The sequence below is a fragment of the Magnolia sinica genome, chromosome 18 (assembly GCF_029962835.1).
Source record: "Magnolia sinica isolate HGM2019 chromosome 18, MsV1, whole genome shotgun sequence".
In the NCBI taxonomy this organism is placed as follows: Eukaryota; Viridiplantae; Streptophyta; class Magnoliopsida; order Magnoliales; family Magnoliaceae; genus Magnolia; species Magnolia sinica.
The window spans coordinates 19,970,289-20,042,377 of NC_080590.1; the positions used below are offsets into that span (position 1 = coordinate 19,970,289).

Consider the following 72,089-nt stretch of genomic DNA (forward strand, 5'->3'; position numbering starts at 1 on the left):
TCCAGTGGAAATTCATCCTCCTTTCACGTAGCGCCGATGTACTGTTACCAAGGGTCTTCTGGGCACATTGTCGATGGAGCAATAGATTGAAGATCGCACTAGTACAGTGAGCCGAACCATGCAATGTCTGCTGGCAAATGAATGGTTGAGAGTAGAATAGACTGGTCCAAATACAACGAGCAGAGCCAGATGGTTGATATAATTTAGTGAAACTTTTTAGGTTATAATCAATCCATAATTGACTTAGAGATTTGGATGGCCTGGATCGTCTTAAAAGTATGCCTCAGGCATGATGATGAGTCAATATCATTCATAATGGTGGTCAACTCTCAAGCGCGTCTGCGATACTTGATCAGGGCGGACTCGCATGCTATACTCGGCTCTTGAGTTTGTACGAACGGGCACATTGATCAGAAATCTAGAGTTGAAGAACATTGTTCTGTTGGGCCCCACCAGGACTGACCGTTCCTTGAAAATATCCTCAATTGCAACTTGCAATTAATGGCCATATTCAACGGAAAAGGAGGCCCATGTTCAGTGGCGAGGATCTTCCAATCTTCAAGTTTCCATGTCTAACGTGTACAAACAGATCAACGAGGTGGGTCGCTGAACTGTGCAATCCAGCTTGTTAAAATTGAAAATGCAACCTCAAGTAGGACCATGGTTCGGTCATTTCTAGATATGAAAGGGGGACCATATCTCGGTGATCCAAATTATTGTCCTTCAATTAGACACGGACAACACCACATGTGCTAATGAATTGCCATAGTCAAACATGCACACTTCGCGTGGTATCGGCATAATAATGTTATACTTGACTCCAGTTTAATTGAACATTTGCAACCTCACATGCTATATCAACTGTCTGATCATAGCTATGAAAGTTAACCTGATTGTCCAGCTATTAATGTTGCAGCGACTGGGCAATTTGGATAGAGAGGATTACTCCTCCAATAGATTTATTTTTTATTTTATTTTATTTTTTATTTTTTAGCTTTGAGTTGAAGTATTTTCTTACGATGTTTATCGTGGATGATTAAGATTAAAAATAAAGATTCGTCGCTTATTTTATTACTTTAAATGTAAGATTAGTACAATCACCAAGGAAAATCAAACTAAAAAGAAATAATAAAAGATAAATTACCTACTACGTGTGGACAAACAATCAAGGTGTACTACCGGTAAGATGTGACCTATATAATCTTCTAAGTATAAACTTGGTTGATTGGAGGTGGTGTCGCTAGGGATTGCTCTGGTTCATTCATTTTCGCCTTTGCATTGGGGTTTGGTTTTGGGACAAATTCCTGGGCGGAGATCAGGGCAATTTGGGAGGGGTTGTCATTTTGCATGGAGCGGCTTTTCTCTGAGGTGAAAGTGAGCGACTCCAAGGCGGTCGTGGATATGCTCAAAGGGACATCCTCCCCTTCATGTAACATGTTCTACTGGTGGGCTAGGATTAAGAGCCTCATGGTCTGGTTAAAGATATCCATCACTCACTGTCTTAGGGAAGTGAATATTGAAACTCAAATAATGCATAATTTTTCCCATTTACATCTTGGTTTTAAGAACATGAATAAGCTTAATGTTCTATTTTACTCATGTATGTGTTGCAAGGTGAATTTACGAGCTTGGAATGAAAAAGGGTGCTAAAAAGCATGAGTTTGATGATCAAGAATCACCAAGGCAAGGGATGGATCTTAGAAAACTAAGATTGAAGAAGTCGCATGCTAAAGATCCAAGAAAACTAAGTGAGAAATAAAAAAAATCGAAGATTTGAAGTGAAGAATCCTAAAATCGTCTTGAAAAAGTGTATTCTAAAGCTCTAAAGTTTATTTTAAGAAACTGCGCAGCGTGAAGACTATTTTAACAAAACTGTGCAGCGAGAAGTTTATTGTAAAAAACTGCATAAATTTGAGGCAGTTTATAGAGTTTTCCAACTTTGTACGAAAATTGGAGTTCCTCACTTATAAATAAGGCTTCCTACGGCATTCCTAAGCATCATTAAAAGCATTCAAGAGCAAGATTTAGTGTTTTTAAAGGGTTTTCAGTTTTATAAGTTATTTCTTTTTTTTAAAATTTTAAAACTTTTCTATTTGTATTTATTTCTTTCTTGTTGCTTTCTTTCTTTATTCTAATTATATTTTTCTAAGTTCCTTCTAGCCCAAGCTAGAAGGGAAGCATATGGGTTTAATAATTCTTTAAGTTATGATGATTGATTATTTTAATGATGATATGAATGGTGTATGCATGTTATCTATTATTTAGGTTTTATTTTTTATCCTCTTATGAGATCCATATATTTCCATCATATGAGATCCATATTGATGGATAGGCTTACCCTGAATCAATCAGATTTCCTAAATAGGAGAAGTTCTCAACCTGTTATATTTCTTTGATTTTCATTATCTCATTGATATTGAATTCTTAAAATCACTGACACTTGAGAATATATGTCAATGGTGCAAATCCATAATTTTCTAATCTTTTATATCATTTATTAAAATATTTAAATTGTTTTATTTTCTGATTAGGCTGACCATAGTGCTCAGATCCTAATTATGTTATCCAAGTCATCATGATTTTGGAACATTAACCTATGTGTGGAACTTTGAAGCTTGGGTGTTATCTTAATTCAATTGAATTACATTCATTCAAAAATCCTAAAATCAAATCATCAGTTTAGTTTTTATTACTTAGTTTTGCATTTGATTTTCTTATTATCGTAATTCATCTCCTTGTGAGATCGATCCTGTATTCACAGAATATTACTTACGAACCTCTGCACTTGGAGGCAAGTAATCAATGAACGGCGTGGCCGAGGACATGGCGCATAGGGATAGTAATGGCCAAGCCCATTGGCTTATTTAATCCTTAGTGAACCTCCCTCACATAACAAGAGGCCTACTGTTTCTTAATTGTGTGGGCCGGGTAATTTGAGGGAAGTTTGATGATTGTTTAGGGAGCGGTGCTTCTAGTTTTTATTTTGTGTATCTCTCACGATAGGCGGGCCTTTTCCCTTTTTGTTGTGGGGCCCGCCCAAAGTACCTTTTGTATAGCTCTCTTATTGAATGGAAAAGTTTGGTTTTTGAAAAAATAAAAAATACTACTCCTGAGTCTTATTGCAACGATGACACTAGATAGTAATGGATCTATGCTACACTAAACTCTGAACTTATTGCAGTGAGATGAACATAAGTGAATAAACTAAGATTAAAACTAAAATAGACAGTGTTACTTTGTGTAGAGCTTTTATGTGTAATGGCAATGGTGTAAAAGTCTTTGTCAAGTGTCACTTATATAAACTTGAGTGGGTGGTGGCTGCATCAATGTTTCTTTACTGTTTTATGCTTTTATCCTCAAAGGTAACGGGACTGTATCCTAGTCGAACTTGAATTTTTCATCGTGTGCTTTGATATCCTTATAATTTCTGTAGAATTTGTTTCTTAACACTCCATAGATTTTGTGAAAGCATCAATCATCTTTGAATTTTTTTTTTCGACATAATTGTGTGAGACGTCCTTGCCATACGGGTTTAGTGGATCTTTATACTACTTGTTGAGCACACTGCTCAGTCACATGTGCTACTATACAATAACCACGCGTCTGTCTCACAATGTCTCTCTTTTCTCAATTGCAAATGTGTAAAAATGCTGAGTAGTTTTAATTTTGATAAACTTGTGTCATCGAAGGAAGTAGGATTAGAATATTTTTTTGGATCATGAGTGAGATTTCGTTTGTCATTCATATATTACACCGACATGTGGTGGCATCTCATTGACTACGTGGACTGCACGAGAATGGTATAAACACAAACAATTGGTTAGAAGATCCTTGCTGTGAATATGGACACTTAGTAGTTGAGATTTAGAAGATCTTTAATTCTACCTTCCAAAAATAGCAAAACATTCCTCAATTGCCACTATACCTGTACATGAGTCGAGTTAGCTTGGTCAGCTCACTCGACTTGACACCGAAAAGCTTAACTTTCCTCGGCTCGAAATTGGATTCAGACTAAGTTGAGCTAGTTTTTAGAGCTTGAAAAAATTTCGAGCCGAGTTCGAACTTGCCCAAGTTCGACTCGACTCGGATCGAACCTCAACTCGAATCAACTCGGATCGAATCAGCTCGGTGACTCGGTTATTTTGATAGTGATAATACTCACCAAGTGTTTGATGAAATGACTCGAAGAAATGTTGTTTCAAGTGAATACATGTAACGCCCTGAAAATCGGGGGTCGAGCAAAGCTCAACCCCCAAGGTCCGGTGCATCACTTATGCAACATAGATAATGATATTCAGATTTTGTCCATATGAATGAGTTAAACATGAGTGGGATTATACTAAAACAGCATATCATACTTCAGAGATAATGTAATTAAGCAGCGGAAGTCTGAAGCACAAGTATCATAATACGAAAGTAGCTCACAAACTCTGGAGTATGAGTATGTAACCAGGCTGAATATATATACATGTATCGTTTCAGAATAGACAAAATATCAAAATGTAAAGCGTTCAACTAATCCATAAGTCCCTGTAATCTCGTCGAATCAGCACGAGGTCTACTTAGACCCGCCTGAGGGCTGAACGTAGGAGAATTCTTCCTCCAGGTCTATAAAGTCTAACCCCGTCACATAGACTTCATCGTCACTTGCATCTAAAATAGAGTCTGGGAGGTGTTTTAAAACATCGTCCCAGGTGGGAATGAGTAGCTAATTCAGTGAAATTATAAAGCAAAGGTTAACATGTTATCAATTCATTCAAGCAGTAATGATTAAGCAATACGGCAATCATTTCTTAAGTACTCTTATTAATGCAGGAATGGTATGCTGTAATGATGCATGCCCTCGCCTGCACTCCCTCAGTGACTTCATCTCATGATCGTGTATGACAAACTCCCTAAACGTGTACTTGCTCGCCAAAGCATATGTAATGCGGTGCATGGTCGTGTTAGCCAAGTAATTTATCAGGCTTATTCATACAACAGATTCGGGAAGCTAAGGTATCTCCCTTTATATCATTTACCCAAACAAATGATCCATCTAGGGTCATCAATCCTAGTTAATTGCATACGATAGGCAAGTTGTGGGGTCATCACTCCCAGTTAAAAGCAGTGGATAGGCAAATTCATGAGTTTATACTCGAGGTCGCTCCGCCAACGCCCTACCAACTGGAGCACTATTTTCGAAGGGGGTCCAGATTAGACGGCTCACCCCAACCCACACTGGAATCGCAGCTAGGCTACGCTGGTGTAGGCTGACAGCTCGAATACAGTATCCCATACCACCGTATTCAGCTCACGAGTTTGAGTTGCTCACTGGTCACTATGGGGAGGCTCGTCACCCTAGCGTAGGCCGACAGCCCGACCACGGTGTCCTATATAACTATGCCCGGTTCATGAGTCTTGGTGGATCGATGTACTATGGTTGAAATGGGTCTTTACATTAGTAAGTGGTACCTTAGATTCAAGCAGTGGCGTCCATACATGGTGAACATACAATAGGCCAATCGGTTTGTTAGGGAATTTCGATTGGTACGGGCACACGCTAATGTAATCGACATGGAGTGCATAAGCACCCCGTGTGGCCTAACCACTGTCGACAATCGTCGTACGACCCGGATTCGTCGAATTATCCAATGTAGCGAGACAAATTCAGCCACTTGTACATGGATTGTTACCGATTGCCTGAACTACGGCATAGTCCCAATCATACTCAAATACAATAAGTAGTCACATATGTTAATCATAACAACATTTAACAAACAATTCAAACATAATTCTCGTTTAAGCATTTTATTAAACACATTGAACATGTTGTCATACATATGCATTTCATCCATAAATCGCGTAGTGGCGATATGATTCCATGAAAGATCTATTCATATGATTAAGGAAATTAAGAATCTTATCGTAATATACTTAATAAATACAATCCATGGACAGATTCTCATTCAGACATTTTATCAAACACTTAGACTACACCTCAGTAAATACATAGACTAAATTAGTTACAACATGTGACATAGCAATTCATAACACAATATCGGTCATAAAGCATGTAACATACATAGATCTTACATTAGAAATCATATCAAGCACAAATTAGGATTTCACGTTCATTCAAGCATTTCAACAAACACATGGAATGCATCCATATTCAACATAGTTCACACACACACACACACATACACACACACACACATATAATTTATCGAAAATGTCATAACTAACATCACATGATAGTAATCAAGTCAGACATAAATCATTGCTGACATTGAAAGCCTTGAAAACCATAACCTAAATGTTTATAGTCTGCACCTTTCGTCGGATAACTCGTTTCGAACTCGGTTCGAATCCTACGTTCACATATATATAACAACGGTACTTAAACCATGAAATGGGTTAACTATTTCATCGATTCCTCTATTTGGATTCATAAAACAAGATTAGGGTTAGGATTTCTTACCCAAATCGAAGTTGGAATGACTCGTGTAGCGATGGTGGGGAGGCGATTCGATACGTGGAGTAGTGGGAGTGAATCCCAGCAATGATCTCCCAATCTCACTCTCTTCTCCTCACTCTTTTCTCTCCTTTTCTCTCTTCTCTCTCCTAGGGTTTGGAGAAATTCATATGGGAGAGAGAGAGAGAGGCGGGTTTAAGGGCCTTATATAGGCTCAAAAGTGATGCAAATGGCCCCAGGTCCATGGTATACCTAGTTTGTATCCAAAGGGCGACTGTTTTTGACAAATGGGGCCTATACGGAGGTCCACAACTTACATACGTCGTAGGATAAGTTCCCTGACAATGGATCTATGTCAGGACTGTGTTTTTGGTGCGATCTGACAAACGGATCGGCCGTGAAAGACCTGTATCAGATCGACGGTCGTCGTTCTTCGATCAGGGCCACAAGTATACCAATTGGTACAGGAAAATTTTCTTGACCCATGGGTGAAGTTTGGTCAGAATCTGATAGTCCGAAGTTTTCAATTTCACCCGCAAGCGAATGACCCAATTCACTTAAGTTTCAATACATATTCTAAAGGTATTCGTGTTTCTCACACACTCTACTCAGAGCTCAAGTTGTGCGGTTCTGGATACTATTTATACTCGATTCCCGCATTATTTGTCAAGTCCAATAAGACTGAAATAATCTTATAGTTTCGCGGTAATCGGACTTTCGACGCACGGTCTAGGTCCGATACGGAGTTTTAATATACTCTCGAGAGCAACTAGATTTTGGGATTTGTCCTAGGTTTGCAAGAGACGTTGAGTTAATAATATTAATGACTTTTAGGTCTTACCATTTGTATAGAAAGTGGTTTAAGCCAAATCCATCGATTGTTTAGTTTAGTACTTAACTAAATTCCGCCCTAATAATGACAGAATAAGGTCTTAGGGTATTTCTATGCCCCTTTTTGGTACTTTTAGCTAGTGTATTATTTTAATTATTTTTTAAATGTTCATCAAGTTTACTTTATCTCTACCAAATTTCACTAGATTTCGTATTGTAGAAAAATTCTATAAATTCTAGAAATAGCAGCTGTCCGAACCAATAATTTTTGGTTGTCACATAAACCTAGATTAAACAATATTAAAATTTTTATTATATATATATTTTTTTTACTTATTTTTATATGAAACTAGACTTATCAAGCTTCAATTTAGCTTTTGAATCACCTAAATCAGAGTTATATTGATGGAGATATGACTTTTTGAAGTCGGTCGAAAACTACAGCGAGGGTCCTCCAAAAATTGGTGCACTGGCGATGCGTCGTGGTCAGGGCAGTGGCACCGCAGTCCGCTGGAGAGCCGGGCGGTGCCACCGCGCTCGCCTGGTAGTGGTTCTGCCACTCGTTTTCTTGAAACGGGCGTATCTTCTAATCCGAAATGAGTTACGCGACATGCCATATATGAATTTGGGGTAAGTGAAGTTGATCTATCCAAATAACTTATTTATTTTGTGAGATTCCATAAGGTTAATGGTCAAAAATTTATTTTATTTATAAATTTACTATTTATAGTAAATTTTAGTTTAAGTATTGTTCTTCATCATTTAAACTTTAAGATTAGTGTTTAATATGAAATTACTTGAAAAATTTTGAAGAATAGGGTGGTGAAAGGTGAGATTTTGAAGGAAATAGGTTGAAAGGGGATTCGAGGCTTCAAGATTAAGTTCTAAGAAGCCAATAAGGGGTTATGATTGACCCATTACCCAAGGACGTCTAATTTCAAGTTGGAAAAAATCTGGGACGTTATAATACATTCTCCGCGGGATCAAGTGGTGGCGAGGAAGGAATGGTTACAAAATAAATCACTACAGGAAAAAAAAAACTTTACATTATAAAACTTCTCTCATATCTTGATTTTAATACTGCTTGTCAAATGTTTGATGAATTGCCTGGAAAGTGTTGTTACCATTTTGCATTTTGTGAAAAATTGGAGATGCATCTTATGTGTTTGGGAAAATACCGCACATGCTCGAACTCGGCTTGAACTAGCACGAGCTGCTAACCAAACTGAGCCAAGCTGGCAAGACAGGCTCAAGGACCGAGCCGAGCTGAGTTTGAGCTGGGGTTAGCTACTAGCTGGGCCGAGCCGAGTCATGTCAAGCTCGACTCGCTTCGACCCTTATACAACTCTATTTGCCGCTTTCAACTCATGGCCAAAAATAGAAATATAGCAATTATTCATATTCAACGGTATAAGAGGCCTAAGACTAGTGGGTAGGATCTTCCAGTCTTCAATTTTTTTTTGTCATGGCTCATTTTACGTCTGCAAACATACCAACAATGCGGGTCGCCGCACCCAGCTTATAGAAATTGAAAATGCAACTTCAAGTGGGGCCATGGCTTCTTGATTTCCGGATTTTGTAAGTGGCGACCATGGTTAAGTGATTCAATCCACATAATCCATATATTAGAAGATCTTGGTGAAACTTTGGGGACTAGAGTTTTGAGAGATCGGGAGAGGGAAGAGCTGCTAAGATGGTGAAGAAGACGACCAAAGGGAGAATGAAGAGGTAGTGACAAGAGAATATACTATCAATCTCCATAGGCGTCTCCATGGATACACCTTCAAGAAGATGGCTCCTAAAGCCATAAAAGAGATAAGGAAATTAGCACAGAAGGTGATGGGGACAACAGATGTTAGGGTTAACGTAAAGCTAAACAAGCACATATGGAGCAGGGGTATCCGGGGTGTGCCTGGACATGTTCGTGTGTGCATTGCTCGTAAGAAGAATGAAGAGGAAGATGTCAAGGAGGAACTTTATTCATTGGTCACTGTAGCAGAGGTCCCGCCTGAAGGGCTCAAGGGATTGGGAACCAAGGTCATCGAATAAGGAGATTGGACTCAATAAACTTCAGTTTTTAAGAGGTTGAACACACTAAACTTTAGTTTTAAGAGGTACATTTTTGAGATTTATGTTTAGATATTTTTATTTTTTTATTATCAGTGCATTTTGGATGTATTTCGGATTTTGGATTTTGAGATTGCCCTTTGAAAGTTATGTTCAGTTAGAATTTTTAACTTTACACATTGCATCTAAATGTTTAAATGACACTTAAGCTTTTAATCTTTAATGAAGAGTACTAGAGAGAAAAAAAAAATCCTGGCCGAAAATGTTGACATTTTAGCATTTGAGAGTACAGATTAAGACATTCAAGGAGACATTTTGTGGGCATGGTCCTACATGGTTGTCCCAGCTGGTCAATGCTTTGTCTCTTGACCGAACCTGAATGTCATTGCAATTAGACACAATCCACATCATAAAGTACCAAAATTTAAAGGCACGTTACGCGGTTAATCCTTTACAACGTGGACATGTCGGATTCGCTAGTGACCCGCCAATGCATAAGTAGGTACTGATAGTGATCGGTCCTCTGTGGGCCTCATCATGATGTATATATTTTATCCATGTCGTCCATCCATTTCCAGATCATTTGAGGTTTGAACACAAAAATATGAGACTCATTCAAAACTTAGATGGACTATACCACAGGAAACATGGTTGATTGAACACTGACGTAGGGATGAACGTGATGAGGATAACTACTCTGAATCCACGGAGCTTCTCTGGACTCCTCACAGAGACTTCTCGAATCCATGAGGAAAGAAAGCAGAAAAATAGAAATAAATTCTAAGAAATTCGAAATTGATTAATTAATCACTAAAAACGAGTTCACAACCCTTTAAATAGGGGTACCAAGCAATGAGAAAGAAATCAGAATCAAACTACAACTAAAACTCCTAAAATCCGCGACTTACTATAAATAGTAAACTTACTATTTATAGACGGTCATGATGTCTACTAGTGTGCAAGGTTTTCGGCAAAAAATAGTGTCCTATTTGGCTTCACCAAACCGTTCTCCTAATTATTCTAAGCTCTTTTCACGTTGGGCGCAACTCCTAAAGCCCGACGGATGAAGAGTTATAACCAAACTAAAACTTACTATTTATAGTAAAAACGAAATTAAAGCAGGGAAACGATCGTCGATCCAGGGGTTTTTCGCAATTCCGGGCTACACAACTCGACGTAGCGGGTTGGTTGGCTAAAGTAGCTCGTTCTACCCCAAAATCATATATTTTAGGTCAGGTAACTCATTCCAGATTGCGAGATACGCCTGATCTAAGGTCTGACAGTCCGGATCACTTCTGTCGCCGACCGGGCCTTTTCTGATCCATCTTGGCCATGAAACTGTCCGCGACCAGCTCTACATCAAACACCCACCGTTGAAATATCTTGGGGCCCACAAAAGTGTTGGATCTAGTTTATATTTGTGCTTTCCTTTCATCCAAATCTAAGTGAGCTTATGAACAAGTTGGATGGAAAATAAAACATTACATGGAACTGTACAAAATTTTTAACCGTGGGCATTCAGTCACCGCTGTTACCTGTATGTGGTCCACGGAGATTTGGAACCTCATTTTTGGGCTCACGTCCGAAGAGCCCTAAAATGAACCGGAAAAATGAGGACGGCGTGGATAAAACACATAAATCACGGTGTGCAAACGGCACCGACCAGTACTGACATCAGTTGCGGAGGGACGCTACGGAATCCGAGTGTGGACGGTATGGAATCAAAGTGTAACCACAAAGTGGGTGTTACTCTTACCGTGTGGGGCCAACCTTGATGAGTTTTCATCATATCCACACCGTCCATCCGTTTTATCATCTCATTTAAGAACAATATTCCAAAGCTTAAGAAAAGAGATCTATGGTGAACCACACCACGGAAAAAGGTGGTAAATAACCATTAAAAGCTTTTTATAGGCCACAAAAGTTTGGGATCAAGCTAATGTTTTTATTTTCCTTTCATCCAGTTTTTTAAACCTTGTAAACGGGTTGGATAACAAATGAACATTATGAACATGCTTAAAGTGGGCCCTGGGAAGTTTTTAATTGTGAATGTTCAATAGTCACTGTTTCTTGTGGTGCGGTCCGCCTGGGATTTTGATATGCTTAGATTTTTGGAAACCATCCTAAAATATGCTGTAAAAACGAATGTACGGAGTAGATATACAAAATATCATCAAGGTTGGCCCTGCGGTAAGGGTAACACCCACTAAGCTGTTACCCGGGTAACTAACCCCTAATCCGCGCCCCCGCTGCAATCCGTGGAGACAGGTGAGAAAAGCAAGCACCGAGAAAAAAGAAAAAACTAAATAACGGGTCCACTACCTAGAATATGAAGTGGGTGTGTCTAAATCCATAATGTTGGGCGTAAATGTCAGTCCCCATGCAAAAACCGTGTTCAACGTGCACATATTCCCTGGCCTTGCATGAATGTTTTATGAAATTCAAGCACCAAATAAGCACTTATATATGGCTTCCAAGTGATTCATACACAGAACAAGCTCACCTGCATTACATCACTTTGAGTTTCTAAGGCCTATTTGCTCTTTTTCTAAGTATTTTTTTGCCTAATAATCGTGTTCGAATAGACCTGTCTTTCTTTGTTTGCATTTCTTTATCTTTTCTGCTATTATTTGTCCATGGTTTGAGACAAGCTCCTCAATCTCGGTTTTAAAAATTCCGTGACTCTTGATCTTGGTTCGAAAAGTTCAGTCCCCTAATGACAGTATCTCTTCAAGTATTCCCTATTTACCAAGTACATCCACTGAGCACAGGATCTGGACTGAGTTATCTATAGTTTAAAACAAGCTCCTCAAATCTTAGTTTGATGAGTTCGGTAGAGCATTGATAGTAATGCTTCCAAGTATTCTCTAATTACCAAGTACTTCCACCTATCTCTAGGATCCTTAATTGCCACTTTTCACGAATCTTTTCTGTTAGTTATAATGGCCAACACAAATGGAACTTCAAAAGGGTTGGAATGGAGGGTGACAATCTCTGATAGGTCACCCGAAAGACCGGCAGTGGAATCTTCATGGATCTGCAGAGCATGGATAGGACTCTTGGGGATAATTTTAGCATTGAAATCGAAAGTGTGGAGGTTTTGGGAGAAGATAAGGAAGTTGGCCGTTGATGATCCTAGAAGGATTTTCCATTGTTTAAAAGTGGGGCTGGCACTTACATTGGTGTCCCTGTTTTACTACATCAAGCCCTTGCACGATGGTATTGGAGGAACGGCCATGTGGGCCATCTTCACCGTCGTTGTAGTCTTCGAATACACAGTCGGTATGTACAGGTTTTGAGATTGGAGCTGATATTAACACCCTAGATGTTGTTGGATTTTTTATATTTTTATATTTTTTTAATAATAAAACTTCTTTTTCTATATATATATATATATATATATATATATATTAAAACATACTTTTCTACTCTTGATATTAGAAGGTATCTATTTTTATTTTTAGTATGAAGAATTATTGTAGTTAATCATACAACATAACCATCTCTACAATCAGTACGGAAGCACGTAGGTTTGGATGGTTAATCTGCCATCTTCTACTTGTGTCATAACACAAAAACTCGATGTTTCTCACTGTCCAAATCAATGGACTTTTATTTTGACAATTGCCCACAACACTTGCTCACCATCCATGTCTATATAAGAGGTGTGGTCGTCCATCTGATGGTGCAGATCATTCCAAGGACGATTGGATCACATAAATTTTTCATACCGAGTTTTGATGCATAAGTGCATGGTTCTGGGTTTCTTCGGCAAACTTCAAATCTTCAAATAAATTGACGAAACTATCCTTCCATGCTGTTGTAGGTGCAACGCTCTCCAAAGGCTTAAACAGAGGAGTGGCGACTCTAGTTGCTGGAGCCCTCGGCTTTGCTATTCATTGGCTTGCAAACCAAACTGGTGAGAAGGCTGAGCCTGTGGTTCTTGGTGTCCTTGTCTTCCTTATAGGTATGCAACATTGCCTGTGTTTTGTATTTCCTTTTAAATACAAATACTAATCCCACATAACTCACTTTCCATCTTCTTCATTTCAGTTTCTGCAGCGACTTTTTTCAGATTCATTCCCACAGTCAAAACCCGATTTGATTATGGTGTTTTGATCTTTATCCTCACCTTCAGCTTGGTTTCCATCTCGGGCTATCGCGAGGAAAAATTGTTTAAGTTGGCCCACGAGCGTCTATGCACCATTGCCATAGGAGGGTTCATGTGCTTACTCGTCAGCATTTCTATCTGTCCCATCTGGGTGGGCGAAGAATTCCACCACCTGATCACTTGTAACATTGAAAAGCTTGCCGATTCTTTAGATGGTATGGACTTTTGCATATTGCATACATATATAAATTCTCTCTTGCGGTTTCAACATACATACATATGTACGTAAGAAATGCCTATTTAATTTCATGCTTGTGTGCATACCTACATGCACATATATTAATTTCATGCTTGTCATACCATAATTTGTTTCACAGATTTTTTCTTTCTTGGATTTAGGATGTGTTGCTGAATATTTCAATGAAAGTGGGAGTACAGCAGACAACGAAGAGCCCTGTCCAAAATCAAAAGCCTACAAAAGCGTTCTCAATTCAAAGGCGACCGAAGAATCACTGGTGAGTCGTAGAATTATTTGATATTGATTACAGTGCATTTGGTTTTACCAAATATTATGAATTTTTATGATATTTCATGATTAATCAACCTAATTTAGTGCAAAATATCATGAAATTTCATGACATTTGGTGCAACCAAACACACCCTTAGCAATCCAACCAAGAAAATTAATTACTCTTGGGTTTTTCTTTTTACTGAATTTTCTTTGATTTGATTTGGATCCGGCTTATCTATACAGGCCAATTTGGCACGATGGGAGCGGCATCCATGGAAGCAGTATCTAAATATCGCAGCAGAAATTCGTTGCTGCGCTTATCAAGTAGAGGCACTCAACGGTTCCTTCAATTCAGAGATTCAGGTACGCTAAATGATCTAAAGATTTACTGATCAGGTTTTCAAGTTCAAAACCTCAGCTGTGTACCCTGAGAACTCACTGAGTCAACTAGGTTATGAGTTGGGTCCTTTTCAAAGGATAACTCGGATGTGTTAAACCCATAGAAACTCAATTGAGTCATGTATAAACCCCTTGTAAACTTCCAACAAAAAAAGAAAAAGAAAACTTGCTGCTTGCACGTACCTGACTGTGAATTTACTCAGACGAGTTTCAAGCTGAGTCACTGAATTTTTGAAATATGGTCTTGACCCTTTCAACACATGCATTACCTAAAATCGGAATTGCCACTATGTTGCAGGCACCCGAGTTCATGAAGAAGCATCTCAGTGAGGCATGCATTAAACTAAGTTTACAATCTTCCATGGTCTTGAAAGAGCTCGTGACCACAACCAAAAGCATGAGTAGATCTTCCAACATAGAGTTTTTAGTTGGAGAGATGAATGGCGCTGTAGAAGATCTCCGTAGTTCATTGAAATCACTTCCTGACCAAGTTCCACCGACGCTGCTGCCTCCATCAATAGAAGCAATGGAGGAGGAAACCCCATGCATCTCAACCACCAAGGTGCCACTTACAGAGGTCATGCCTCTTGTCGTGCTCACTTCGCTCCTGATCGAAATCGCAGGGAGGATCCAAGGAGTCGTCGATGGCGTCAATGAGCTAGCAGCCCTTGCGAATTTCAAACCCGCGGTTGATGCTGAGCCCAGGTAGACCTAAGCTGCGGGACATTTGGTTTTGAACGGTCTGTCTTATTGCCACTAATAGATGGTCATGGCCATTTGTCTGTTACTATGTATGCATGTGGTGGCCCAGCTTGACATAATTGTAGAGCAGCTGTATGCGCGTTTGATACGCTTCTAGAGTTGTATATATATTCTCGGATTGATTATCATGAAGACATACAAATTTTCCTAATCACCGATAATATGGACCACAACCTATCCATTCAGGGATCATTAATGCAAGGACTCAAGATCATAAAATGAACGATTCGGATAATCTATAATGCAAGTACTCAAGATCCTACAAATCTTCCATTCCAGATGAAACGGAGATATGCCTGACCAAATTATTTGATTCACTGGTACTGAACGCTTGATATGCAGGCACTCAGAAATTGTTCACATGGCAAACGTTTACTCGACACTAAACCGACTATATTGTGGAAGAGCCACCGTCCATGGTAACTACATTGCCCACGAGATGAGCGATTCTGCCCAATTTCAGTAGTGCGTCCGTACCTTCACCGTGTTGATCAGCTGGTACGGGTGTCAAACAACCATTTAGCAGGGGACATATTTATAATAATATATTAGTGAGATATATTTGCTGCTTTTGATATTCAAACATAAAATTTTCTGCTATGATACCATGCCAAACAACCATTTACTCTAAAAGCTTAAGCCATCAGAGTTGTGGTGTATCAATGCATATCAAAGGACTTTATCACTTCAATAGTTGGCACGGATTGTGCTAAGATGCGTGTTGACTTTCTTCGAGCTTTGAGTTGTACGAACGGTTCAAAGGAAAACAAAGTTGCATGGACCCCACAATGATGTATTTATCATATCTACATTGTTCATCCATTTTGTGAGGTCATTTTAGATCTTGATCCCAAAAGTGAGTAACTTCCCAAGCTCAAGTGGACCACACCACATATAGGGAACAATGTTCTCACTGTTAAAACATTCTTAGGGCACACCGGAGCATTTACTTTCCATCCAATCTGTTCATAAGGTAAAACAGACTTGGATGAAGAGAAAAAACAAATATCATATTGATCTAAAATTTATGTGACCCCAAAAGTATTTCAATGGCAGGCGTTCAATCCACCACTGCTTTTTACATTGTGGTATACTTGATTTTTGGATCTGTCTGATTTTTCAGCTCAATCCTTACTCCGAGTTCACCAAGTGGACGGACAGTTTAGATATAACTTATAACTTATGAAGAGACCAACAGAACTTGGTGACGTCAACACACCAGCCACATCTCGTGGTGTGTGGTACACCAGCCAATCCGTTTCCCATTTTTTCATAGCATTATTATTTAAACATTGATGTCCAGCCGTTATCAAGGGTTAAAAATCAATTTCCGTGCACCGATTTGGTCACCTCCGAAGCCAACGGGCAACGGCTGTCTTGAGCCGACACACGCATTGGGGTTTCAATTCCATCAAAGTTGGGCCATGGTTGGTGGACCAGAACATTGATCAGATGTATTCCTCGATGGACCAATTATTCCCCAAAAATTTCATCCCTACCACATCTGTTTGTTAGGAGTCTGAACTTATCGTACGGTAAAGCTTTCCTTGGGTCCATCATCATGCATTGGTAGCATCTAAACCATCCGTCAATTATGCCTCATTATGTTGAAAAGAAACGGCAAAACTCAAGCTGATCAATCTAAATCTCAGGTGGGCCGCACCATAGAAAACAATGTAGAAATTAGAAACATGTACAAAACCTTAAAATTTGATGAGCCCACCAGCGTCTTAGAGCAGCTTCATTTTCTAGGTGTCCCTTCATCAAGATGGGGTTCACCTAATCACTGGGTTGGATGGCATATACACACTACAGTGCGCCCGAAACATGATTTATTGAAGCCTTCTACCTCATTGTTCCCATTGTCATGGTCCATGGAGTTATGGCTTGGCCTGACTTCTGTACTCATGGCCAAACATTTGAGTCACACTCCCGGATGGATTTTAGACACGCATCATGGTGGCACTACACATGCACATCCATTGTCGGATTCACCCCCTTTGTGTAAATTAAACAAGTTGAATGCCTTGTGTCATTTTGAGTGGTGAACTTTGATAATTTCGCTGAAGCATTGATGTAGAGCAGGTCAGGGACACTTTCATGTTCAAGATGGACTAGAGATGGCCCGATCGGAGGCGGAAATGAATAGGACCGTGGGAACCTTAAAACAAGTATATCTGACAAACTGGAATAAGTTATTCAACGTACTATATATGATTTTGAGAGTACGAGAAGCTACTTTAGCCAACCAATGCCAGGTTGTCCACACCGGATTTGCAATATTCCATCAGATGAGTCCGGATCCTCTGCCTCCGGGAGGCAGAGAGTCTCTGCCTCCCGCAATCTCATTGGTCCACCTCACCGCTCCTGCCACATAGGACTAGCCCATCTGTTTCCGTTTTATATATAAATTTTTTTTTTTTAAAAAAAAAAAACGAAAATCTCTCTGCCGTCTTCCCTAACGGCACTGTCCATTTCCGGTTCCGGAGATTTTTCAGAATTTCTTCTTCTCTCGTTTCTAATTTCAAATTCTTTCCTTTTACAGATGGATCTCATCAAAGCGGAAGAAAAAGAGGGGTTTTTCCTTTTGACGATCGGAGGCCCTCTTTCCTCAATCTCTCACAATTCCTCTCGCCCATTTTCCACCGAGCAGCCGATAGTCGATTTCTACTATTTCGTCTATTCATCCATCGAAGATCCACCCCACCTCACAGGTATTTTAATTTTTTTTTAATTTTTTACAGATTATTTATTTTATATATTTTATCCTCCATTCAAAATCCCTTTTTTTTTTTCCCAAGGCTATAGACAATGACATATTTTACTTACTGGTATAAGCGATCATCGTATGATCTGCCTCCAATGCCTGCAGTATATCTTTTTTTTTTTTTTTACTAATGCAGATTATTAAATGAGGAACATTGGATGTTGTTTTTGAATTGCCTGTATGCATGTAGACTAATAGGAGATTTTCAGGATTCTTCCTATGGCGAATCCGAATTTTTAATGTTTTAAGTTGTTTCCACTTATGCATTGTTTCCACTTAATGTAATATAAAGATAGGTAACGTGGTTGGTGATAGATTTCTTCTGTTTTTATTTTATATGGTTATATATTGATGATGATAGATTGATTTCTATGGCACATGTACGTTCTAAGTATGTCTTGTTTGTTTACCCTTATCTGAAATGAGTTGAGCACTCCTCTCATTTGGTAGACAGCCTGAAAATGAGTTGAGCACTCCTCTCCCTCCAATATTAGTGGACATGAATCTAAAAGATCCATATCGAAATGGGTATTTGAAATTTGTATATTGAAATCCTAAAGCCCATTTTGAGGAGCATTAGACAAATAATCTGGATCACTAAACAAGGGGACCCACAAGTATCTAAATAAAAGCATTAGGACCACTAGTCCCATTTATTTTTTTTATACATGCAGCCCAGCAGATTCCTGAAACAGTGTTTTTGACCCATCTACACAGGAAGCTTACTTGATGACAATACATGTTTATGGTCAAGCACAATGCCAAATCCCCATGTAATAAACATCCCTAACTACATATCTCCCTCAGCTAAAAGTACGAATCTAAAAGTTCCTGGGCGGAGCCTATGGATTTTGAATTCTTCCAGCGGCCCTATTCAAAAATTTGATTTTGTCTACATTAAACCCAGCCCATTGACATCCCTATGAGTAACAAACTTGCATGGTTATGTATCTATTTAGAAATTTGAAAATATTTTAGATCTTGAATTAAATCAAAGAGAAACATTAATACTTTATATGAGTGATATAAAAGTAATTAACATTAAACTGAGTTATGAGTCCTTGATGGACAAATATTTACGATTGTTTGATTATATGAATATGGGGACATTATTTAGACTGTTAGTTTTGACATTTCCACCACTGTTAGTTTTAGCTTTGGCCTTAGCTTTAGCTACAAGATATTGACATTTCCACCACTGTTAGTTTTGATGTTATTTTGCCACTATACAATAATTTGCAATCAGAACTAAAAATTAATATGCCATGTGTATGCATAAATTGATTAGATTATTGTTGTAAAGTAGGTCATTTATTTTCAAACACTATTTTTGCCTTTCAGGTCAATGGAAAGTATAAATTTCTTCAAATCATGCACACCACGTGAGGTGGAGGACACGTCTCAATCACAACCTCATATAGACATTGAATTAGAAAATGATATAAATGAATTAAGAAGCTCTAATATATATACGAGTGATTCAGACATAGATGAAAATGCATCTAATTTGAAAATTGGTAATGAATTTGAAACAGAAAAAGATGCATATAAGTTTTACAATAGTTATGGACGGAAAGTCGGTTTTAATGTTCGGATTGATACTAGAACTATAGACCGTAAGACGAGTGTAGTGAAAATGGGAAAGTTCATCTGCTCTAGAGAAGGTAAACGACCATCTGATAAACCTGACGTAAATGTGAAGCAACACCGCGATGAAACAAGAACAGGTTGTAAGGCATACATGACAATTAGGTTGGGAGTTAACGGTAAATATCAAATTACCAATTTTAATAGTGACCATAATCATATACTTGCATCTCCAGAAGAATCAGATTTACTAAGATCACAACGAAAACTTTCTGTAGCTCAAGTAATGGTAGCTGATGACTGCGACAGATCTGGTATAAAGCCAAAAGCAACATTCGATTTAATGAGCAGACAAGCTGGTAGTCGACAATATGTTGGACATAATATGGTAGACCTCAAGAATTACTTACGGACAAAAAGGATGAATGCAATGAAACAATTCGATGCTGAGGGTCTACTGCAATTTTTCAAAACAAAGCAAGTTGAAGATCCAAAGTTCTTTTACTCTATTCAAATTGATTCTGAAGATCGTATTACTAATATTTTTTGGGCAGATGGAAGAATGATTTTAGATTACGATCGTTTTGGAAATGTGATTTGTTTTGACACAACATATAAAACAAATGAGAATGGACGACCATTTGCACCATTTCTTGGTGTTAATCATCATAGACAAACAATTTTTTTTGGGGCTGCACTTCTATATGATGAAACCATTGATTCTTTCAGATGGTTGTTTAAAACTTTTTGTGATACAATGTCTGGAAAAATGCCTCAAACCATTCTAACAGATCAGGATAAGGCGATGTCAAGTGCGATTAAAACGGAATTAAGAAGAACAGTTCACCGTATTTGTGTTTGGCATATGTTTCAAAATGCGTGCAAACACCTAAGTCATTTATTTAATTCTTCTGAATCTTTTGGTAAAGATTTTAGTAGATGTGTCTATGATTTTGATGATGAAGGTGAATTCCACCATGCATGGGAAACAATGATTCAGAAATATGATCTTACAAATAATACATGGTTGCAGCAATTATTCAATGAAAAAGAAAAGTGGGCATTAGTGTATGGAAAAAAAGTATTTTGTGCTGATATGAAAAGCACACAACGTTGTGAAAGTTTGAACAAGGATTTGAAGAGATACTTACATCCAGGGCAAAATATTCTCAGATTTTTTGAACACTTCGAACGATTGGTGGATGATAGAAGGAACGCCGAATTAGAAGCAAATTTCAAAATGATTCAAAGTTCACCAACTGTGATGTTTCCTATTAATATCTTGGAGCATGCAGTTAGTGTCTACACAACAACCATTTTTAAATTATTCCAGTCTGAGTATACCAACAGTCTTGGTCAAACTGTTGAAAAATTAGAACAGTCTGGGATGGTGATTAAATACCAAGTACGTGAAAGTAAAAAGCATAGATTCCACATTGTTACCGTGAACTCAACGGATGAGTTTTTTGAATGCAGTTGCAGAAAGTTTGAATTTATGGGTATTTTATGTTCTCATATATTAAAAGCAACAAATCATACCCTCACAAGACTGCCACCGAAATACATCCTAAAGAGGTGGACCATAGAAGCTGCTTCATATTCCTTTCCGTCGGTTAATACAGATTGTGGCTTGGATGGAGACTCTAAGAAACTACGTTCTTATCGTTATAATAGCTTGATTTCCAACTTTGTTAAGTTGTCATCAATGGGTTGTGAAAGTGAAGAGTCATTTCAATGTGCTACTAAATATTCTGAGTTGATGCATCAAGAAATGCAAAAAATATTTAAAGAAAAAGCAAAATTAAAAGGAATATCTTCCATTGAAGATTGTTGCAATAATAACGAGAGTTATAGAGAGGATGATTGTGTAATTGTAAATGTTGACAATGCACAGTTGAAAGACAAAATCATTCAGATAAAAAAAAAAAGCTCACGAAACAAGAATGAGGAATCTCAATGACTTTAACAAAGAAGATCGTGTAATTAAAAGAAAATGAGCTGAAATTGATGAAGGTAAAGAAGAAGCTTATAAAATCAAGAGAAAAGAGCAATGTCGTGGTAGACGTAGATTTAAGAATTGTTTGGAAAAGGCAAAAACAAAGAAATGCCAAAAGAAATTGCAGAAAAGTGAACCAATGCTATACCCTACTAATGAAGATCTCAGAGATGCGTCAGATCCAATCCATTATCAGACATGTCTCACAAAGGTACGTTGTAACTATCTTGATTTAATGTATAAATTTAAATATTTTAAAATCAATTAAACAATTAAATGATAAATTTATATTTATTTGTGAACTTGATTTTCATGTTGTTACTTGTATCAGGGATACAATGGTGTTTGTTTGGATCCCGTGACTACGTACTTTCAATCAGCGTTATCTCATTCCATCATTCAACCACATCAATCCGTGCAGGACCATCTCTAACCCTCGATTTACTTTCCTAATAATTTAAGTTTCACTCAATTACTTAAGGTAAGGAATTGCATTTACGATAAATTTAAATAATGTATATTAATTCTCTTATATTTTTATGATACTAACTTCGATTCATGGAATGATTAATATGCAGAATGCTACAAATTACGCAGCATTCCAACATCCTGTGGCAGGTTGCAGTAGTAGTTCAATAATTGGAAGAGAAGGACAACAACCATAAAGGTTTTGTACTATTATGTAATGATGATGGTTGTTAGAGAGGAATAAAAACCATAAAGCTTTTGTGGGTTTTGCCTCTTGTTGGGCTGGTGATGATGAGATGGGCTTCTGGTTTTTAAAGAGTTGAATGTGATTGAGATTTCATATGTGGAAACTTATGGTGTTGCAATCAGGCTTTTGATGATGGGCCCCACTCTTCTTCAAGGAGCTGTTGCAAGAGGAGATGTTATAGTGCATTTCGATGTTTAGATTTTATTAGCCTTGGCCTATTTTGGTGAACTCTTTTTTTTTTTTTCTTTATCCATCCCATGGATTGTTGATACTGGGTTTTTTGTGTGTGTGTGTGATATTTGCTAATGGCAATGATTTTAGATAGTCATGAAGTGATTGTTTTAATCCCTTTTTTTAGGACCATTTGATTTAAAAATTTATCCCTTATCCATCTTTGTGGCTGGAGCATCTAATGAATCGACAGCCTAATTTTTCCCAACCAGGTCATCTTTGTGGCTGGAGCATCAGGTGCACTTCCCTGATGTCTCCCATGGTGCAAAACAGCAGAATGTCTTAGTGGCCCATCTAATGAATTGACAGCCTGATTTTTCCCAACTAGGTCATCTTTGTGGCTGGAGCATCAGGTGCACTTCCCAGATGTCTCCCATGGTGCAAAACAACAGAATGTCTTAGTAGATTCTGAAAACTGACTGTTCCCGGTCATGGCCTACTTCCAGCTTCGAAGGCATGAGCTTAACAATCTTCGCAGACACTTCCATGGAGAATCGTATGGAACATAACTGCCACATGTCTTGAGCTTTGTTTTCCTCTAAACAAAGGAGACATCTCTTTATTTATGTTATGCTTCGGTGCAATGGGATTTTCTTATTAGAAGTACTTCTGGAACACTATCAAATTAAGCGTTTTTTTTTTTTTTTTTCTCCTGTTTTCTTTTGAATGCCTAAGCTTGTACTCCTTGCTTTCATATAGGTCTTAGCAAATGAAGTAAACATCGGCTATGAGGATATGGGCAATCAGCAGGCAAGTGATCTCTCCTGCTCCCTACTGAATTTTGATGTCTCCATCCAGGGCAGTATATGATATATCATTACTTACAATCTACAGGTTCTGAAGTTTAATGGGACTCGGATCAGAAATACATGGCACCTAGCACATCTTGTTGACTGTAAGCACTCTGCTGACCATTATTTGTCCTGGAACTATATGGTCCTGGGCCTCAGCGATTGTACTGTTTGCTCTGGCTCACAATTGTGAATGTGGGGCCCATGGTTTGGTGATCAGATTCCAGACCATTGATCTGATGGGCCAAAGCATGGATGAGGGATCCAAAAGGTTTTTCAGATTTGAAGATCCTGCTCTTAGATCTTTGGCCCCATTGAATGTGGACCATTGCCATAATTCTTTTCCCAACCATCTCTGTGGGCCCACTGCTTGAAAGTTTAGGACCAAATGGAGCCTAAGTCCCTTTTTAAACATATTAGATTCATTTGGTCGTCACAAGCCAAATGGAGCCTAAACCCCTTTTTAACTCTGCCAATGCAATTCCTTGCATTGCCGGTCCCAAGCCCGAGTAAAGGAGGAGGGAGAATGGGCATCAAGATGAGTTGTGTACTATGCATTCATTCGTATGATTGCAGCAGGTATTTTGAAGATATTGTTTTGATTGATTCAGTTCTGTTTTTCATTGCAGTTTGTGGTGTGTTTGCCATACATTCCATTCATAAGTTCACCCATATCCAGAAAATCAGACCATTCCAAAACATAGGCGGTTCACATGACACCCAATGATTGGGATGGGAAGCTCGCCATGCTAGAAATGCAATTGGACGAGATGCAGCTTCAATTCAAAGAAACTGAAAAGATGATAGTGAAGGAACAAGAGGCTATGAAGGAAGCAACAAACCTAATTCCTGTCATACATGAGGTCCCAGTCATTGAAAATGTGCTGTTGGATAAACTCATGACCTTTGAAAATGACATACTGAAGGCGGGATTGCCATCTCAAGGAGTTTTGTGATGATTAACATAACATTTCAAATTAGTTTGCCTAAATTCCATGGGTGAACATGCATTTGCATTTCTAGCTACTTGCGATATTTATGTCACTCACCATTAATTTATCGTAGGCCATGCTGAGCTCACTGGAAAAGGAGTTAGATGAAAGTGAAAGAAAGTGTGAAGAAACACAAAGGCTTAGTGAAGAAAGGCTTTGTATGGGGTACTATTAATTATTTGTATGGGGCCCCAATGAAAAGGATCCTGTTGTTATTTGATAGATGTTTTACTTTCCTTCAGGGACAAGGCTTCATGGTTGGGGTTCAAATAAATCCAATCTCAGGCATACCTTCTGGATATCCGGTAGATATTTTCAACTTCTCTTAGGGCCCGTTTGGCCGGGTGGATTGGAATGGATTGAAAGGTATTAGGGTGGATGGCATGGATTTCAAGGTAATGATGGTGTTGACAGTGGAATGTCTCAAAATCCATGGGATTGCTATATTCCGAATTGCTATATCGATTCTGTTTAGCACGCCCAGCCAATCCTGGGATTAAACCTTCCATCCCTTCCAATCCCTCAAAGCAAACACGTCCCAGGAAAATTCGAACGGATTAGGGTGGATTGGATAGCATTTAAAGGTAATGGCAGTTGATTGTCTTAAGATCCATGGGATTGCTATTTCCCGGGATCAGATCACCCGGTCTGTTTGGCATGCCCGGCTAATCCCGGGATTTAACTTCTAATCCCTTCCAACACCATCCAATCCCTTCCAATCCGCCCGGCCAAATGGGCCCTTCATGTCCATCATAGTAATCACCAATCTGCTCCAATTTAGGAATCCAGCTACATGCATGCTCTGATGAATTATTTGGACAGGAATTGCTGCAATATGTTCTAGATCATGTTAAAGATAAGAGGGTGGAATACTTGCTTGAGGTTAGAGGAATAGTGATGCAGGCTTTTTCTTTTAGTGCTCATGCTATATTCTCTTCAAATTTCTTTTTAGTAGTTGTATTTAATTTCTGAAAATGTGATACTGCCAAGATTGCTGAAAATGTGATACTGCAGAGATTGCTGGAGGCTCGTGCGGAACTTCAACCTTTGCTTCTTAAATCTCATGATCACTTAAAGGATCTATTATTTACTCATTTGGTGTCCACAGTTGCCCTTGATTTTACGGCCGTTGGGAGGGGATATGAGGAACTGAATAATGTTGAACCAGAGGTGGATTATTGTTGGCATGTCCACAGTTGGTTTCCATTGCACTATTTACTCATTTGGTGTCAATGTGTAGTATCTGAATATTTTACGAAATGTTGTCCAACTACAGATCATGTGCAAGATTCCCTTACAATGGGATTGTGGGTGTGTGAAATGTCTATAGAAATTGGATATCCTTGGACTCAAATCAATCTGTAATCATGACCTTAAGCCCTCTAATGTCATAAGGATTAATCAGGTTTAGTGCAACCTCAAGGAGCAATCAGCTACGGATCTAATCTGTAGCTACATCAAAATTGCTACGGATTTTATCCATAGCTTTTTATCCTCTTTCTGGTACTGTATATTTCGAATTTCTTCACATTTATTTTATCAAATTTCAACTAAAGAGGCCTCATCTCCAAGATCGCTCCGGTTAACACCTGAATGATTGGATTTTCTTTTCAATTTAATTGGCAACCCCTTCACTTTATCTAATGAACCCCGTCACTTTATCCAGTAATCCAGTCACTGTCTAGCATTGTTGTGTTTATTTCACCCATATCCAAATAATAAATAGCTAGCATGCAAATACATGTCCGGCAACCTATCACTTTTTTCAACAATCTAATGACAAGGACTTAGATAGCATGTTTGGCTTTATTGAGGCATATGTGGTCTGTCCGAAGACTATCAATAAGCCCTTTCTACCCTATCGAGACATGAATCACACTCTCATCTTTCCAACCGAGGAATTTGTTGGAGTGTACTTTGTCTATTGAACCCCGTCACTTTGTCCGACAACCCATCACTTTTTTCAACAATCTAATGCTTGGGTTGGATTGCAACATCGTCACTGTTTCTAGTGAACCCCGTCACTTTGTATAACTGAACCCCGTCAATTTGCACTACAACCCCGTCACTTTGTCTATTGAAACCCGTCACTTTGCACTGCTACTTTGTCACTTTGCTTATTGAACCCCGTCACTTTGCACTGCAACTTCGTCACTTTGTCTATTGAACCCCGTTACTTTGCACTGCAACTTCGTCACTTTGTCTATTGAACCCCATCACTTTGTTCGGCAACCCGTCACTTTTTTCAACAATCTAATGATTGGGTTGGATTGCAACATCGTCACTGTTTCTAGTGAACCCCGTCATTTTGTATAAGTGAACCCCGTCACTTTGCACTACAACCCCGTCACTTTGTCTATTGAACCCCGTCACTTTGCACTGCAACTTCGTCACTTTGTCTATTGAACCCCGTCACTTTGCACTGCAACTTCGTCACTTTGTATAAGTGAACCCCGTCACTTTGCATTGCAACTTCGTCACTTTGTCTATTGAACCCCGTCACTTTGTACTGCAACTTCGTCACTTTGTCTATTGAACCCCGTCACTTTGCACTGCAACTTCGTCACTTTGTCTATTGAACCTCATCACTTTGTTCGGCAACCCGTCACTTTTTTCAACAATCTAATGGTTGGGTTAGATTGCAACATCGTCACTGTTTCTAGTGAACCCCGTCACTTTGTATAAGTGAACCCCGTCACTTTGCACTACAACTTCGTCACTTTGTCTATTGAACCCCTTCACTTTGTACTGCAACTTCGTCACTTTGTCAATTGAACCCCGTCACTTTGCACTGCAACTTCGTCACTTTGTCTATTGAACCCCATCACTTTGCACTGCAATTTCGTCACTTTGTCTATTGAACCCCATCACTTTGTTCGACAACCCGTCACTTTTTTCAACAATCTAATGGTTGGGTTGGATTACAACATCGTCACTGTTTCTAGTGAACCCCGTCACTTTGTATAACTGAACACCGTCATTTTGCACTACAACCCCGACACTTTGCACTGCAACTTCGTCACTTTGTCTATTGAACCCCGTCACTTTACACTGCAACTTCGTCACTTTGTCTATTGAACCCCGTCACTTTGCATTGCAACTTCGTCACTTTGTCTATTGAACCCCGTCACTTTGCACTGCAACTTCTTCACTTTGTCTATTGAACCCCATCACTTTGTATAAGTGAACCCCGTCAATTTGCACTACAACCCCGTCACTTTGTCTATTGAACCCCGTCACTTTGCACTGCAACTTCGTCACTTTGTCTATTGAACCCCGTCACTTTGCACTGCAACTTCGTCACTTTGTCTATTGAACTCCGTCACTTTGCACTGCAACTTTGTCACTTTGTCTATTGAACCCCATCACTTTGTTCGGCAACCCGTCACTTTTTTCAACAATCTAATGGTTGGGTTGGATTGCAACATCGTCACTGTTTCTAGTGAACCCTGTCACTTTGTATAAGTGAACCCCGTCACTTTGCACTACAACCCCGTCACTTTGTCTATTGAACCCCGTCACTTTGCACTGCAACTTCGTCACTTTGTCTATTGAACCGCGTCACTTTGCACTGCAACTTCGTTACTTTATCTATTGAACCCCGTCACTTTGCACTGCAACTTCGTCACTTTGTCTATTGAACCCCGTCACTTTGCACTGCAACTTCTTCACTTTGTATAAGTGAACCCCGTCACTTTGCACTACAACCCCGTCACTTTGTCTATTGAACCCCGTCACTTTGCACTACAACTTCGTCACTTTGTCTATTGAACTCCATCAGTTTGCACTGCAACTTCGTCACTTTGTCTATTGAACCCCGTCACTTTGCACTGAAACTTTGTCACTTTGTCTATTGAACCCCATCACTTTGTTCGGCAACCCGTCACTTTTTTCAACAATTTATTGGTGGGGTTGGATTGCAACATCGTCACTGTTTCTAGTGAACCCCGTCATTTTGTATAAGTGAACCCCGTCACTTTGTCTATTGAACCCCGTCACTTTGCACTGCAACTTCGTCACTTTGTCTATTGAACCTCGTCACTTTGCACTGCAACTTCGTCACTTTGTATAAGTGAACCCCGTCACTTTACACTGCAACTTCGTCACTTTGTCTATTGAACCCCGTCACTTTGTACTGCAACTTCGTCACTTTGTCTATTGAACCCCGTCACTTTGCACTGCAACTTCGTCACTTTGTCTATTGAACCTCATCACTTTGTTCGGCAACCCGTCACTTTTTTCAACAATCTAATGGTTGGGTTAGATTGCAACATCGTCACTGTTTCTAGTGAACCCCGTCACTTTGTATAAGTGAACCCCGTCACTATGCACTGCAACTTCTTCACTTTGTCTATTGAACCCCGTCACTTTGTACTGTAACTTCGTCACTTTGTCTATTGAACCCAGTCACTTTGCACTGCAACTTCGTCACTTTGTCTATTGAACCCCGTCACTTTACACTGCAATTTCGTCACTTTGTCTATTGAACCCCATCACTTTGTTCGACAACCCGTCACTTTTTTCAACAATCTAATGGTTGGGTTGAATTGCAACATCGTCACTGTTTCTAGTGAACCCCGTCACTTTGTATAAGTGAACCCCGTCACTTTGCACTACAACCCCGTCACTTTGCACTGCAACTTCGTCACTTTGTCTATTGAACCCCGTCACTTTACACTGCAACTTCGTCACTTTGTCTATTGAACCCCGTCACTTTGCACTACAACTTCTTCACTTTATCTATTGAACCCCATCACTTTGTATAAGTGAACCCCGTCACTTTGCACTACAACCCCGTGCCTTTGTCTATTGAACCCCGTCACTTTACACTGCAACTTCGTCACTTTGTCGATTGAACCCCGTCACTTTGCACTGCAAATTCGTCACTTTGTCTATTGAACCCCATCACTTTGTTTGGCAACCCGTCACTTTTTTCAACAATCTAATGGTTGGGTTGGATTGCAACATCGTCATTGTTTCTAGTGAACCCTGTCACTTTGTATAAGTGAACCCCGTCACTTTGCACTACAACCCCGTCACTTTGTCTATTGAACCCCGTCACTTTGCACTGCAACTTCGTCACTTTGTCTATTGAACCCCGTCACTTTGCACTGCAACTTCGTCACTTTGTCTATTGAACCCCGTCACTTTGCACTGCAACTTCTTCACTTTGTCTATTGAACCCCATCACTTTGTATAAGTGAACCCCGTCACTTTACACTACAACCCCGTCACTTTGTCTATTGAACCCCGTCACTTTGCACTACAACTTCGTCACTTTGTCTATTGAACTCCATCAGTTTGCACTGCAACTTCGTCACTTTGTCTATTGAACCCCGTCACTTTGCACTACAACTTCGTCACTTTGTCTATTGAACCCCGTCACTTTGCACTGCAACTTCGTCACTTTGTCTATTGAACCCCATCACTTTGTTCGGCAACCCGTCACTTTTTTCAACAATCTAATGGTTGGGTTGGATTGCTACATCGTCACTGTTTCTAGTGAACCCCGTCACTTTGCACTACAACCCCGTCACTTTGTCTATTGAACCCTGTCACTTTGCACTGCAACTTCGTCACTTTGTCTACTGAACCCCGTCACTTTGCACTGCAACTTCGTCACTTTGTCTATTGAACCCCATCACTTTGTTCGGTAACCCGTCACTTTTTTTAACAATCTAATGGTTGGGTTGGATTGCAACATCGTCACTGTTTCTAGTGAACCCCATCACTTTGTCTATTGAACCCCGTCACTTTGCACTGCAACTTCGTCACTTTGTCTATTGAATCCCGTCACTTTGCACTGCAACTTCGTAACTTTGTCTATTGAACCCCGTCACTTTGCACTGCAACTTCGTCACTTTGTCTATTGAACCCCATCACTTTGTTCGGCAACCCGTCACTTTTTTCAACAATCTAGTGGTTGGGTTAGATTGCAACATTGTCACTGTTTCTAGTGAACCTCGTCACTTTGTATAAGTGAACCCCGTCACTTTGCACTACAACCCCGTCACTTTGTCTATTGAACCCCGTCACTTTGCACTGCAACTTCGTCACTTTGTCTATTGAACACCGTCACTTTGCACTGCAACTTCGTCACTTTGTCTATTGAACCCCATCACTTTGTTCGGCAACCCGTCACTTTTTGCAACAATCTAATGGTTGGGTTGGATTGCAACATCGTCACTGTTTCTAGTGAACCCCGTCACTTTGCACTGCAAATTCGTCATTTGGTCTATTGAACCCCGTCACTTTGCACTGCAACTTCGTCACTTTGTCTATTGAACCCCGTCACTTTGTTCGGCAACCCGTCACTTTTTTCAACAATCTAATGGTTGGGTTGCACTGCAACATCGTCACTATTTCTAGTGAACCCCGTCACTTTGCACTACAACCCCGTCACTTTGTCTATTGAACCCCGTCACTTTGCACTGCAACCTCGTCACTTTGCACTGCAACCTCGTCACTTTGTCTAGTGAACCCCGTCACTTTGTCTAGTGAATCTCATCACTTTGTAATATAACCTCGTCAATTCATTAAGTGGAACCAGGTCACTTTGTCCGGCAACCTGTCACTTTTTTCAACAATCTAATGGGTAAAAATGAAGCAGGTCCGAAGATCCAGTGGACCACACCGAAGGAAGCTGTAGTGATAATGACACCCACCGTTGAAACCTTTCTAAGGGCTATCGTGATTTATTTTTTTTACCATCCAACCTATTCATAAGGTCATGTAGACGTGGATGAAGTGGAAAAAAAATGTGATATTTGATCTGAAACTTATCCAGCTCCCAAGAAGTTTGTAATGGTGGACGTTAAATCCCCACTTTGTGGTCCACTTAAGCCCTTTACCCGTCTCATTTTTTTGGTTCATACTTTAAAATGATCTAAGATAAGCGATGGACGGCGTGGATAAAACACTTACATCACCCCGCCGTCGAGTCCCCGTACCCTTCTTATGCCCTGAAGATTTCTATAAAAAACGAAATGGCCTTGACATTCATATTTTATACTCTGGAAGAGTTGGAAGCTTGATACACGGGCACTCAGGAAATTTACTCAGGTCATATGTTCAAAGTCAAAACATTTTAATGGTGAAAGTCATGTTTCTCAGTCACGATCTCAAAGATCAGATTTGTTGAGAAATCCTAACCGCGGATTGATGGAAGCTTAATTTTTGTTTCCTGATGCATCTAAACCGGGTCCCGACAGTTTAATTTGAATTAATTTTAAGCCATGTGTGCATTTTTTAATAATTTCTAAGCACATGCATATCACCCATCACACACGGTCAGAGTATCTATTCTCTTCTATTTACAACTTTATATGTTTGCTACAATACATGCGGATGCACTGAAATTTTTGCCCAGCATCAGTTGCGTAACTAGGATAATCACTGCTATCGCTGATGTATGAATCCTGTGCATAGTTCTGCAGTTATAATATGGGCCTGAAGTATCCAAAGTTGACATTTCAAGCCTGCCTGGTAGATAACTAATTAATATAAGTGGGTCTGACCCTACAAACCAAATTTGTTGATTTTAATCCCACAGGGCTTCCTACTTTAAAGCAAGAATGAAACTTGATAGTTCAATTCATGCAATTCAAATCAAAACTTGTAGACTCCAATTGAACAATTTGAATTGTCCATTAAATCCAAAACACATTTAACGGGCCACCACAAAAAAAAAAAAAAAAAAAAAAAAAACAGAAGCCTTTATCAATCCTTGATTTGGCCCTATTACACCTGTTGCCTGATTTGGTTTTATTGTATTGATAGGATGATCCAATCCATAACTTGGATACTCTAATTGAAAAATCTAAACTGTTAACAGGCTACCATGCAACAATTGCATTCATTGGCCCTTTAAACAAAAAAAAAAAAAAAAACTCCTGAGAAGATCATCCCCAACCACATTTGAGCAGAAAGAGCTCCATATAGCTGTTATACTCCTTGCGAATTGTTATCAACCGACAAGCCTGTCAAAAGAAAAAAAAAATGAAAGAAATGAAAGAACTTAGAAACTTGCTTATGAAATGATTTATTTTGCACATGATTTTCTTCCTGCTTATGAAATGATTTATATTGCACATGATTTTCTTCCTGCTTAAAAATGATCATCAACCATAATTCAAGATACAAAATTGATGATTAAGATGATCTAATCCTAATGCACCCAATCAATGAAAGCAATAGTTTTCAAACATCCACCTAGCAGGACCTACCATGGTAAAAACTAATTAATCTTAAAAATGTTCTATGCACTACAATCTAGCCTTCGTGAATGATTCACTAACAACCTTGAATATCAGCTTGGAGCCATGAACATAGATTCTCCCTCTTACAGTACCTGTAAGATAGCAATCATATGACAGGCAGCCCCAATGCTTTCACTGATAAAGGAGAATTTTGGCCTGAATTCCATCCACAACAAGACCCATCATGAATACAAGCAAAGCATATTTGCATCCCGCAACAACTATGATAATAATAAAAAATAAAATCAAAGCACATACCTTCCATTAAAAAGAGCAACATGATTGTAAGTATGTTTCATACTACATGTCACATTACTGTGGTGTAATCATTTTGCCCAGCATCAGTTGTGCAACCAACTTTTTTCGTTCAAAATTCATTGGCCCCTGATGATGAAAGTGGATCGTAAGTATGTTTCATAAATTTTTTATAAGAAAAAGGAAAAAAAAAAAATATTTACCGAGTTGAAATCAAATATATCTCCACGGGAAAGACATTCCATAAATTTCATTAAGTAGACACCACAATCAACCCTGCTAATACCATACAAAGATAGATAAATATCGTTAAATAAGAGTAAATTCATATTTTAAATGGAAAATGACTTACGAATTTGGTTGCTGGGGGCATTCTTGGTCTATAGAGACAGTAAATCCATCACATTCTATTTCACAATTTGTACATAAGGCCATACATAACTTTTGTATCTCATTTTAAAATTTGATTTAAAAAAATTAAGAAACATAAGGAGAGGTTACTCACCATGTTAAGCACAATATACTTTTGAAGAACTTATCAACTTAAAGGGATAGACACCTGCTTAAGGACAAAAGATTACTGGTCAAAAAAATATTTTTTGTTCGTATAATAATCATGCAAGGGCATGTACTTCCATCCCTCAAAAAGCACATCCACGTAATTCTTAATTGTCTCAAAACTATTTGGTAAAATCCAAATCATCGAGGAATTTTGGCCATGATAAAATCCAAACAGTTACAACCAATGAAATGTTAAGATAATGTAAAATTGTTGCCTCAACAATATTCACATATTAGACATGTGGCCCAATGGTACTAGTCACTTGATCCTAATATATAGGTCTAGAGTTCAGACCATGGTGTATCTACATTAGTGTTTAAATATCAAATAGCATGTAGCTTAGTGTTCACCTATTTGAAGCATGAGGTACAAGCCACATAGGATTGTTCCATTTAGTAGATCTTTGAGGGGCTAATAAATCCATTGGGGCCCATTACATCAATGATGTGGATAACTGCTACAAATTGTACATACTACATGCATATCTTATTGATATCCTTGCTCAAGGATCATATAATTCCTCTTCCTGAATTACCATCTTTCTTTATCATATTGAAACATCAAGACTGCAGCAATAAGGTTGAAATGGCTATATTCCTGAATCAAGTTTCTTCAGCAAGACAAGCATACATTACAACAGAGAAACTGGAAAAGAAGTAAAGAGGTTTTGACTAGAGAGTGAGAGGAAGTCGTCATGAGTAGTTTCTTCAATGTCAAGTTCCGACACTGACCATAGGTGGTTCTGTAGCCAGTACCATGAGCATTGTCGAGGTTGGTTCGGTCTATCTCAGAGTCACATTTCTCATTTTGCTATCTGAAGAATATGGTTCTAACCATTGTTATGAACATCCAATTCAACAGTCCGTTCTTAAGGAAGCAGGCTAGCATGCTTTTATCCAGTAGGAATAAGATTTTCTAGTCTGTTTATGCTTGCTTTTTCATTTCCTTGATAAATTGGCATAACTCAATTCTTTCCAGATCATGTTACCGTATTTGCACATTTCCATGCAATTTTGTTGTCTGCATTTAATATGGATAATGAGCTAACTAGTTCAGAGAATTAAGGGCAAGCATGTTACTCACACCTGCCAATTTCTTCTCCTTGAAGACTATTTATGAGCTAACAGTTACTACTATTAGATCATGTTCATACGAAGAAAAAAAACAACATTATCTCATAAAATCTATTTATGGAAGATCAAAAAATTGTATGTAGACATGCAGGGATTTGTAGATTTTATCCATTTCTCTTAGTCTGAATGAGTAATTAGTTTCTGAAATGGTTAACAGCAAGTTTTCTGTTATGAAGCAGGAGGAAATTTACACTAGAATCTTTCTGTTAGTATGCAATCTTCACATATACTACAAAGAAATATGTACGAAATTCACTCTTTTTTTTTCTTACTTTGGATTGTTATCCTCTCATTGCAGCTTATGACCATTCTAAAGGAAATGCAGAAGCAAATGACAGATCGAGCATCTGGAGGTTCAAGATTTAGCAGAGTTGAGGCAGCCCTCAGCCTGAGCATGGAGAAATCTCTCAAGTCTAACTGTGATGCTCTGAGGAACCGCAATCAAGAGGAGAACAAGAAACAGAAGTTAGAACGGGATCGCATGAAGCAGATAACAAGTTCAATCTCGGGCTCTATGAACACGAAGTGTTCATCCATGTTCAAGAATACATTGAAGCAAGAAATTGCTGCAATAGGACCAGCAGGATCTCGCGCAATTACCCCAATTTTGGAGAAGACCGTTTCTTCAGCTATTGCTGATTCATTTCAGGTCAATTTACACATTTTTTTTTGTTTTTTTTAAATTATTTTTTTTAATGTTTATATATATATAAAAACTGGGATGTATATCATTTATATGGACAAAATTACAGTCAGGAGACCGCCCCGACAAAAAAAGGAAGGGGGTTGGGAAACCAAACAACAAAGAAAACCCCAGGACTAAAAGCAAACAAAACAAAAACCAAAAAGGAAAACAGGGCCTAGGAACGAAAGACCCCTAAGCCGACCTTATCCAGGAAAACGAGGCCCCTGACTACAAATTAAAGTGCAAGAAATCTTGCCTGTCTTAGTATTATTATTATTCCATATTATCAGTGTATGATTGACACATCCTTTTGTAGAGAGGGGTTGGAAACAACGCAGTGAATCAGTTGGAGAAATCCGTCAACTCGAACCTTGAAGCGACAGTGACCAGACAAATTCAGGCACAATTCCAAACATCTGGGAAGCAAGTTTTTCAGGCATGCATGAATAAATTACTGTAGATGAACAAATATGGAAGTAATATTCGTTAGATTTTGAAAAATATAGGACATATACTGTTCCCGGTTCATCTTTATTAAGCCTGACAAAGTATCAATGTGGGGTCATCATCCAAAGTGTTCATAGGGTGGGAGGCACTGCAGAATTTGTTTCCTCAGTGATGTAGAGCAGGTCGTGGACACTTTCATGTCTGAGATGGACCAGAGAAGGCCCGATCGAAGGCGGAAGTCATCAAGACCGTCAGAACCTTAAAACGGGCATATCTCGCAAACTGAAATGAGTTACTTGATGTACCATATTATGATTTTGGGGTAGGATGAACTACTTTACCCAACCAACCCCGCATAGCCGGGTTGCCCACGCCGAATTTGCAAGATTCCATCAGATCGACGGTCGAATTTTCTGTTTATTTCCCTTTTTACTATTTTTAGTAAGTTTTGGTTTGATTGTAACTTTTCATCAGTTGGGCTATAGGTGATGTGTCCAACATGAAAAGTGTTTAGAAAAATTAGGAGAATAATGTGGTTAAGCCACATAGGACACTTACTATAAATAGTAAATTTACTATTTGTAGTGAGTTATGAATTTTAGGGAGTTTTAGTTATAGTTTAATTTGAAGGAAGGATTTAGCATCTGGAGGTTTAAGATCGAGCAAAACTAAGACATTGTGATGATATCTTATGATGGAAAATGGATTCACTTGAAAGGGGTTGGAAGCGTACCAGTTAAAAGAGCTCAATCCACCTTTGATTGCTTTAAATTGCTAAGAACTTTATTTAAATGGATAATCTTTTGTATTTTCCAAAGTTCCATGTAAGTAACTATATATATATATATATATATATATATATATATATATATATATATATATATAGCCTTGTTTACGATCCTCCTTAAATTACATTGGAACCAAGGCATAATTCCTATTGGCCAATATATGGTCCTTACTAATTCAACTCAAATAACTGTATTAAGGTTTTCATATCAGAAAAAAGAGAATGGAAACCAAATAAGATTCAATCACACTCAATTACTAAAATTCAGGATCTTCTACACATCTGAATGCCAAAAATGCGAAACTGTGTATTGTGTACCATCCTATAATTTGCTGGCTGGACTTGTATGTGTTGTAGATTCAGAAAATGAAGAGCCATCCATGTTTCTTGTCTGTGCTGTAGATTCAACTTCAAAGACTCTTATGCCAACTCACATTACCACTAGCACCATTGATCTTGTCCTCTTTTGGTGGGTAAGATTCTGTACCTGTCATTTCATTTACCCCTTCTTCCGGAAAACTTAATCCTCTGGTTATCAATCTTGTGAGATCCAGGGCTCAGTGTCCCCTCAGTATTGGGAATTACCTTCCTCTCCTTTAGCTTAATGAATTATCATCATCCTTCCAAAAAAATAAAAAAAAGAAGAATAAAAAAAGATTCTGTACCTGTCATTAATCTCTAACGAAAGAACTTTTTATTTTTCTTTCTGAGAATTAGTGAAGGGTTTTTCATAGTAAGACAACTAGTACAAAATAGGGAAAGAGTTGCCATTACAGAGCAGATCATCAACATGTGCTGTGGCTGAGGTATTGGCCATGACATTACCTTTTCCTTTTCATTTGGGTAAACTAAATGTTCAGCCTATAAATGGTAAATCTTCTCAAACATAACAGATGGCGGCCAAGGCTCCAATTGGTTGTGGGAAGACGTTTCATTTCTAGAATCACTCCTTTTCAATGGGCATTTACCCCCACCTCCAAGAAATCCCCCATTCTCATTGGCCCGGATAACATCAAAAAATTGAGCATTTATCATCATTCACCTCCAAGGACTCCATGTGCAAACAATCAAAATTCACTCCAACCATGATGAGCTTCCATATTTAAGATTCTCCTTCATTTTCTTCGGAATAAATCATGATCCTTGTTAGCAATACTCAAGTTTAAAATCCTTATTTTAATTTAATTTTATTTTTTTAAGCGTAAATTGACTAAATGTTTAAAACTCTGTATTTTTAGCAAGATAGGCATTAATAAATAAATATTTGGACATACCAAAATAAAACTCCATATTTTAAAGAAGATGGGCAGATAGTGAAGATTTCAGAAGAAACAGATTAATTTGTATGGGGAATACTTCCAAAGGAAGGATTTAACAGAGGCAAAAGATAATATTAACCCACTATTCGATTACCTTTATAATAGTTGCTTATACATTTAGAAATTTTAACCGTTTTAGTTGAAATATTCACCCTTAACCTTATTTTAAATATAACAAACCCATATGCATATATAGCTGGCTTTTTGTTTTTTTTTTAAAAATTTTTTTTTTTAAATTTTTGTTTTTTTTCCATTTTATTGAATTGGAACCATGTTAAACCCAAACTTTTCATTCTCCGTATTTCTGGGTTTTTGCTTTCTTTCTTCTACCAAACTTTGACTAAAATTTTAATGATAGAGACCTATTTAAACAAGAACATTTCCCCCTACTATTCTTTTGACGTCTTGTGTTTGTTAAATATGGTCTTGAGTAACTAAGCATAGCCCATGTTAGATGGAGCCACCTCATAGAATTCGTGTATAATGAGGTCTTGTTTTATCATATAAATATTGTTAGCGCCTCTCAAAACTCCTGTCGGGGAGAAAAATCAATGTTCTAATGTTATCTGCCTATCCTACTCATTCTTCAGATTGATTTGCAAGCGATTCTATGAGTTCTTCCTCTTCCTCTGAGTCAAGGAGTCCTGCTATCCCTTCTCCAATAGCTAGCATGCGATATTGGAAACAATACCTCCCAGAAGCTAGATTGGATGGTAGACGTTGTTGTTGTTGGGTCTAAAACCCAGCTTCCTGCTGACGTGTGGCTGCAGCCACCATGAAACAAAAATCAGCAACTTTTGGAAGAAGAAGAAGAGAGAACAGCAACTGTCTTTTTTGGAATAAGAAAATCGTATTACACTGCTGCCTATTTATAGGCTTTCTTATTGTGTGAAATTACTAAACTATCCCTGTCTAGATTCATCCTAGGGGTAGCTAAATAAAGAAGAAATAATCCAGAGAAATCTAGAAAGAAATCTACATAGCTAGCAATCTGATCTTAGAAGAAAAAAAAATCTAATCTAACAGCTTGCTGCACACGGTTTTTGGATTTGCAGGTATCACCGTATCTAACATATATGCTAAATGTGTCAGTTGGCAATGCTTTGGTGAAGATATCTGCCACTTGCTCAGTGGTGTGACAGTATTCCAGCTTTACCAATTTCTGCTTTACTTGATCTCTAAGAAAGTGATATCTTGTGTCGATGTGCTTGCTCCTTCCATGCTGAACTGGATTTTTGGTAAGTTTAATTGCCGACTTGTTGTCCACATATATAACAGTGGATTCCTCTTGTAGATGCTTCAGCTCCTTTAGCAGATTCCTTAGCCAGATCGCCTCACATACAGTGGATGAAGCTGCTACGTACTCAGCTTCACATGTGGACAGGTCGACCACACTCTGCTTCTTTGAATTCCATGTAAATGCTGTCGACCCAAGATAGAAAGTATAGCCTGTGGTACTTTTTCTTTCATCTTGGTCACCACCCCAATCACTATCAGAGTATCCATACAACATCACTTCATCATCGTATGGATAAAAGAGACCGAATTCAATAGTCCCTTTGATATACCTCAGTACTCGTTTTGCAGCTAGCCAGTGTGACTCTTTTGGGGCTTCCATATACCGGCTTAGAAGCCCAACACTGTAGACAATATCTAGCCTAGTGATTGTGAGGTACCTTAAGCTTCCGATTAGGCTCTTAAATAGGGTTGAGTCGACGTTTCTTCCTTCTCCATCTCTTGTGAGCTTCAGGCCTGTTGTTACAGGTGTATTTACGGCTTTACAATCGACCATCTGAAACTTCTCAAGAAGTTCCTTTGTGTACTTCTTCTGGGATATGTAAATGCCGTCGACTTGTTGCTTCACTTCAATGCCCAAGAAGAAAGACATCAATCCACCATCAGTCATCTCAAACTCTTTGAACATAGCCTGCTTGAATTCTTCAAACATCGTCTGGCTGTTCCCAGTGAACAGCAGATCATCAACATCTAAACAAGCGATAAGGATATCACCACGGGCATTCTTCTTTGTGTAGACTGCATGCTCATACGGACATTTGACGAAGCCATTCTCTTGAAGATAACCGTCAATCCGTGCATTCCAAGCACGGGGAGCTTGCTTCAACCCATACAGGGCTTTCTTCAGCCGATACACCTTGTGTTCCTCCCCTTGCATGACAAAGCCTTCAGGCTGGTCAACGTATACTTCTTCTTCGAGTACCCCATTTAGGAATGTAGATTTCACATCCAGTTGGTAGATCATCCAACTGTGATGAGCTGCAAGGGAGATAATCATTCTTACAGTGTCAAGGCGAGCAACTGGGGCGAAAACTTCTTCATAGTCTACCCCATATTTCTGTTTGTAGCTTTTTGCTACGAGCCTTGTGTTGAGGGTCAAATATTGCATATCAGACCCAGTTGCTGCATAGTTTTACAAGCATGATACCGTTTAATGGCCTGATTTAATTGTGTTTGTGATGCAGAGTGTATTTACGAGCATGGACTGAAAAAGGGTGGTAAATGCATGGATTTGACGCTCTAGGAGCACCAAGGCAAGGAACAGACTCTAGAAGACCAAGAGCGACGGAATTATACACCAGGGGTCCGCGAAAATCGAGGAATTGAAGCTCAAGTGGCCTGAAAAGTGTCCAGAATGCAAGATCATAGGGTTCCCACCATCTGATCAGTTCGAAACTTTGTACGTGGCTTGAGGACCATAAATAAACCGTACACGTAAAATTTCAGCCCCTGGATCACTGTGGAAGTGGCCCAACGGACAGATCAACCCCTTTAATCATTATGTGGGGCCTGCCTGATATCCAGATATGCTTCAAAATTGTTCAAGACTGTTTAAACTACGTGTCAAAGCGGATGGACGGAGCGGATTTCTCACGATCATCACAGTGGACTCTGTATGCACAGCGCGTGTACATAGTGCACCGCTGCCCGCGCCGCACCGGACGGTTAGCCCGGTCAAAGACAGGCTGACCCGTCTTCTTCTTCCGCATCAACAGCGGACGGACGCTGTCCGTCTGTTTTTCATTAGTGGGCCCCATCCATCACAGGTATCGGAAATCAGAACCGTCCATACGCTCTGCAAGGTGACTAACACCGTCGCCTAGCTTTCCTTTTTGGCCCATGCACACACACAAAGGCAGATTACCTGATAAACGTCAGATGGACGGTGGAGTAAGCTAGCTTATGGACCACATCGATTTTCTCCAAAAAATACTCATTTTCGGAGGGTTTTTCGTCCTGAACCTAGTGGACGGAATGGATTTCTCAAAATACATCACTGTGGGGTCCACCGACCATCACAGTGCTCAAACGTGCAGGCTCTGTTTCACAACAGAGCCTGCGGCGGATCGTTGTGGGCCACTCTCTGAGGCGATCGGTTCAATCTGGACCATCTAGTGGATTCCAAAGAGGCCTGGAACCATCACCTAGGTGGAAGTTTTCTAAGAATCAACGTGTAGCGGATTTCTACCGCCGAAACTCATGATGGACGGCGGAATACAATATCCAGTGGGCCATACAAGAACCTGCAAAAATCACTCTTTCCTGACTGGATTTCCACGAGGATTCCAATGGACGGCGTGGATTTCGTTGACAAAACCGATTATGGGCCCCATCAGTAGCTCAGCGCAAGTTTTGCGCAGACAAAGTCTCCAAGGAGAACATGGACGCTGCCGTGCGTAAATGGGTCTTTGGCACTCTCCGTCTGCAGGAAGGATAAAAGGAGAGAGGAAGTTTGGAGGGCTGGCATCGAGAGAGAGCAGGGTGTGCTCGGTCTTGGGTTTGGGCAGCGTGAGGAGGAAAGGAAGAAAAAAATAAAAGAAGAAAAGAAGGAGGAGTGCTCGGTTGGAGGATTGGCTGCTGGGGAGTTTTGGAGGGCTGGCACGTGAGTGAGGAGCTGTTTTGGGACGTGGCTGGAGGCAGCGTTTTGAGGAAAAATAAAAAGGGATTTTCAAAGAGGAAGACAGGAAGCGCTGGAGCAGAGGCCGGTTTTGCTGGGTTTTTTTCTCTCTCTCCTTCTTGTTCTTTTCTTTTCCTTTTTATTTTTATTTTGTTGTTTAATCAGCCCATCCATGTGTGGCTAATCCTTTTAGCTAGGGCTAAGAGGTGAAGCCTGTAGCGAGATGGGAGACACTATTTCCTGCTTTTCATTTAAATTTATGAACTGAACTTGGTTTTGAGTTGATTATTAAAAGAATATCTTCTCAGTCTTTAATGGTCTGTTGTGACTGAAATTACAAAGGGTTTGCAATGGCTTTGAATATCTTTTTTTTCTCTTTTGATGTTTATGACGTCAGGAGGCCCTGTTGTTCACCATCGTCTCCTGGGCATGGTTGGATGATAGTATTCTTCCTAACTTTCATGTACTTTTGATTGGTTGGTAATTAGTTTAATCCTGTTGTTTGCTTTGTCTCTTGGGCATGGTGAGATGATGGAATCCATTCTAATTCATATACCTTTCATCTCTTGAAAACCAGATCAAGTAAGTTTGAATTCCATAATCCTTGATGCAGGCATAAGATCTCCCTGATCGCTACAAGTGGGTCCTCTGAATCCCTAGTTTCCTTACTCTGAATTCCTTAAGTTTTAGATAATTATTCCTTAAATTCTATTGGTTTAGATCACATCTTAGTCTAGTTCTAGTTCTACTTGGTTTCGGATAACGTACAGGTATCAGTCCCTGTGGATTCGACCTCGGTCTTACCGAGTTTATTACTACATCACAACCCTATACTTGGGGAGTGAACAAGTTTTTGGCGCCGTTGCCGGGGACTGACGGTTACGTTTTTCTGAAATTAATTAGTTTTAGAGTTAGGTTAAGATTAGGATTTTACTTACTTTAGGATAGAAGTTTTTATTTTATTTTATTCTATTTTTAGAACTTAACCTGTTTTCCTGTTTTGTAGGATCCTGACATAAGTTCTTAAATTGGTAATTCCTTCCTAATTTCTCTACTTTTTCTGTTTTTAGAATTAAGGTTTAAATTTTAGAAATTTTCTAACTCTAGTATCCTCCCTTCTGTAGGAAATAGTTTATTTTTAAAAATTAGGTTATTTCTTTCCTTTTTAGAAATTAACTTTCTATTCTTATTTTAGTAACTTTCTAATTTAACTCTTTTAAAATCTAATTTGTCTCCTAATTTATTTTTAGAATTTTTGTTTAGAAACTAACCTTCCTATTTTGTAGGCCTTTAAGATAGAAATTTCTAATTCGGTAAGCTCCTTCCCTACTTTCTATTTTTCAGTTCTCTTTTAATAATTTACTTTCTAGTTTAGATCTTCCGTAATTTACTTTAGAAATTTTCACTTTCTTTTAAGAATACCTTCTTTTAGAAATTAATTTATTGTTATTTTTCTTTTAAAGGATCATTCTTCTCTTTTTAGAATCTAACTTATTTTTGTTTTATTTTGCAGGTTTTTAACTTAGGACTCCAATTTGGTAATTTCTTTCCAACTCTCTCTTTCTTTCTAGATTTTCTTTCCCTTTCTTAGGATTAGGTTTTTAATTGAGGGCTGCGAGTGTTTTCATGCCCAAGTGGGCCCGTGACGACACTCGACGTCTCTTGACTGAAGGAGGATTGGTTGAGGGGTTGACTATCCATCGCAGGACTAGACACCGCTCGAAATCCCCTGAGTTAACTGAAGTTATGGTTGAAGACCAACCTCCTCTACTTCCACCCAGGGTGGAGGATACCCAAGATGAGAATGAGGTGCAACAAGTACCCCCGCCTCGTACTTTACGAGATTATCTACAACCGGCGGGAGTGAGTATGCCCTCATGCATGATTTTTCCTGAAAACACAGGACAAATGGACATCAAGCCAGGAGTTATCCAACTCCTTCCCAAATTCCATGGACTTGAATCAGAAAGTCCATATTTACATTTGAAAGAGTTCGATGAGATTATAGCTACATTATGTTTTCCTAATGTATCTGAGGATACAATTAGGCTGAAACTCTTTCCTTTTTCCTTAAAAGAGAAAGCTAAGAGAGGTTGTTGAGGGTCAAATATTGCATATCAGACCCATTTAGTACATGGATTTACAAACATAATACCGTTTAATGGTTGATTTAATTGTGTTTGTGATGCAGAATGTATTTACAAGCATGGACTGAAAAAGGGTGGTAAATGCATGGATTCGACGCTCCAGGAGCACCAAGGCAAGGAACGGACCCTAGGAGACCAAGATCGACAGATTTGCACGTCAAGGATCCAAGAAAATCGAGAAATTGAAGCTCAAGTGGCCTGAAAAGTGTCCAGAATGAAAGATCATAAGGTTCCCACCATCTGATCAGTTCGAAACTCCATATGTGGCTTGAGGACCATAAATGAACCGTACACGTGAAATTTCAGCTCCTGGATCACTGTGGAAGTAGCCCAACGGACAGATCAGCTCATTTAATCATTATATGGGGCCCGCCTGCTACCAGGATACACTTCAAATTTGGTCCCCACGGTTAAGATAAGATGGAGCAACGATTGGATGGATCGGATCTCTGGTATAGATCACCATAGGACCCACACAAGCAGTGCATGTGCACAGCTTGGAAGGTACCGTCGCGCACCACATGAATTCGTATCGGTCAGCATTGCGCAGACCGATGAATTCCGCGAGAATATCAGAGACGCAACAGCGTCTTCGACGTTGTTTCCGGGCGTTGATTGTGGGCCCCACCCATCTGGTATTATGATAATCTGGACCGTCCAATCGACCAATAGGTGGGGCGTAACCCTCACCTAGATGTCCTATTCATCCCATCATGCACACACATGTAAAAAAAAAGATCGAACGGAAGATGGACGGTGGACTGAACCAGCAAGTGGGCCACACTGAAATCTAACCAAAACCGTCCCTTCTTGAACAGTTTTTTGTCCTGAATCCAACGGACGGATTGGATTTCCCAGAAAAACAGTGAAGTGGGCTCCGCCATTGTCACAGCGTCAGATGACGCTACTCTGTTTTTGCGTCCGGAAAACCCGGATTTTTCGTGCGGTTCTGGCCCACCACAGTTGATCAGAGGCTTGATCCAAACCATCCATCGTGTATCTTGTCCAGAGATCTCCCAAGGGACGTCATCTACTTGGAAAGAATGGGATGGAAGTGGAAGTTTTCCCTTCCGTTTTCTTGGCTGCAAAACGCCCCTACGCTCCAACCTTGCGTAAATTCACCCTCCGCAGCCTATTCCTTCTCAGACTCAGCCTCTCCACGGCCATACGCACCTGCCTATAAGGGAGGAAGGGACGGAAGAAAGAAAGAAGGAAAAAAGGAAGAGAGTACAGGAGAAGACAGGGAACGTGGAAAGCAAAAGAGGCTTTGCAGCAGCAGGTGGGTTTTTCTATAGGCAAAGGTGCCGTAGGGACATGTAAATGTGGTCTTTTCCTGGTCTTCAAGGGCTATCTCTATCTGGTTGTAGCCCGAATACCCGTCAAGAAAACTATAATAGGAATGACCATCTAACCTTTCCAGGTTGATCAATGAAGGGCAAGGGAAAGTGGTCTTTCCTCGTGACGGTATTCAACTTCCGTAGTCAATGCACATTCTCCAACCAAGAGTGACTCTAGTTGGCACGAGTTCATTATTAGCATTGGCTACGATGGTGATTAGGACTTCTTAGGGACCACTTGAGTTGGACTCACCCATTGACTATCGGATATAGGGTATATAATACCCACGTCCAAGAGTTTAAGAACCTCGGCTTTAACCACTTCCTTCATGTTTGTATTTAGTCTACGTTGTGGTTGCCGAGCGGTTTTTGCATTATCCTCAAGATATATGCGGTGAGTACAAATCGAGGGATCAATTCCCTTGAGGTCCGCTATCGTCCATCCTAGGGCTCCTTTATGCTCAATGAGAGTAGATATAAGCATACTCTCCTGTTCTTTCTCTAGGTGAGCAGAGATCACCTAATCTCAAACTAATTCTAAAACTAATTAATTTTAAAGAATCGTAACCGTCAGTCCCCGGCAACGGCGCCAAAAACTTGTTCACTCCCCAAGTATAGGGTTGTGATGTAGTAATAAACTCGGTAAGACCGAGGTCGAATCCACAGGGACTGATACCTGTACGTTTTCTGAAACCAAGTAGAACTAGAACTAGGCTAAGATGTGATCTAAACGAAATAGAATTTAAGAAGTAACTGTGGAATAATTATCTAAAACTTTAAGGAGTTTAGAGGATGGAAACTAGGGATTCAGAGGATCCACTTGTAGAGATCAGGGAGATCGTATGCCAGGATCACAAATTATGAAAATTTACTGAACTGCCATTGATATAGGTTTCAAGAGATGAAAGGTGTATGAATTAGAATGGATTCCATCACCAAACCATGCCTGTGAGACAAAGCAAACAACGAATTAATCTAATTATCAATCAATCAACATGCCATGAAGGTCGGAAAGGGTCTTGTCATCCTACCATGCCCATGGGATGATGAATAACAGGGCTTCCTGACTTCATATATAAAAAGGAAAAAGAAATACTCAAGGCCATTGCAGATCCATTGTAATTTCACTCAACAGATCATTAAAGACACGAAACATTCCTTTAATTAACTACAAGCAACATCAATTCAGTTTAAACCAAAAGAAGGCATAAGTAAAGACTCCCATCACTTTACAAGCTTCACCTCTTAGCCCTAGCTAAGAGGTTTAGCCTAGCGTGATCATGCTAGAATCAGAGGAGAAAAACATCAAAAGAAAGGAAAAAGGAAAAGGAAAAGGAAACAAAGACCGGATGTCTCTTGCTCTTGCAATCGTCAGTCACATCCCTGCCACGAATTTCTTCTTCCTCACGTTCTTCTCGGCTGCACCCCCTACAAAAACTCTCCGCCCCTCATGCTCACATCCAAAACTGTCAGCCGACGTGCCAGCAGCCAGACTACCTGCACTTTAAACCTCAAGACAACAAAAACCAAAAAAACTCTTCCCAGCCGTGCAGCAGAAAATGCACTGCCCTCCTCCTCTTTTCACGTTTCAACCAGATCCAGTCTTCTGCTCCACTCTCTCCGTTTTTCTCCTCCTCTTCGAATCCTCTTCTTCCCTCATATAGAGCAGGAGGTTGTGCGGAAGGCCGGAGTCCGCGGACGACTTGGCTGCGGAGACGCCGTTTACGCACAGCAGCTAGATCGGAGTCTTCCCCTATTTTTCTTCTTGCTTTCTTTCTAAGAGGAGAACGTCCTCTGGGAGGTTTTTGGCAGACCTACATGATGAACGATTCAGATCATCCGTTCGATTGCCCCCATGAGCGCACAACCTGCCGCAAAAGCCGGACAGAGTCTGGCTGCGAAACAGGGTGCGTAATGCTCTTACACTGTACTGATGGTGGGGCCCACATCACTTTTGTTTTGAGATCCACACCGTCCATTCATATCAGCTCGAAAAAACAGGTAGGATTCACTATTTTTGGATAAAAATCGGTGCGGTCCAGGGATGATTTCATTCAGCCGTCCGTCGCACGTTTGGGGCAGCTAGAGATCAATATCCATTGTATCGTCAAATTCTGTCGCCTAGGACTTAGTGAGCAGGCCGTTATGGACTCGATGAATGGCTTGGATTCTTTATTTGGCCAATGGGTGGGGCCCACAGGAAAGAGCCGCAAGATTTTCTTCCTTCCGCAGGGAGGAATTTGAATCGGAGAAGGAGAGCTCGGTCAGCGCTTGCTGACCGAGGTTTGGATTTTTGGTGCGCGCCCGGTGCACCTGCACAACGTGTACGTGCACTACTGTATGGGTCCCACAGAGATGTTTGTGAGAAATCTACTCCGTCCATCTGGTTCTTCACACGATTTAAGGCATTGAAACCGAAGATGAGGTGTATCCAAAGATCAGGTGGGCCCCAGATCAGAAATTTGTGGGCTGATCTGTCCGTTGGGCCACTTTCACAGTGATCCAGGAGCTGCAATTTTACGTGTACGGTTCATTTATGGTCCTCAGGCCACGTATGGAGTTTTGAACCGATCAGATGGTGGGAACCTTATGATCTTGCATTCTGGACACTTTTCAGGCTACTTGAGCTTCGGTTTCTCGATTTTTCTGAGTCCCTGATGTATAATTCTGTTGATCTTGGGTCTCTGGAGTCCGTTCCATGCTTTGGTGTCATTAGAGCGTTAAGTCCATGCTTTAAGCACCCTTTTCGGTCCAGGCTCGTACATACACTCTGCATTACAAACACGATTAATCAGGCCATTAAGCGGTATCATGCGTGTAAATCTATGCACTAAATGGGTCTGATATGCAATATTCGCCTTGGACAAATTTAGGTCCTACACGATCAGATCCAAGATCATTATCTACACAGATCATACGGCACTCAAGTATCTTCTTTCTAAGAATGATTTTAAGCCCCTCTTGATAAGATGGATCCTTCTACTCCAAGAATTTGATTTGGAAATAAAAGATAAAAAGGGAGTAGAGAACGTAGTGGTGATCACCTTTCTCGCCTTAATACCTCGATTCCCTTGAGGCGACCCATATCAATGACATGTTCCCGATGAACATTGTTTAGAGTCTCCCATTCACCTTGGTTCTGATATTGCTAATTATCTTGCTACAGTGCCATACCGACATAGTGACTGCGAAGATAAGAAGAAATTTTTCACCGAGGTGCGCAACTTTTCTGGGGATGATCCTTACTTATTTAAATATTGCCCGGACCAAATTCTAAGGAGATGTGTACCGGACGATGAGCATCAGAGCGTCATCTCCTTTCATCACTCTCAAGGCTGTGGTGGTCACTTTTCGCTAAAAAGACCACGGCCAAGATTCTGCAGTGTGGCTTTTATCGCCCACTATGTTCGGGGACACTCATGAGTTTTGCAAAGCTTGTGAGCGTTGTCGAAATTGGGAGCATTGTCCGTCGAAATATGATGCCTTTGAATCCCATCCTTATCATTCAAGCATTTGATTGTCTGGGGCATCGATTTCGTGGGACCATTCTCCCAATCGTTTGGAAATCTGTATATTTTGCTCGCCGTGGATTATGTCACTAAATGGGTTGAAGCGATTCCGTGTCGAAAGAATGACCATCGCACGGTCATTAAATTCCTGAAAGAGAACATCCTTTCTCGATTCGGAACGCCTCGAGCCATCATTAGTGATGGGGGCTCACACTTTTGTAATAGACCATTCGAGAGCTTAATGAAGAAATACGGTATCTCTCATAAGGTGAGCACCCCATACCATCCGCAGACAAGTGGACAAGCTGAGATTTCCAATAGGGAGATTAAACACATTTTGGAAAAAACGGTTAACCCAGATCGTAAGGATTGGTCAATCCGATTGACCGATGCCTTATGGGCATACCGCATCGCATTTAAAACTCCTATTGGAATGTCTCCCTTTAGACTTGTCTATGGGAAGGCATGTCACTTACTGTGGAGCTGGAACATAAAGCATCGGGCGATCAAAAATCTTAATTTCAATCTGACAATGCTCGCTACGCAAACTGCAATTGAATGAACTTGAAGAAATCCGGAACGACGCATACGAGAATTCGAGAATTTACAAGGACAGGATGAAGGCGTTTCATGATCAACATATTCTACGAAAATCATTCACACCAGGCCAGAAGGTCCTTTTGTATAATTCTCGATTACATCTCTTTCCGGGTAAGCTTCGATCTCGTTGGACCGGCCCTTACATTGTTGTTACTGCTTATCCTCATGGGGCCGTCGAGATAAGAGATCCCGACAATGGCAAGGAGTTTAAAGTAAATGGACATCGTTTAAAGCCATTTGTCGAGAAATTTGATTCAGAGGACATGTCCATGCCTCGACTGCTCCTGTTTACCAGGATTGATCTCCTAGTCTGATGGAGGTATAGGTAGGTTTATCGCTTTCATAGGACTAGAGCTGTTGCTTTATTTGTTTGGCTGAAGATGGTAAACTTAGCGCTCCTGGGAGGCAACCCAATTCGTCATTTCATTTTATTTTTATCATTAGTTAGTTCAATGTTTGTGGGTAACATTTCTACAAACCCTCACGAGACTACAACTCGTCCACTAGGGGTAACCTAGGGGTTTAAAGGCTTGTTGCATATGCTAAATGCAATCGAGAGCACCTACGAAAGTGGTATAGGTAGGATTTTATTCTTGTTAGTTTTGTGTCACTTTCTCTCTCGTGCTGACCGGATTCCATGCTGCGATCTCTTGGAAAGTCTCTCACGATTCATCATCCAGGTACTATCTTCCCTTCACTCTTTCTTTACTTTTGTTGTCCTATGCGCATTCCATACTCATATCCTTTACATTGAGGACAATGTAGCTTTTAAGTTGGGGGTGGGAGATTAGGTTACCTAATCAGTATTTTCTTGAGCAAATGAGCAAAAATTGTAGAGGGAATTCATAAAAAAATTCTTCCCACATCATAAAACGATTACCCTCAGTAAAGCGATCATGAACTTTGCCCAAAAGGAAGATGAAACATTCTTCCAATGTTGGGAAATGTTCAAAGATTTGGTCAGTTCTTGCCCACAACACGGATTTGAAACGTGGCGCATTACAAATTTTTTCTATGATGGATTGACATCTGAGACAATGTGTAATGGAGAGTTCATCAACAAAGATGTTGACGAGGTATAGGATTACCTCGATAGTCTCGTGAAAAAACACAATCATGGGACTATTACCCAATGGCGAACACCACGTCTAGGCCGACTCAATTAAAGGAGAAAGGTGGGTTATATCTTTTGAAAGAAGAGGATGATCTCAAGTGTAAAGTGACTACGCTCATAAGGAAAGTTGAGGCCATGGAAGGAAAGAAGGATAAGGTCAATGAAATTGTTTGCGGCATCTGTGATTGCAACATTCACACAACTAAAAACTGTCCTACAATACCTGCCTTTCGAGGAGTGTTGAATGAACAAGCCAATGCCGTAAATAACTATCAAAGACCTTTTACTGGACCTAACTCCAACACATACAATCCTGGCTGGAAAAATCATCCAAACTTTAGTTGGAGGAATGGACAAACGGCGACTCCTCCAGGTTTCTTCAATCAAAATCCAAATCAAGTGAAACCTCAAGAGGAACCGGTTCAAAATTCCATACAAGAGCTGGCTCAGGCAATGCGGGGAATCACAAATTTTATGCAAAAGATAGATTCTCGTATGACGGTTATAGAAAAGGGGATGCTTCCTGCACAACCTCTTCCCAATCCTAAACCGCAGTACGAGAATAATGATCCCAGCTCTTCAAATCAGATGGGGCATGCTAAATCCATCACCACTCTTAGGAGTGGGAAAATCATTGATAAAACTCTTCAGGTTAGGCCCGAAAAGCCTCAAGAACCAGAAGAGGACAACAATGATGGATCCAGTGATGCCCCACAAAAAGTAGAACCAGAACTTCTAGAGAAGCCAGTTGCTCCATTCCCCCAACGGTTGGTTTCACCAAAACCTCTCTGTAACTCTCAGGATATACTAGAGTTGTTGAAACAAGTGAAAGTCAACATTCCTCTACTTGATGTCGTTAAACAGATACCTTCATATGCCAAATTCCTGAAAGACTTATGCACGACCAAAAGACGGAAAATTATTTAAAAGAAAATCTTCTTGACTGAGAAAGCGAGCGCCATCCTGAAGCAAGATGTGCCACAGAAATTCAAGGATCCCAGTAGCCCAACTATATCATGTGTAATCGGGAACCATCGAATTGATCACGTACTTCTTGACTTAGGAGCGAGCGTCAATCTGATTCCCTACTCGGTATACAAACAGTTAGGTTTGGGTGAATTAAAACCCACCCTAACCACACTACAACTTGCTGATCGCTCTGTTCGTGTACCAAGAGGGATAATTGAGGATGTGTTAGTCCAGGTCGATAGATTTTACTACCCTGTAGATTTTATCATCCTAGACACCGAACCCATCAATAACATGAGCACTCAGATTCCCGTCATTCTTGGTCGCCCATTCCTTGCCACGTCAAATGCAATTATCAATTGCAGGAATGGTATCATGACTATGTCTTTTGAAAATTTGACATTGGAGTCAAACATTTTTTTCAATAACGGCAGCAACTCAGAGGATGATGACGATTTCCATGACATTAACATGATTGACTCTTTCGTGGAAGATATGACACCTCTGACCTTATCCTCCGACCATCTAGAGACGTGCCTGGCCCACTCCCATGATTTTGATGATGACATGATTAGGAAGACGTGTGCCTTTGCTTGATGTTGCACCGATACTTGAAGTTAACGGTGGAGGCCACAATTTGAATAATTGCCCCAAACCGATGTAGTGCCTCTACCGTCTATCCTCAAAGCACCGAAGCTTGACCTAAAATTTTTTCCAGTTAATCTTAAATATGCCTAGTTAGGTCAAGATGAGACATACCCGGTGGTGATCTCTGCCCACCGGGAGAAAGAACAGGAGAGTATGCTCATATCTACTCTCATTGAGCATAAAGGAGCCCTGGGATGGACGATAGCGGACCTCAAGGGAATCGATCCCTCGATTTGTACTCACCGCATATATCTTAAGGATAATGCAAAAACCGCTCGGCAACCACAACGTAGACTAAATCCAAACATGAAGGAAGTGGTTAAGGCCGAGGTTCTTAAACTATTGGATGTGGGTATTATATACCCTATATCTGATAGTCAATGGGTGAGTCCAACTCAAGTGGTCCCTAAGAAGTCCGGAATCACCATCGTAGCCAATGCTAATAATGAACTCGTGCCAACTAGAGTCACTACTGGTTGGAGAATGTGCATTGACTACAGGAAATTGAATACCGTCACGAGGAAAGACCACTTTCCTTTACCATTCATTGATCAGATCCTGGAAAGGTTAGCTGGTCATTCCTATTACAGTTTTCTTGACGGGTATTCGGGCTACAACCAGATAGAGATAGCCCCTGAAGACCAGGAAAAGACTACATTTACATGTCCTTACGGCACCTTTGCCTATCGAAGGATGCCATTCGGACTATGTAATGCCTCTACCACCTTTCAGCGATGTATGCTTAGTATCTTTTCCGATATGGTAGGGCGATATCTAGAGGTCTTCATGGACGACTTCTCTGTTTATGGTCCATCTTTCAGCAAGTGCTTGAAAAGTCTTAAATGTGTGCTGAAAAGATGTGAAGAAAAGAACTTGGTACTTAATTGGGAGAAGTGTCATTTCATGGTTCAGAAGGGAATTGTCCTTGGGCATATCATCTCGTCCAAAGGAATCGAGGTAGATAAGGCAAAAATCGATCTTATCTCTAACCTACCTCCACCCAAGAATATCGAGACGTGCGATCCTTCTTAGGACACGCAGGATTTTACAGCGATTCATAAAGGACTTTAGTCTCCTCTCTCATCCTTTATGTACTCTTCTTCAAAGGATGCTCCGTACAAGTGGACTGAGCAATGCCAGGAAGCTTTCACCAAGCTTAAGGGCACGTTAACCACCGCACCTATCATGCAGCCACCCGACTGAGCCTTCCTTTTGAGCTTATGTGCGACGCTTGATTATGCTCTTGGAGCGGTCTTAGGCCGAGAAAAGATAGGCGGCCCCACGTCATTCATTACGCAAGTAGAACTTTAAATTCGGCAGTAAACTACTCGACTACGAAAAGGAACTCTTAGCCGTAGTATTCGCCTTGGACAAATTTAGGTCCTACTTGATCGGATCCAAAATCATTATCTACACAAGATCATGCGGCACTTAAGTATCTTCTTTCTAAGAATGATTCTAAGCCCCGTTTGATACGATGGATCCTTCTACTCCAAGAATTTGATTTGGAAATTAAAGATAAAAAGGGAGTAGAGAACGTAGCGGCCGATCACCTTTCTCGCCTTAATACCTCGATTCCCTTGAGGCGACTCATATCAACGACATGTTCCCCGATGAACAACTGTTTCGAGTTTCCCATTCACCTTGGTTCGCCGATATTGCTAATTATCTTGCTACGGGTGCTATACCGGCACAGTTTGCGCAAGATAAGAAGAAAATTTTCACCGAGGTGCGCAACTTTTCTCGGGATGATCCTTATTTATTTAAATATTGCCCAAACCAAATTCTAAGGAGATGTGTACCGGAACGATGAGCATCGGAGCGTCATCTCCTTCTGTCACTCGCAGGCCTGTGGTGTCACTTTTCCTGCTAAAAAGACCACGGCTAAGATTATACAGTGTGGCTTTTCTGGCCCACTATGTTTAGGGACACTCATGAGTTTTGCAAAGCTTGTGAGCGTTGTCGAAATTGGGAGCATTGTCCGTCGAAATATGATGCCTTTGAATCCCATGCTTATCATTGAAGCATTTGATTGCTAGGACATCGATTTCATGGGACCATTCCCCTAATCGTTTGGGAATCTTATTTTGCTCGCCATGGATTATGTCACTAAATGGGTCGACGTTCCGTATCGAAAGAATGACCATCGCACGGTCATTAAATTCCTAAAAGAAAACATCCTTTCTCGATTCGAACGCCTCGAGCCATCATTAGTGATGGGGGCTCGCACTTTTGTAATAGACCATTCGAGAGCTTAATGAAGAAATACGGTATCTCTCATAAATTGAGCACCTAGTACAAAACACAGACAAGTGGGCAAGCTAAGATTTCTAATAGGGAAATTAAACACATTTTGGAGAAAACGGTTAACCCTGACCGTAAGGATTGGTCAATCCGATTGACCGATGCCTTATGGGCATACCGTACTGCCTTTAAAACCCCTATTGGAATGTCTCCCTTTAGACTTGTCTATGGGAAGGCTTGTCACTTGCCCGTGGAGCTGGAATATAAAGCGTACTGGGCGATCAAAAATCTCAATTTCAATCTAGACAACGCTGGCTCGCTACGCAAACTTCAATTGAATGAACTGGAGGAAATCCGGAATGATGCATACGATAATTCGAGAATTTACAAGGACAAGATGAAAGCATTTCATGACCAACACATTTTGCGAAAATCATTCACACCTGGTCAGAAGATCCTTTTGCACAATTCTCGATTACATCTCTTTCCGGGTAAGCTTCGATCTCGTTGGACCGGCCCTTATATTGTTGTTACTGTTTTTCCTCATGGGGCCGTTAAGATTAGAGATCCCGACAATGGAAAGGAGTTTAAAGTCAATGGACATCGATTGAAACCATTTGTCGAGAAATTTGATTCAAAGGACATGTCCATGCCTCTGACTGATCTTGTTTACCAGGATTGATCTCCTAGTCTAATGGAGGTATAGGTAAGTTTCTTGTTTTCTTAGGACTAGGGTAGTTGCTTTATTTGTCGGGCAAGACGGTAAACTTAGCACTCCTGGAAGGCAACCCGGTTCTTCATTTTATGTCATTTTTTCATTAGTCATTCAATGTTTGTGGGTAACATTTCCAAACCCTCACGAGACTACAACTCGTCCACTAAGGGAAACCTAGGGGTTTAAAGGCTTGTTGCATACGCTAAATGCAATCGAGAGCACCTACGAAAGTGGTATAGGTAGGATTGTATTTTTGTTATTTTATTTTACTTCTGTTGGTTTCTCTCTTGTGCTGACCGCTCTTACGTAGAAATCTTTGGAAAGCCTCTTGATTCTTTCATCCAGGTATTATCTTTCCATCACTTCTCATTTACTTTTTGTCCCATGTGCATCGCATGCTTATTTCTTTTACATTAAGGACAATGTAGATTTTAGGTTGGGGGTGGGAGATTAGGTCACCTAATCAGCATTTTCTTGTTCTTGAACAAAAGTTGTGAAAATTTTAAAAAAAATTCTAACATTTTGTTGAATTTGAAGTGATTTTGACAACCATCTTGGATTTAAAATTACAAGATAAGTGAAGTTGGTAATTTATGACTCTTAGATTCAGTTATCTATTATATTAGATTTCACAGTTAAGTTTGAAGTATTAATCTATAATTAGAAGTTTTAAACATTGATTGAGTTATGAGTTCACATGTCACATCTCGCTTTCACATTAAGATTTCAGTTTGATATTAAAGGGTTAACTTGGTAATCACTAAGCATATAAGGAACCAACTTGGAAAATTTGCCCGTCATTAAAAAAAAAAAAAAAAAGGAGAGAGAGATACCTTTGGAAAAGGTTAGGCGAATAATTTTCACCATAGGTTTGCTCCCTATAGGTGTGGATTCAATTCTCCTCCCCCTCGATAAAAGAAAAAAAAAAGAACTGACAGGCAAATTCTGGTTTAAGTTTTGAGTGTCCTAAATATTGTTTTGATTATCAATGTTATCATAAAAATTATCCATTGGATTTCTTAATGATGATAAGCCGAGATTTTATTATACACTCATGATACTCATTGTTTAGAATTGTTCTAATTAATGCATAAATACTTTAAAGTTGATTATGAAATTTATTGTGCACTTGATTCCGGAGGAAGTAATATCCAACATTCATGCATCTTAGAATTTTCGAATCTAGACCGTTTTTTAAAAAAATTAAAAAATCGCTTGAGTTCATAAAAATTGTCTGTATTTCTCAACTTATTTTTCGCATACTTTGCTGGGACTAGCAAAATCTGGTTGGGGGTTGTGTTGAGGGTCAAATATTGCATATCGAACCCAGTTGTTGCATAGTTTTACAAGCATGATACCGTTTAATGGCCGATTTAATTGTGTTTGTGATGCGAGTTGTATTTAAGCATGGAGTGAAAAAGGGTGGTAAATGCATGGATTTGACGCTCCAGAGAACCAAGGCAAGCAACGGACTCTAGAAGACCGAGCGACGGAATTATACACCAGGGGTCCGCGAAAATCGAGGAATTGAAGCTCAAGTGGCCTGAAAAGTGTCCAGAATGCAAGATCATAGGGTTCCCACCATCTGATCAGTTCGAAACTTCGTACGTGGCTTGAGGACCATAAATAAACCGTACACGTAAAATTTCAGCCCCTGGATCACTGTGGAAGTGGCCCAACGGACAGATCAGCCCCTTTAATCATTATGTGGGGCCCGCCTGATATCCGGATATGCTTCAAAATTGTTCAAGACTGTTTAAACCACGTGTCAAAGCGGATGGACGGAGCGGATTTCTCACGATCATCACAGTGGACTCCGTATGCACAGCGCGTGTACATAGTGCACCGCTGCCCGCGCCGCACCGGACGGTCAGCCCGGTCAAAGACGGGCTCTTCCGCATCAACAGCGGACGGACGCTGTCCGTCCGTTTTTCATTAGTGGGCCCCATCCATCACAGGTATCGGAAATCAGAACCGTCCATACGCTCTGCAAGGTGACTAACACCGTCGCCTAGCTTTCCTTTTTGGCCTATACACACACACAAAGGCAGATTACCTGATAAACGTCAGATGGACGGCGGAGTAAGCTAGCTTATGGACCACACCGATTTTCTCCAAAAAATACTCATTTTCGGAGGGTTTTTCGTCCTGAACCTAGTGAACGGAATGGATTTCTCAAAATACATCACTGTGGGGTCCATCGACCATCACAGCGCTCAAACGCGCAGGCTCTGTTTCGCAACAGAGCCTGCGGTGGATCGTTGTGGGCCACTCTCTGAGGTGATCAGTTTAATCTGGACCATCTAGTGGATTCCAAAGAGGCCTGGAACCATCACCTAGGTGGAATTTTTCTAGGAATCAACGTGTAGCAGATTTCGACCGCCGAAACTCATGATGAACGGCGGAATACAATATCCAGTGGGCCATACAAGAACCTGCCAAAATCACTCCTTCCTGACTGGATTTCCACGAGGATTCCAATGGACGGCGTGGATTTCGTTGAAAAAACCAATTATGGGCCCCATCAGCAGCTCAGCGCAAGTTTTGCGCAGATAAATTATTCAAGGAGAACACGGACGCACGGACACTGCCGTGCGTAAACAGGTCTCTGGCACTCTCCGTCGGCAGGAAGGTTAAAAGGAGAGAGGAAGGTGGAGGGCTGGCATCGAGAGAGAGCAGGGTGTGCTCGGTCTTGGGTTTGGGCAGCGTGAGGAGGAAAGGAAGAAACAAATAAAAGAAGAAAAGAAGGAGGAGTGCTCGGTTGGAGGATTGGCTGCTGGGGAGTTTTGGAGGGCTGACACGTGAGTGAGGAGCTGTTTTGGGACGTGGCTGGAGGCAGCGTTTTGAGGAAAAATAAAAAGGGATTTTCAGAGAGGAAGACAGGGAGCGCTGGAGCAGAGGCCGATTTTGCTGGTTTTTTTCTCTCTCTCCTTCTTGTTCTTTTCTTTTCCTTTTTATTTTTATTTTGTTGTTTAATCAGCCCATCCATGTGTGGCTAATCCTTTTAGCTAGGGCTAAGAGGTGAAGCCTGTAGCGAGATGGGAGACACTATTTCCTGCTTTTCATTTAAATTTATGAACTGAACTTGGTTTTGAGTTGATTATTAAAAGAATATCTTCTCAGTCTTTAATGGTCTGTTGTGACTGAAATTACAAAGGGTTTGCAATGGCTTTGAATATCTTTTTTTTCTCTTTTGATGTTTATGACGTCAGGAGGCCCTGTTGTTCACCATCGTCTCCTGGGCATGGTTGGATGATAGTACTCTTCCTAACTTTCATGTACTTTTGATTGGTTGGTAATTAGTTTAATCCTGTTGTTTGCTTTGTCTCTTGGGCATGGTGAGATGATGGAATCCATTCTAATTCATATACCTTTCATCTCTTGAAAACCAGATCAAGTAAGTTTGAATTCCATAATCCTTGATGCAGGCATAAGATCTCCCTGATCTCTACAAGTGGATCCTCTGAATCCCTAGTTTCCTTCCTCAGAATTCCTTAAAGTTTTAGATAATTATTCCACAATTATTTCTTAAATTCTATTTGGTTTAGATCACATCTTAGTCTAGTTCTAGTTCTACTTAGTTTCAGATAACTCCATCCCCTGTGGATTCGACCTCGGAGTTTATTACTACATCACAACCCTATACTTGGGGAGTGAACAAGTTTTTGGCGCCGTTGCCGGGGACTGACGGTTACGTTTTTCTGAAATTAATTAGTTTTAGAGTTAGGTTAAGATTAGGATTTTACTTACTTTAGGATAGAAGTTTTTATTTTATTTTATTCTATTTTTAGAACTTAACCTGTTTTCCTGTTTTGTAGGATCCTGACATAAGTTCTTAAATTGGTAATTCCTTCCTAATTTCTCTACTTTTTCTGTTTTTAGAATTAAGGTTTAAATTTTAGAAATTTTCTAACTCTAGTATCCTCCCTTCTGTAGGAAATAGTTTATTTTTAAAAATTAGGTTATTTCTTTCCTTTTTAGAAATTAACTTTCTATTCTTATTTTAGTAACTTTCTAATTTAACTCTTTTAAAATCTAATTTGTCTCCTAATTTATTTTTAGAATTTTTGTTTAGAAACTAACCTTCCTATTTTGTAGGCCTTTAAGATAGAAATTTCTAATTCGGTAAGCTCCTTCCCTACTTTCTATTTTTCAGTTCTCTTTTAATAATTTACTTTCTAGTTTAGATCTTCCGTAATTTACTTTAGAAATTTTCACTTTCTTTTAAGAATACCTTCTTTTAGAAATTAATTTATTGTTATTTTTCTTTTAAAGGATCATTCTTCTCTTTTTAGAATCTAACTTATTTTTGTTTTATTTTGCAGGTTTTTAACTTAGGACTCCAATTTGGTAATTTCTTTCCAACTCTCTCTTTCTTTCTAGATTTTCTTTCCCTTTCTTAGGATTAGGTTTTTAATTGAGGGCTACGAGTGTTTTCATGCCCAAGTGGGCCCGTGACGACACTCAACGTCTCTTGACTAAAGGAGGATTGGTTGAGGGGTTGACTATCCATCGCAGGACTAGACACCGCTCGAAATCCCCTGAGTTAACTGAAGTTATGGTTGAAGACCAACCTCCTCTACTTCCACCCAGGGTGGAGGATACCCAAGATGAAAATGAGGTGCAACAGGCACCCCCGCCTCGTACTTCACGAGATTATCTACAACCGGTGGGAGTGAGTATGCCCTCATGCATGATTTTTCCTAAAAACACAAGATAAATGGACATCAAGTCGAGAGTTATCCAACTCCTTCCCAAATTCCATGGACTTGAATCGGAAAGTCTATATTTACATTTGAAAGAGTTCGATGAGATTATAGCTACATTATGTTTTCCTAATGTATCTGAGGATACAATTAGGCTGAAACTCTTTCCTTTTTCCTTAAAAGAGAAAGCTAAGACGTGGTTACATTCACTGCGTCCTAGATCCATTGGCACATGGAACGACATGCAGAGGGAATTCATAAAAAAATTCTTCCCACATCATAAAACGATTACCCTCATAAAAGCGATCATGAACTTTGCCCAAAAGGAAGATGAAACATTCTTCCAATGTTGGGAAAGGTTCAAAGATTTGGTCAGTTCTTACCCACAACACGGATTTGAAACGTGGCGCATTACAAATTTTTTCTATGATGGATTGACATCTGAGACAATGTGTAATGGAGAGTTCATCAACAAAGATGTTGACGAGGTATAGGATTACCTCGATAGTCTCGCTGAAAAAACACAATCATGGGACTATTACCCAATGGCGAACACCACGTCTAGGCCGACTCAATTAAAGGAGAAAGGTGGATTATATCTTTTGAAAGAAGAGGATGATCTCAAGTGTAAAGTGACTACGCTCATAAGGAAAGTTGAGGCCATGGAAGGAAAGAAGGATAAGGTCAATGAAATTGTTTGCGGCATCTGTGATTGCAACATTCACACAACTGAAAACTGTCCTACAATACCCGCCTTTCGAGGAGTGTTGAATGAACAAGTCAATGCCGTAAACAACTATCAAAGACCTTTTACTGGACCTAACTCCAATACATACAATCTTGGCTGGAAAAATTATCCAAACTTTAGTTGGAGAAATGGACAAACAGCGACTCCTCCAAGTTTCTTCAATCAAAATCCAAATCAAGTGAAACCTCACGAGGAACCGGTTCAAAATCCCATACAAGAGCTGGCTCAGGCAATGCGGGGAATCACAGATTTTATGCAAAAGATAGATTCTGGTATGACGGTTATAGAAAAGGGGATGCTTCCTGCACAACCTCTCCCCAATCCTAAACCGCAGTATGAGAATAATGATCCCAGCTCTTCAAATCAGATGGGGCATGCTAAATCCATCACCACTCTTAGGAGTGGGAAGATCATTGATAAAACTCTTCCGGTTAGGCCCGAAAAGCCTCAAGAACCAAAAGAGGACAACAATGATGATCCAGTGATGCCCCACAAAAAGTAGAACCGGAACTTCTAGAGAAGCCAGTTGCTCCATTCCCCCAACGGTTGGTTTCACCAAAACCTCTCTCTAACTCTCAGGATATACTAGAGGTGTTGAAACAAGTGAAAGTCAACATTCCTCTACTTGATGTCGTTAAACAGATACCTTCATATGCCAAATTCCTGAAAGACTTATGCACGACCAAAAGACGAAAAATTATTCAAAAGAAAATCTTCTTGACTGAGAAAGTGAGCGCCATCTTGAAGCAAGACGTGCCACAGAAATTCAAGGATCCCGGTAGCCCAACCATATCATGTGTAATCGGGAACCATCGAATTGATCACGCACTTCTTGACTTAGGAGCGAGCGTCAATCTGATTCCCTACTCGGTATACAAACAGTTAGGTTTGGGTGAATTAAAACCCACACTAACCACACTACAACTTGTTGATCGCTCTGTTCGTGTACCAAGAGGGATAATTGAGGATGTGTTAGTCCAGGTCGATAGATTTTACTACCCTGTAGATTTTATCATCCTGGACACCGAACCCATCAATAACATGAGCACTCAGATTCCCGTCATTCTTGGTCGCCCATTCCTTGCCACGTCAAATGCAATTATCAATTGCAGGAATGGTATCATGACTATGTCTTTTGGAAATTTGACTCACATTGGAGTCAAACATTTTTCAATAACGGCAGCAACTCAGAAGATGATGACGATTTCCACGACATTAACATGATTGACTCTTTCGTGGAAGATACGACACCTCTGACCTTATCCTCCGACCATCTAGAGACGTGCCTGGCCCACTCCCATGATTTTGATGATGACATGATTAGGGAGACGTGTGCCTTGCTTGATACTGCACCGGTACTTGAAGTTAACCGGTGGAGGCCACAATTTGAAGAATTGCCACAAACCGATGTAGTGCCTCTACCGTCTAACCTCAAGCCGCCGAAGCTTGACCTAAAACCTTTGCCCTCTGATTTGAAATATGCCTATTTAGGTCAAGATGAGACATACCCGGTGGTGATCTCTGCCCACCTGGAGAAAGAACAGGAGAGTATGCTCATATCTACTCTCATTGAACATAAAGGAGCCCTAGGATGGACGATAGCGGACCTCAAAGGAATCGATCCCTCGATTTGTACTCACCGCATATATCTTGAGGATAATGCAAAAACCGCTCGGCAACCACAACGTAGACTAAATCCAAATATGAAGGAAGTGGTTAAGGCCGAGGTTCTTAAACTATTGGATGTGGGTATTATATACCCTATATCTGATAGTCAATGGGTGAGTCCAACTCAAGTGGTCCCTAAGAAGTCCGGAATCACCATCGTAGCCAATGCTAATAATGAACTCGTGCCAACTAGAGTCACTACTGGTTGGAGAATGTGCATTGACTACAGGAAATTGAATACCGTCACGAGGAAAGACCACTTTCCTTTACCATTCATTGATCAGATCCTGGAAAGGTTAGCTGGTCATTCCTATTACAGTTTTCTTGACGGGTATTCGGGCTACAACCAGATAGAGATAGCCCCTGAAGACCAGGAAAAGACTACATTTACATGTCCTTACGGCACCTTTGCCTATCGAAGGATGCCATTCGGACTATGTAATGCCTCTACCACCTTTCAGCGATGTATGCTTAGTATCTTTTCCGATATGGTAGGGCAATATCTAGAGGTCTTCATGGACGACTTCTCTGTTTATGGTCCATCTTTCAGCAAGTGCTTGAAAAGTCTTAAATGTGTGCTGAAAAGATGTGAAGAAAAGAACTTGGTACTTAATTGGGAGAAGTGTCATTTCATGGTTCAGAAGGGAATTGTCCTTGGGCATATCATCTCGTCCAAAGGAATCGAGGTAGATAAGGCAAAAATCAATCTTATCTCTAACCTACCTCCACCCAAGAATATCAGAGACGTGCGATCCTTCTTAGAACACGCAGGATTTTACAGGCGATTCATAAAGGACTTTAGTCTTCTCTCTCGTCCTTTATATAATCTTCTTCAAAAGGATGCTCCGTACGAGTGGACTGAGCAGTGCCAGGAAGCTTTCACCAAGCTTAAGGGCACGTTAACCACTGCACCTATCATGCAGCCACCCGACTGGAGCCTTCCTTTTGAGCTTATGTGCGACGCTTCTGATTATGCTCTTGGAGCGGTCCTAGGCCAGAGAAAAGATAGGCGGCCCCACGTCATTCATTACGCAAGTAGAACTTTAAATTCTGCCCAGGTAAACTACTCGACTACGGAAAAGGAACTCTTAGCTGTAGTGTTCGCCTTGGACAAATTTAGGTCCTACTTGATCGGATCCAAAATCATTATCTACACAGATCATGCGGCACTTAAGTATCTTCTTTCTAAGAATGATTCTAAGCCCCGTTTGATACGATGGATCCTTCTACTCCAAGAATTTGATTTGGAAATTAAAGATAAAAAGGGAGTAGAGAACGTAGTGGCCGATCACCTTTCTCGCCTTAATACCTCTGATTCCCTTGAGGCGACTCATATCAACGACATGTTCCCTGATGAACAACTGTTCCGAGTTTCCCATTCACCTTGGTTCGCTGATATTGCTAATTATCTTGCTACAGGTGCCATACCGACACAGTGGACTGCGCAAGATAAGAAGAAAATTTTCACCGAGGTGCGCAACTTTTTCTGGGATGATCCTTATTTATTTAAATATTGCCCAGACCAAATTCTAAGGAGATGTGTACCAGACGATGAGCATATCTCCTTCTGTCACTCAGAGGCCTGTGGTGGTCACTTTTCTGCTAAAAAGACCACGGCTAAGATTCTGTAGTGTGGCTTTTACTGGCCCACTATGTTTAGGGACACTCATGAGTTTTGCAAAGCTTGTGAGCGTTGTCAGAAATTGGGAGCATTGTCCCGTCGAAATATGATGCCTTTGAATCCCATTCTTATCATTGAAGCATTTGATTGCTGGGGCATCGATTTCATGGGACCATTCCCCCAATCGTTTGGGAATCTGTATATTTTGCTCGCCGTGGATTATGTCACTAAATGGGTCGAAGCGATTCCGTATCGAAAGAATGACCATCGCACGGTCATTAAATTCCTAAAAGAAAACATCCTTTCTCGATTCGGAACGCCTCGAGCCATCATTAGTGATGGGGGCTCGCACTTTTGTAATAGACCATTCGAGAGCTTAATGAAGAAATACGGTATCTCTCATAAGGTGAGCACCCCGTACCATCCACAAACAAGTGGGCAAGTCGAGATTTCTAATAGGAAAATTAAACACATTTTGGAGAAAACGGTTAACCCAGATCGTAAGGATTGGTCAATCCGATTGACCGATGCCTTATGGGCATACCGTACTGCATTTAAAACTCCTATTGGAATGTCTCCCTTTAGACTTGTCACTTGCCTGTGGAGCTGGAACATAAAGCGTACTGGGTGATCAAAAATCTTAATTTCAATCTGGACAACACTGGCTCGCTACGCAAACTTCAATTGAATGAACTTGAAGAAATCCGGAATGATGCGTACGATAATTCGAGAATTTACAAGGACAAGATGAAAGCATTTCATGACCAACACATTTTGCGAAAATCATTCACGCCTGGTCAGAAGGTCCTTTTGTACAATTCTCGATTACATCTCTTCCCAGGTAAGCTTCGATCTGGTTGGACCGGCCCTTACATTGTTGTTACTGTTTTTCCTCATGGGGCCGTTGAGATAAGAGATCCCGACAATGGCAAGGAGTTTAAAGTCAATGGACATCGATTGAAACCATTTGTCGAGAAATTTGATTCAGAGGACATGTCCATGCCTCTGACTGATCCTGTTTACCAGGATTAATCTCCTAGTCTGATGGAGGTATAGGTAAGTTTCCTGTTTTCTTAGGACTAGGGTAGTTGCTTTATTTGTCTGGCTGAAGACGGTAAACTTAGCGCTCCTGGAAGGCAACCCAGTTCTTCATTTTATGTCATTTTTTGCATTAGTCAGTTCAATGTTTGTGGGTAACATTACTGCAAACCCTCACGAGACTACAACTCGTCCACTAGGGGAAACCTAGGGGTTTAAAGGCTTGTTGCATACGCTAAATGCAATCGAGAGCACCTACGAAAGTGGTATAGGTAGGATTGTATTTTTGTTATTTTATTTTACTTCTGTTGGTTTCTCTCTTGTGCTGACCGCTCTTACGTAGAAATCTTTGAAAAGCCTCTTGATTCTTTCATCCAGGTATTATCTTTCCATCACTTCTCAATTACTTTTTATCCCATGTGCATCGCATGCTTATTTCTTTTACATTGAGGACAATGTAGATTTTAGGTTGGGGGTGGGAGATTAGGTCACCTAATCAGCATTTTCTTGGTCTTGTACAAAAGTTGTGAAAATTTAAAAAAAAAAATTCTGACATTTTGTTGAATTTGAAGTGATTTTGATAACCATCTTGGATTTAAAATTACAAGATAAGTGAAGTTGGTAATTTATGACTCTTAGATTCAGTTATCTATTATATTAGATTTCACAGTTAAGTTTGAAGTATTAATCTATAATTGGAAGTTTTAAACATTGATTGAGTTATGAGTTCACATGTCACATCTCGCTTTCACATTAAGATTTCAGTTTGATATTAAAGGGTTAACTTGGTAATCACTAAGCATGTAAGGAACCAGCTTGGAAAATTTGCCCGTCATGAAAAAAAAAAAAAAAAAGGAGAGAGAGATACCTTTGGAAAAGGTTAGGCGAATAATTTTCACCATAGGTTTGCTCCCTATAGGTGTGGATTCAATTCTCCTCCCCCTCGATAAAAGAAAAAAAAAAGAACTGAAAGGCAAATTCTGGTTTAAGTTTTAAGTGTCCTAAATACTGTTTTGATTATCAATGTTATCATAAAAATTATCCATTGGATTTCTTAATGATGATAAGCCGAGATTTTATTATACACTCATGATACTCATTGTTTAGAATTGTTCTAATTAATGCATAAATACTTTAAAGTTGATTATGAAATTTATTGTGCACTTGATTCCAGGAGGAAGTAATATCCAACATTCATGCATCTTAGAATTTTCGAATCTAGACCGTTTTTTTTTTAAAAAAAATAAAAAATCGCTTGAGTTCATAAAAATTGTCCTGTATTTCTCAACTTATTTTTCGCATACTTTGCTCGGGACTAGCAAAATACTGGTTGGGGGTTGTGTTGAGGGTCAAATATTGCATATTAGACCCAGTTACTGCATAGTTTTACAAGCATGATACCGTTTAATGGCCTGATTTAATTGTGTTTGTGATGCAGAGTGTATTTACGAGCATGGACTGAAAAAGGGTGGTAAATGCATGGATTTGACGCTCCAGGAGCACCAAGGCAAGGAACGGACTCTAGAAGACCAAGAGCGATGGAATTATACACCAGGGGTCCGCGAAAATCGAGGAATTGAAGCTCAAGTGGCCTGAAAAGTGTCCAGAATGCAAGATCATAGGGTTCCCACCATCTGATCAGTTCGAAACTTCGTACGTGGCTTGAGGACCATAAATAAACCGTACACGTAAAATTTCAGCCCCTGGATCACTGTGGAAGTGGCCCAACGGACAGATCAGCCCCTTTAATCATTATGTGGGGCCCGCCTGATATCCGGATATGCTTCAAAATTGTTCTAGACTGTTTAAACCACGTGTCAAAGCGGATGGACGGAGCGGATTTCTCACGATCATCACAGTGGACTCCGTATGCACAGCGCGTGTACATAGTGCACCGCTGCCCGCGCCGCACCGGACGGTCAGCCCGGTCAAAGACGGGCTGACCCGTCTTCTTCTTCCGCATCAACAGCGGACGGACGCTGTCCGTCCGTTTTTCATTAGTGGGCCCCATCCATCACAGGTATCGGAAATCAGAACCGTCCATACGCTCTGCAAGGTGACTAACACCGTCGCCTAGCTTTCCTTTTTGGCCCATGCACACACACAAAGGCAGATTACCTGATAAACGTCAGATGGACGGCGGAGTAAGCTAGCTTATGGACCACACCGATTTTCTCCAAAAAATACTCATTTTCGGAGGGTTTTTCGTCCTGAACCTAGTGGACGGAATGGATTTCTCAAAATACATCACTGTGGGGTCCACCGACCATCACAGCGCTCAAACGCGCAGGCTCTGTTTCGCAACAGAGCCTGCGGCGGATCGTTGTGGGCCACTCTCTGAGGCGATCGGTTCAATCTGGACCATCTAGTGGATTCCAAAGAGGCCTGGAACCATCACCTAGGTGGAAGTTTTCTAAGAATCAACGTGTAGCGGATTTCGACCGCCGAAACTCATGATGGACGGCGGAATACAATATCCAGTGGGCCATACAAGAACCTGCAAAAATCACTCTTTCCTGACTGGATTTCCACGAGGATTCCAATGGATGGCGTGGATTTCGTTGACAAAACCGATTATGGGCCCCATCAGCAGCTCAGCGCAAGTTTTGCGCAGACAAAGTCTCCAAGGAGAACACGGACGCTGCCGTGCGTAAATGGGTCTTTGGCACTCTCCGTCTGCAGGAAGGATAAAAGGAGAGAGGAAGTTTGGAGGGCTGGCATCGAGAGAGAGCAGGGTGTGCTCGGTCTTGGGTTTGGGCAGCGTGAGGAGGAAAGGAAGAAACAAATAAAAGAAGGAAAGAAGGAGGAGTGCTCGGTTGGAGGATTGGCTGCTGGGGAGTTTTGGAGGGCTGACACGTGAGTGAGGAGCTGTTTTGGGACGTGGCTGGAGGCAGCGTTTTGAGGAAAAATAAAAAGGGATTTTCAAAGAGGAAGACAGGGAGCGCTGGAGCAGAGGCTGGTTTTGCTGGGTTTTTTTCTCTCTCTCCTTCTTGTTCTTTTCTTTTCCTTTTTATTTTTATTTTGTTGTTTAATCAGCCCATCCATGTGTGGCTAATCCTTTTAGCTAGGGCTAAGAGGTGAAGCCTGTAGCGAGATGGGAGACACTATTTCCTGTTTTTCATTTAAATTTATGAATTGAACTTGGTTTTGAGTTGATTATTAAAAGAATATCTTCTGAGTCTTTAATGGTCTATTGTGACTGAAATTACAATGGGTTTGCAATGGCTTTGAATATCTTTTTTTTCTCTTTTGATGTTTATGACGTCAGGAGGCCCTGTTGTTCACCATCGTCTCCTGGGCATGGTTGGATGATAGTACTCTTCCTAACTTTCATGTACTTTTGATTGGTTGGTAATTAGTTTAATCCTGTTGTTTGCTTTGTCTCTTGGGCATGGTGAGATGATGGAATCCATTCTAATTCATATACCTTTCATCTCTTGAAAACCAGATCAAGTAAGTTTGAATTCCATAATCCTTGATGCAGGCATAAGATCTCCCTGATCTCTACAAGTGGATCCTCTGAATCCCTAGTTTCCTTCCTCAGAATTTCTTAAAGTTTTAGATAATTATTCCACAATTATTTCTTAAATTCTATTTGGTTTAGATCACATCTTAGTCTAGTTCTAGTTCTACTTGGTTTCAGATAACGTACAGGTATCAGTCCCTGTGGATTCGACCTCGGTCTTACCGAGTTTATTACTACATCACAACCCTATACTTGGGGAGTGAACACCTTGCCTTATATCGTTCGATCTTACCATCGGCATTCCGCTTGATTTTGTACACCCATTTGAGACCAATGGTCTTCTGGCTTTTGGGGAGTGAGGTCAACTCCCATGTTCGATTCTTCTCGATGGCATGAATCTCTTCTTCCATAGCCTTTCTCCAACATTCTTCATTCACAGCCTCCTCGAATGTGAGAGGCTCGTGGTCCGCATACAGGCAGAGTAAATTCACTTCCTCAGTTTCTGCATAGATGTCGTTGAGGCTTTTCATTTTAATGGGAGCCAAGGGTGAAGGAGAATCGGATGAAGATGTGCTAGATGAATTCTGATTTGATGAAGTACTTCCAGGAGAGATGGAGCATACTCCTGGACTTCTGTGATCCGAAGGGGGTGATGTGGGTGTCTGCTCTTGCTTCTCATGTCTCTCTTCTTCATATTCTTCGACCTCGATTTGCTTTTCTTTGGCTGAGTTTCCCTCGTTCCATTTCCATGCTTCTTCCTCACAAAATACCACATCTCTACTCACCACCAGCTTATTGGTTAGTGGGTTGTAGAGCTTGTATGCCTTTGATTCTTCGCTGTAGCCGATGAAGATGCACTTCTCGCCACGATCATCAAGCTTTTTCCTTCTTGCTCCTGGAACTTGAGCGTAGGCAACACACCCATAGATCTTAAGGTGTGCCACGCTCGGTTTGTATCTACTCCATGCTTCTTGCGGTGTCTGGAATCTGACACTCTTAGTCGGACACCTATTGAGCAGATAGGCAGTACATGCAACTGTCTCTGCCCAGAAATTCTTTGGCAGACTTTTCTCCTTCAACATGGTCCTCGTCATATCGAGGATGGTGCGGTTCTTCCGTTCCGCAATTTCATTTTGTTGTGGCGTGTACGCTGTAGTATGTTGTTGCTTAATACCATGTTCCCTGCAATATTCTCGAAAAATATTTGAGGTGTACTCCCCACCTCTGTTAGATCGAAGAGTTTTGATTTTAAGACCACTTTCTTTTTCAACAAGGGCCTTAAAATTTTTAAAAATAGTAAAAGTAGCAGACTTCTCTTTGATTACATACACCTATAATTTTCTACTGAAATCATCAATGAAGGTAATAAAGTATTTATTACCTCCAAGAGAGATTGGATCTAATGGTCCACAGATGTCAGTGTGAACCAACTGCAACGGTTCTCTTGCTCTTCGGGATACTCCACTCGGAAAGGAGTTCCTTTGTTGTTTCCCAAGTGTGCACGCCTCACACACATGTTCTGAAGCTTCAATAGTAGGCAAACCATGCACCATGCTTGATGAGGACAAAAGTTTCAGGCCACTGAAATTTAGATGGCCAAAGCGAAGATGCCACATCCAGGAATCATTCTTTACTTTTCCATAAAAACACTTCTCAAGCATTGTGTTTATATGGAGAGGAAACATACGGTTCTTCGCCATCTGGACTTTTACAATCAAACGTCCATACATATCTCTAATGGAAAGAGAAGAGTTCTCCATGTGTATGACATACCTTTTTTCGAGGAGTTGTCCGAGACTCAGTATGTTACTTTTCATGTTAGGCACATAGTACACATTGGAGATATAGTTTGGAACACCATTCTTCTGAAAGATTTGAATTTTACCTTTACCTTTCACAGGTGTTTTTGATGAGTCTCCAAACGTTACATCGCCATGAACTCCTTCTGTGAGTTCCACAAAGAGTTTCTTGTCGCCGCACATGTGATTACTTGCACCCGTGTCGAGATACCATACATCATGCTGATCACTACCTTTCTCTTGTGCAAGGAGAAGTGTGGAGCTTTCTTGTTCATGGCTTGATGCTTCGGCATAGTTGGATAGCTCGTCTTGAGTCACCGGCTTGCTCCAGCAATCAGATGCATAGTGGCCAAGCTTGTTGCAATTGTAGCATTGGATGTTCTTTGTACTTCCTCGTCCATGCATAGATCTACCTCTACCATTTCCTCTTCCACGAAAATTGGTATTTTTCTGCTGGTTTTGGCCATGGCTTTGTTGGTATCCGCGTCCTCTGCCTCTTGCGCGATTGTTAGCAAAACGTCCACCACGTTGTGAACTTCCACGTCCACCATTGTTATTATTCAGAGTCAATCTTGACTCTAAAGCTTGTTCTATCGGCATGGAACTGACATTCTTCTGCATTCTTTGCTCATAAACTTGCAACGATCCCATCAACTCCTCAATGGAGAGTTTCTCAATATCTTTTGATTCTTCGATCGCCACAACCACATGCTCAAACTTGGTTGTGAGGGATCGAAGTATCTTTTCAATAACTCGGACATCTTCAATCTTTTCACCATTTCTTTTCAAATTATTGACAATTACAAGCAAACGTGAAAAATAATCAATAATATTCTCACCTTCCTTCATGTGAGTTGCTTTAAACTCGGCTCTTAATGTTTGAAGGCGAATCCGCTTCACTCGATCTACACCCTTGAAGATGGTGCCAAGGGTATCCCATGCTTGCTTGCTTGATATTGCTTCGGCAATCTTTTCGAAGGTGGATTCATCCAACCCTTGATAGAGGAGAAACAAAGCTTTATTATCTCTCTTCCTCTGATTTTTTAGAGTGATCTTTTCTTCATTGGTGAAGATGGCTTCTTCTTCCATAGTGGGTTCTTCATACCCATCCGTGATGATTTCCCATAATTCTTGCGACCCGAACAATGCCTTCATTTGGATGCACCATTTTTCATAGTTGTCCTTTGACAACTTAGGGACCTGCGGCTGAATTGTGCTAGCCATTTTTTCTATATATATTTTTTAAAAAACGGCTGATTTTTTTTTTAAAAAAAGAATATAGATGAAAGAAAAAATCTGAATATTTTTTAAACAGATTTTTTTTTTTGCTGCAATCTCTTTTTTTTTGCAAACAGATTTGTTGCAATCTGATTTTTTTTTATAACAGATTGTTGCTGCAATCTGATTTTTGAAAAACAGATTTTTTCAATCGGTTTTTTTAAAGTAGAATTTTTTTTGTTTTGCTGGAAACTGCTTCTGATAAAAAACTGGACCTGTTGGTTATGGCCCCACCACAACTGACGTATCAAACAAACCTGGCAGAGGGAAAACAGGGAGTGCGAGACCTCCTTTCACGACTGATTTTTCTTGGGTATTGCAGACCCAAAACAGGTGTAGAACCTCCTTCTTACGGCTGATGAGGCCCAATGATCAACAGCTCCTTCTCATGGCTGATGAGGCCCAAGGATCAAGGTCTCTGATACCACTTTGTTGGGTTTAAAACCCAGCTTCCTGCTGACGTGTGGTTGCAGCCACCATGAAACAAAAATCAGCAACTTTTGGAAGAAGAAGAAGAGAGAACAGCAACTGTCTTTTTTGGAATAAGAAAATCGTATTACACTGCTGCCTATTTATAGGCTTTCTTATTGTGTGAAATTACTAAACTATCCCTGTCTAGATTCATCCTAGGGGTAGCTAAATAAAGAAGAAATAATCCAGAGAAATCTAGAAAGAAATCTACATAGCTAGCAATCTGATCTTAGAAGAAAAAAAATCTAATCTAACAGCTTGCTGCACACGGTTTTTGGATTTGCAGATATCACCGTATCTAACAGTTGTTGCTATAGATCCAGTGGACCCAACAATTGCGGCGCACGGGCAGCCAATATTTGAACAGGTTCATCAGATATTGGACCACCAGCGGGTGCTCCCGACCACCACCACAGCTGAAAGAAGCAGCATCCG

General features: G+C 40.2%; 3 protein-coding genes, 1 long non-coding RNA gene, 2 other non-coding genes and 1 pseudogene across 6 annotated transcripts; 4 read left to right on the forward strand and 3 right to left on the reverse strand.

The window, feature by feature from the left end:
* The first annotated feature begins 8,981 nt into the window (after window positions 1-8,981).
* LOC131233040 (large ribosomal subunit protein eL31-like) lies at window positions 8,982-9,405 on the forward strand (annotated as a pseudogene).
* A 2,754-nt stretch (window positions 9,406-12,159) lies between these two features.
* On the forward strand, window positions 12,160-15,179 carry LOC131233037 (aluminum-activated malate transporter 10-like). The gene is made up of 6 exons (XM_058229603.1): window positions 12,160-12,637; window positions 13,182-13,322; window positions 13,409-13,681; window positions 13,866-13,981; window positions 14,221-14,340; window positions 14,675-15,179. The coding sequence occupies exons 1-6, from the start codon at window positions 12,298-12,300 to the stop codon at window positions 15,083-15,085; spliced, it is 1,401 nt and encodes a 466-aa protein (XP_058085586.1). The 5' UTR covers window positions 12,160-12,297; the 3' UTR covers window positions 15,086-15,179.
* Window positions 15,180-17,643: 2,464 nt separating this feature from the next.
* On the forward strand, window positions 17,644-22,435 carry LOC131233036 (protein FAR1-RELATED SEQUENCE 5-like). Its single transcript, XM_058229602.1, has 3 exons — window positions 17,644-17,852; window positions 19,247-21,969; window positions 22,067-22,435. The coding sequence occupies exon 2, from the start codon at window positions 19,251-19,253 to the stop codon at window positions 21,450-21,452; it is 2,202 nt and encodes a 733-aa protein (XP_058085585.1). The 5' UTR covers window positions 17,644-17,852; window positions 19,247-19,250; the 3' UTR covers window positions 21,453-21,969; window positions 22,067-22,435.
* Window positions 22,436-32,776: 10,341 nt separating this feature from the next.
* On the reverse strand, window positions 32,777-33,159 carry LOC131233042 (uncharacterized). Its single transcript, XR_009165067.1, has 3 exons — window positions 33,083-33,159; window positions 32,934-33,006; window positions 32,777-32,859 (listed from the first exon to the last, which is right to left on the reverse strand). It is a non-coding gene; the product is annotated as an uncharacterized LOC131233042 (long non-coding RNA).
* A 1,412-nt stretch (window positions 33,160-34,571) lies between these two features.
* On the forward strand, window positions 34,572-35,570 carry LOC131232299 (enhancer of mRNA-decapping protein 4-like). The gene is made up of 3 exons (XM_058228539.1): window positions 34,572-34,634; window positions 34,724-35,074; window positions 35,427-35,570. The coding sequence occupies exons 1-3, from the start codon at window positions 34,572-34,574 to the stop codon at window positions 35,568-35,570; spliced, it is 558 nt and encodes a 185-aa protein (XP_058084522.1).
* Window positions 35,571-50,047: 14,477 nt separating this feature from the next.
* LOC131234108 (small nucleolar RNA R71) lies at window positions 50,048-50,154 on the reverse strand. Its single transcript, XR_009165519.1, has one exon. It is a non-coding gene; the product is annotated as a small nucleolar RNA R71 (small nucleolar RNA).
* A 9,701-nt stretch (window positions 50,155-59,855) lies between these two features.
* On the reverse strand, window positions 59,856-59,962 carry LOC131234110 (small nucleolar RNA R71). Its single transcript, XR_009165521.1, has one exon. It is a non-coding gene; the product is annotated as a small nucleolar RNA R71 (small nucleolar RNA).
* Window positions 59,963-72,089: the final 12,127 nt, after the last annotated feature.

Excerpts from the sequence above, each read along its gene's own strand:
- LOC131233037 (XM_058229603.1), top strand. The coding sequence starts at position 12,298 with ATGGCCAACACAAATGGAACTTCAAAAGGGTTGGAATGGAGGGTGACA. Across the intron at positions 13,323-13,408 it reads TGTCCTTGTCTTCCTTATAG|TTTCTGCAGCGACTTTTTTC; the intron begins GTATGCAACATT and ends TCTTCATTTCAG. Across the intron at positions 13,682-13,865 it reads GCTTGCCGATTCTTTAGATG|GATGTGTTGCTGAATATTTC; the intron begins GTATGGACTTTT and ends TCTTGGATTTAG.
- LOC131233036 (XM_058229602.1), top strand. The coding sequence starts at position 19,251 with ATGGAAAGTATAAATTTCTTCAAATCATGCACACCACGTGAGGTGGAG.
- LOC131232299 (XM_058228539.1), top strand. The coding sequence starts at position 34,572 with ATGGTTAACAGCAAGTTTTCTGTTATGAAGCAGGAGGAAATTTACACT. Across the intron at positions 34,635-34,723 it reads ACACTAGAATCTTTCTGTTA|CTTATGACCATTCTAAAGGA; the intron begins GTATGCAATCTT and ends CTCTCATTGCAG. Across the intron at positions 35,075-35,426 it reads CTATTGCTGATTCATTTCAG|AGAGGGGTTGGAAACAACGC; the intron begins GTCAATTTACAC and ends ATCCTTTTGTAG.